The sequence below is a fragment of the Enhydra lutris genome, unplaced genomic scaffold (genome assembly GCF_002288905.1).
Source record: "Enhydra lutris kenyoni isolate GAN:26980312 unplaced genomic scaffold, ASM228890v2 scaffoldscaffold17, whole genome shotgun sequence".
NCBI classification, from domain to species: Eukaryota; Metazoa; Chordata; class Mammalia; order Carnivora; family Mustelidae; genus Enhydra; species Enhydra lutris.
This window is the reverse complement of record NW_019154101.1, coordinates 15,775,523-15,847,611: the sequence shown is the minus strand read 5'-3', so window position 1 is coordinate 15,847,611 and position 72,089 is coordinate 15,775,523. Positions and strand designations below refer to the sequence as shown.

At 33.4% G+C, this 72,089-nt stretch overlaps 1 pseudogene; it reads right to left on the bottom strand.

Annotated features, from left to right (window-relative positions):
* Positions 1–14,795: 14,795 nt before the first annotated feature.
* Positions 14,796–70,408, bottom strand: LOC111147744 (annotated as a pseudogene).
* Between the last annotated feature and the right edge of the window lie 1,681 nt (positions 70,409–72,089).

The following is a 72,089-nucleotide window of genomic DNA, read 5'->3' as shown; positions in this document are numbered from 1 at the left end:
TTTAATGGTTTTTAATTCCCTACAGGATATAAAAAAAGCAAAGCTTCAAATAATTGAAATATAGAGAACATGGTAATTAACAAAACATCATTTTGATTATAATGTTTAATAGAGATTTTCTCTTTTTTTTACTATTGTAATCTTAATACACTTTAGAAAAAATATATTTGTATGTTTAATCTCTCCTTAATAATTGAGGATACTAAGTATATCCTCAGACTTACTACTCTTCATATTAGAATTGAATGTATATTGATTCCAAAAATGCCAAAAGGTTACCTATAATACATTATCATTGAGTTGTGAAATATTTTTCTATTAAAGGAGGATATGAATCCTGCAGAAATTGCAGAAAAGACATTATATGGTTGTGAAAAAATACTGACTTCTCCAGTGAAAATTAGTAGGCTTTATTCTTGGTTTATAACTCATGGGATATCTTAGAGCCAGAAACCCACCTGATTGGTGGCCTTATTTAAATATAAGTAAATAAAATCTTTAAAAAAAAAAGAAAAAGAAAAAAGTACAATATGCAACCTTTCTTCCTGTCCCCCCCACTTTTTTTCCCTGAGGAACAACCATATTGTTTTCCAATAGCTGTTCCATTCTTTTTAATTGAATAAATTTGACATGTAACAGTGTGTAAATTTAAGGTATATGGCATGTTACACTTTGATACATTTATACATTGTAATATGATTGCCAATGTAGCATTATTTATCACATTATGTAATAATAATGTTGCCTATATTCATTATACTATGCATAGGAGCTCTATGGCTTATTTACTACATGTTACAAATTTGTACCCTTAAACATCATCACTTCTCTCCCTCACTTCATCCACTGGTAACCACCATTTTATTCTCTAATTTTTTTATAGATTTAACTTTTTTTATTACACATATAAGTATTATAATTCAGGACTTGTATTCTTTTGTCTGGCTTCCCTTGCTTAGCATAATGTGTTCAAGGTCTATCCATGTTGTCACAAATTGAAGGATAACCTCCTTTTTCATGGCTGAGTTATATTCTATTGCATATATGTACCATATCTTATTTTATACATTCATCCATTAATGGGTGTTTAGATTATTTCTATATCTTAGCTATTATGAATAATACTACAATAAGCGTGGGAGTGCATACACATTCTCAAAATCCTGTTTTCTTTTCCTTTGTGTATATACCTTGAAGTGGAATTACTGCACAGGATAGTAGATCTATTTTTAATTTTTTGAGGAACCTCCATATTGTTTTACATAGTGGTTGGACCAATGTACATTCCCACCAACAATTTATAAGGTTCCCCTTCTCATCATATCCTCATCAGCACTGTTGTTTCTTATCTTCTTGATGGTAGCCATTCTAACAGGTGTAAAGTGATATCTCACTGTGGATTTGATTTGCATTTTTCTGATGAGTAATGATGAGCATTTTTTGTGTGTCTGTTGGCCATCTGTATCTTCTCTGGAAAATTTCTATTTAAGTGGGGTGTTTTTGCCCATTTTTATATTAGATTGTTTAATTTTTGTTGTTATTAAGATGACAGAGTTCTTTCTATATTTTGGATATTAACCCCTTATTCAATATATGGTTTGCAAAAATTTTCTCCCATTCTGTAGGTTGTTTTTTTATTTTGTCAATTTTTATTTTATTTTATTTATTTTGTACATATATATACATATGTGTATGTGTGTATTTGCTATGCAGAAGCTTTTGAGTTTGAATTTGATGTAGTCCCATTAATTTGATTTTTGCCTTTATTGTTTATACTTTTGACATCATGTTCAAAAAAATCATTGCTAAAACCAGTATCTATGAACTTCTTTTCTGTTTTCTTCTCAAGTTTTATGATATCAGACTTATGTTTAAGTCGTTGATTTATTTTGAGTTAATTTTTGTGAGTCGTGTGAAAATAGGGGTCCAGTTTCATTGTTCTGCGTGTGTTTCTCCAGTTTTCCCAGCAACATTGTTGAAGAGACTACCTTTTTCCTCATTGGGTGTCTTTGGTTCCTTTGTCAAGTATTAATTGACCATACATGCTGGGATTTAATTCTGGGTTTTCTGTTTTGTTACACTGAACAATGTGTTTATGTTTTGCTAGTACCTTTCTATTTTTATTGCTATGACTTTTTAGTAGTTTGAAATCTGGAAGTATGATACTTCCAGCTTTGTTGTTTTTACTCAGAATTGCTTTGGCTATTTGGGGTCTGTTGGAGTTCCACACAAATTTTTAAGATTATTTCTTTTATTTCTATTAAAAATGTCCTTGGTATTTTGGTGAAGATTGTATTGAATCTGTAGATGGCTTTGGGTAATATGGCCAATTTTAACAATTTTAATTTTTCCAACCCACAAACATGGGATGTCTTTCCACTTATTTTTTTCTTCTTCAATTTCTTTTAGCAAAGTGTTGTAGCTTTCATTGTATAGATCTTTCACTTTCTTGGTTAAATTTATTCCTAAGTATTTCATTGTTTTTGATGCTATTATGAATGGGATAGTTTTCTTTATTTCTTTATGAAAGCTTCATTATTACTGTAGAGAAATGCAATTGACTTCTATTTACTGATTTTTTTATCCTATCATGTTACTGAAATCATTAATTAATTCCAACAGTTTTTTGAGTGACTCTTTAGGATTTTTTAAAAAGACTTATTTATTTATTTTAGAGAAAATGAGAGTATGCACCACAAGTGGGGAGAAGGGCAGAGAATCCTCAAGCAGACTCCCTGCCAAGTGTGGAGCCTGATGTGGGGCTCCATCCCAGAACCCAGAGATCACGGCCTGAGCCAAACCAAGAGTCAGAGCCTCAACTGACTGAGCCACACAGGCTCCCCTCTTTTGGATTTTTCCTTATGTGTAATAAGATCACATCATCAGCAAAAAGTGACAGTTTGCTTCTTCCTTTCTAATTTAAATTACTTTAAATTCTTTGTCTTGCCTCTTTGCTCTAGTAAGGATTTCCAGTACTATACTGAATAGGAGCAGTGAGAGTGGGCATCCTTGTCTTGTTCCTGATTACAGAGGAAATACTTTCAGTTTTCCTCCATTGACTGTAATGTTAGCTGTAGGTTTGTCATATATAGCCTTTATTACGTTGAGGTGTTTCTTCTATACCTAATCTACTAAGGGTTTTTATCATGAAAGAATATTATATTTTGTCAAATGCTATTTTTATGTCTATTGAGATGATCATGTGATTTTTCTTTTCCATTTTATTGATGTGATGTACTACATTATTGATATGCATATGTTGAACATTCTTGCATCCTATGGGTAAATCTCACTTGGTCATGGTGTATACTCTTTTAAATGTACTCTCGAATTTGGTTTGCTAATATCTTGAGAATGTTTGCATCTATATTCATATAGGTCTATAATTTTCTTGTGGAATCTTTATCTGGTTTTGATATCAAGATAATGTTGGCTTTGTACAGTAAGTTTAGAAGTGTTCCCTCCTCTTTGATATTTTAGAAGAGTTTGAGGAGCATTGGCACTAATTCTTCTTTAAATGTTTGGTAGAACTCCAGTGAAGGCATCTGGTCTCAGAGTTTTCTTTGTTGATAATGTTTTGATTACTAATTCAATCTCTTTTCTTGTTATCAATCCGTTCAGATTTTTTATTTCTTCCTGATTTAGTCTTGGTAGGGTTTGTTCATTTTGTTTTACAAATGTATCAGTTTCTTCTAGGTTATATAATTTGTTGGCATATAAATTTTCCTAGTAATCTCCTGTTATTTTTTGCATTTCTGTAGTATCTACTGTAATGTCTTTTGTTTCATTTCTAATTTTATTTGAGTCTTTTCTATTTTTTTCTTAGTCTGTCTAAAGATTTATCAGTTTTGTTTAACTTTTTAAAAAAACAGTTCTTAGTTTTGTTGACCCTATTTTTTTTTTGTTTGTTTTGTTTTCTATTTCATTTATTTTCACTCTGATCTTTATTATTTTCTTCTTTTTGCTAACTTTGGGCTGAATTTGATCTTCTTTTTCTAGTTCCTTGAGTATAAAGTTAGGTAATTTGAAATCTTCCAGATTTCTTATAATATGTGTTTATTGCTATAAACTTTCCTCATAGAACTGCTTTAGCTGTGTCTCACAATATTTATATTATATTTCCACTTTTATTTGTTGTAAGATAATTTTTTAAAATTTCCCTTTTAATTCCTCCTTTGACTCAAAGGTTGTTTGGAAGTATGTTATTTAGTTTCCATATATTTGTATATTTCTCACTTTCCTTTTGATTTTGATTTCTAGTGTCATGCCCTTGTAGTCAGAGAACACAGATGGTACGATTTCAGTCTTCTTAAATTTGCTAAGATCTGCTTTGTGGTCTATCATTTGATCTATCCTGGAGAATGTTCCATGTGCAGTTGAGAAACTTGTGTGTTCTTTTGCTGTTGGATGGAATGTACTTTATATATCTACTAAATCCATTTTATTCTAAGTGTAGCTCAATTCCAACATTGACTTTTTGATTTTCTGTCCAGATGATCTAGCCACTGTCTGTAATTACTGTATCATCTATTTCTCCCTTAAGACATGTTATTGTTTACTCTACATATTTTGGTGCTTGGGTATTGGAAGCATATACATTTACAATTGTTATATCTTCTTGATGTACTGACACTATCATCCTGTAATGACTTTATCTTTTTTTACTCTTGTTGTCTTGAAGTCAGTTTTGTCTGATATAAGGTAGCTAGTGCTGCCTTCTTTTGGCATTTATTTTCTTGGAATATTATCTTCAATCCTTTCACTTTAAGAACTTGGTGTGCCTTTAGAGCTGTGTCTCTTGCAGGCAACATATTGTTGGGTCTTTTTAAAAATCTTTTCAGCCACTCTTTGCCTTTCGAGTGGCAAATTTCTTCCATTGACATTGAGGGTGATTAGTGACATGTAAGGATTACTACTGTCATTTTATCTTCTGCCTTCTAATTTGTTTGTTTTTATTTTTGCTTGTGTCTCTCCATTGTTTCTTTTTCTTTTTGTTTCTGTCTACCTTTGTAAGTTAGTGGCTTTCCATGCTGATTTGTTCCTTTATTATGTTTCATGTCTCTCCTCTGAATTTTTACTTTGCAGCTGCAATGAGGTTTATAAAACATTTCATAGCTTAAATTGTCCTTTTTCTGCTGACAGAAACTTATCTTTATTTACTTATAAAAAGCTGCATTATTCTGTGTCTTCAGCTTGAAGATCTCCTTTCAACATGTTTTTTGTGGCAGGTCTCATAGTCGTGACTTCTGTCAGCTTTTGTTTGTCTGGGAAAGCCTTTATTTCTCCTTCATATCTAAAGGATAACTTTACCAATAGAGTATTCAAGGCTGACAGTTTTTAATCTTTCAATATTTCCCATATGTCACTCTACTCTCTCTTGGTCTGAGAGCTTCTGTTGCAAAATCTGCTGATAACTTACTGGGGGTTCCTTTGTAGGTTATTGTCTTTTTTTTCCCCATGGCTGCCTTTAAAATTCTTTATCATTGACTTTTGACAGTTTTAATATAATGTATCTTGAAGACAGTCTTTTTACATTGAGATGTTAAGGAGCCTATTAGGGGCACCTGGGTGACTCTGTTGGTTAAACATATGCTGTTGGCTCAGGTCATGATCCAGGGGTCCTGGGATGGAGCCCTGCATCTGTCTCCCTGATCAGTGGAGAGTCTGCCTCTCCCTCTCCCTCTTCCTGCTACTCCCCCTGCTTGTGCATTCTCTCTCATTAAATAAATAAATAAATAAATAAATAAATAATAATAAAATCTTTTATAAAAATAAGGTGTCTTTTAGCTTTGTGGACTTGGTACGTTCAGTTCCTTTTCTAGGTTCAGGAAGTTCTCACTACTTTTCTTTAAATAAACTTTGCCTCCTTCTCCCTCTTTTCACTTTCTGGAATACCTACTATTCTTATATTGGCTTTTCTAATGGAGTGTGATAGCTGTTGTACTGTTTTTTCATTTTTTAGAAATCTGAGTCCTGTCCCAGTTTTCCCTAAATTATTTCTACATTATTTTTTTCTTCTATGTACTGCACATATTTGTAGATTCTTATCTTCCAGCTTGCTATTTTTTTCTTCCATCTAATATGCTCTATTTATAAAGCATTTTAGTGCATTTTTCATCTTATTTCTTTAGTTCTTCAGCTCCAGAATTTCTTTTTTTTTTTGAATTTTAATTTCTTTGGTAAAATACTCCTTCTTTTTGTTAATTTTGTTCTTGAGATCATTGTATTACCTTTATGAACTTTCTTATAGCTTGTTGAATTTCTTTATAATAGCTATTTTGAAATCCTTATCAGTTAGGTAGCAATATTCAGTGTCTTTTGGTTTGGTTGCTGGAAAATTATCATTTTCTTGTGATTCTGTGTTACCATGATTTCTCATGATGTTTGATGAAAGATGCCTCTGTCACTGTATTTGAAGTAGTGACTATTCCTTTCAGTTAGGCAAAACTTTGTTTATTTTGATTCTAACAGTTCAACAGGTTGGTAATTTGGAGCTTTCCTTTTATTTTCCAGAAGGTGGTACTAGCATACATTTTTGGTTTCTCTTACCAAAGCTGACTCTTGCTAAGGTTGAGGAGCATATGCATTAAAAAAAGCTGCTGGGGAGTAAACAGTGACAGCAGAGTGGGAGAGAGTATGTATTAAGCACTTGGAACTTTGGATGTGTCTGTACCTTATGAGCAGACCCTTTAGTCAGGGTTCTTAGAGGTCCATGGCTGGTTCTCTTGCCAGAATTCCTGGACAGACAGGAGACACTTTTTTCAGTTCACTTTTTCAGTTTTCTTTTTTCCCACACAGTCACTGCTATAGGTCCTTCCAGCTGCAGAATGTGGGCCAGGCAAACCTCCATGCATTGCCTTTGCCCTCTACCTACTCTGTCAGAAAGTTTGTGCTATTTAACTGCTGAGTCTTCTGCTGTCTTCTCTGCTACCACTACCTCTGCTGCTACCAACTCTACTTCCACTCCCCTTGCTCTGCAGCTTCCTCCATAATCCAAACCACTCAATTTTGGGTGCACAGATGGATGGATATCTTGAGTGTCTTATTATGCTGTGGAGAGGTGCTTTATTTTGGTTATGGATGTCCATAGAGTCGTAAATCTAAGGGGAAAGAATAAAGGAATGGTCATGTGGTTGTGATGCTGACATCACTCCCCCTTTCTTGTTTTTGGAAAAGAAAGACTATTCTTACAAAATTGGGAGTGGTCAATTACCCTCTTTTCTGTTTTAACTCAAGGACCAATGGGTAACTATCTCCCATATGAAAGTCATTGAGCTAATGTGCTGGACTCTGCCAGGACATAGAGAAAAGAACTGGGAACATATAACAAAAGTGAGATAAGGAATGCAGAAGAAATATGGCAAAGCTATATGAATTTTCTATGCTTCTGGGAAATAATGCAACATGTTGGTTGGGGTTAAACAATCAAGGTGATAACTTAGTTTCAAAATGAGGAAGACTGATTCTTAAAAACTGGGATGGCTCTTTTAATAACTGAAGGTGACAGAAAAAAAAATGTATGGAATCCAATTGAGCTGCCACTAAAGATAACTGCCAATCAGCAGAAAAGCATGAGGGATGAATAACAGATCAGAGTTAGAAGTTATTGGAAAAATAAAATTTCTCCATGTTTATACCCCTATGAGTCAAGTCTAAACTGACTATACTTATTTGCGCTATCTCTTGTGATTTGTATCTTTGTCCTAAAAATAGGTGTCAAAACAACTCTAATTAATTGCAGTCTGGTTGGGTTCTCCTTCTGAGAGGCATTATTGGTCATTGATGAGTGGAAATGACATCTCCAATATACAGACTAATTGTTCCCATCACTTGTGGAATAAACTAACACCTAGGGAGGGACAACATGTCACTCTTTGTATTACAATGCTGGCAAACATATATCAAAATTACTATAGTGGGAAAAAATTGAATTTGTAAACATAAAGAAGCATTAGGCAAACCTTACAGTTCTGCATTTGTGAGTGTTTGTGTGTGTTTGTCTGTGTACCTAATGATTTTTTTAAGCTATCTTCAAGGTACATGAGCTAAGTAAGGAACATATTTTTAAGATATGTTTATCAGCTAATATAGCAACAAATCACTCATTTAAAATCCAAGGTGAAAAATATGTGTCTAAACTGATAATACAGCACACATATATTATGGGCCATAATTTTAGTATTTTGCTATTTTTTATCTGAATTCAATAATTTCTAACACCATGATAAAATTTTATCACACTAGTGCAACTCCCTGATGATTCAGGACACCTCATTCCAAACTTACTTAATGTCCCCATGAATTTATTCATTCCTCTTGTCACAAGTATCCTAGTTTTTAGGTAAAACTGCTTTCTAGAAAGATTTTAGCCAGATGGTTTGGCAGACATATTATTTTAACACGAGCTGTTCTCTATCAAAATCCCACTTTAGGGGGCGCCTGGGTGGCTCAGTGGGTTAAAGCCTCTGCCTTCAGCTCTGGTCATGATCCCAGGGTCCTGGGATCGAGCCCCGCATCGGGCTCTCTGCTCTGCGGGGAGCCTGCTTCCTCCTCTCTCTCTGCCTGCCTCTCTGCCTACTTGTGATCTCTGTCTGTCAAATAAATAAATAAAATCTTAAAAAAAAATCCCACTTTAGGGCTAGTTTCACAAATCCTACTCTAGAAGTCATTACTCATATAAGGTAATAGTCTTAAAAAAGAGTAATTGAAACTATTTTCTTTCTATTTCTGAATTTCATTTCATCTGTTGGTGTGCACTAATTTCCAAATTATGAATTTCTCTGTAAGAATACTTTTATATAAAAATGATTTTTAAAATAAAAGACATAGATATGTCATTATGATTTGGTGAAGGGTAGTGAATTTTACCTCATTCTTGGTAGTAAGGATCTGTACCTTAGGAATTTATATTTAAGTACATAATAGTAATACTGATTATTTTTTTAGGATGAATTTCTATGGATATAACACTTTGCAGTATAACCAGTATTATCTGCAATGAAAAGACACATTCAAAAAGGTCTCCAAATAATTCATTGTTAAATTTTTTCTGATAATTTAAGTTCAATAAAGTTAATGAGAAAAATGAAATAATTATCACAAATAATTAGAAATAGTTTTCCCAAGTTCACTGGAATAAAACTATGCGACTTTGGGAAACCACAAGAAAATGAGGTATCTTATGAATATTGTTTAGTTAGAATTTTGTAAAGCACCAGGACTTTCTAAAAAATAATTTAAAAAATAGACCAATCAATTTGTTAGTTTTTTTTTACATAATCATAATTAGAGTTGGAGATGAAAATGATCAGAATCAATATAATAATAGTTAACATAATTGAGCTCTCAATATGCACCAGGCAGTGCAGTAAAAGTATGTGCTTTGCATGTATTTGCATGTTTAATACTAGTAATAGTATTCTAAGGTAAATAAATGGATGTGTAAGAGCAGTGTTGTACTGGCTTAGGAGAGCCCGTAGTTGATTTTTTTAGGAATTTCGTAAGTTGGTTGATATCAACTTGAAGTAGTTTGAAAGTGGCCTTGGTGGAATAATTTATACCATGGGAATCAATAAATACAACAAAGTATGAATTTTCTCTCCACCTCAGGGAACCAGTTGTTAAACATTTACCAGCTGTCCCTTCCCTGTAGAGCCAGTTGTTAAAATATTTATTAGCACATCACTGGATAGACAGTGTTGTGTCCCTATTTTACAAATAAGGATATTGAGTCATGGGTTAAGAAAGTTTCCAAGGACTGAAGACTAAAACAACATGGTAGATGTGGAATCAATCAATCTGATCTGCTATCTTGGTTAAGAAATTCCAAAAAAGATCCAGTCAGTTTAGGCTACAGTAGACTCCTTCCAGAGGAACCTATCTTTCCATTCCCTATGGATAACCATTGTTTCCAAAGCATGATGAAAGTCTTTCCACCATTTAGATTAAGATTCCACTGGAAAGGTAGTTGATTCATTCCATGCGTGAGCTGTTCGACACAGAACTTCACTTCATTCTCACTGTCACAGTTCAGGGCATCATCTGCTCTCTGCTGAATGATGATAACACCTTCTGCTATATTTATTCTTCAAATCCATTCTTTTTCCTGACCATTCAAAACAAAAATCTGGTCATGTCATGATGTTTAAATACTTTCAAAGACTTTTTCCATTATTTTCTGGATCAAGTCCAAATTTTCTGATCATCTTACTGTCTCTCATGTTTCAGTGTCCTGGCACCTCTTATTGAGTTCTAGCAGTTTTGAGCATCCCTAGTTTATTAGGGAGCGCAGGAATTAGAATCATAGGAATATTTCCTGCATATTAAAAATATACCTTAACAGGTATTACATATTTTGCATATATATCATATAGTCATATACATATAAAGTCCTTTTCTTTTATTGTATAATAATGTGATTATTTGATAAATAATAGCTGGAACTTTTTTAAATTCATAAGTATTGATTCCTGTTTAGCTAATTTGCATTTCTATATACATGGTTCTTTTTCTCTCTTTCTATCAACCTTCTAACCCCGTAAATTAAATTTCAGACAAATGTAGAAACATGAAATACTAGGAGAAAATTATTTCCTACCTCTATTTCCTATGACTGCATTTCATTTTTAATACTGCAGCTACAAAAAATGGAGCTTTGAGACTGAGGTCTATTTTAGCATTCCAGTGTGACTGATGCTATTGTTCAGCAAATATCTATGGAATCAAATAAGAGACTGAAATTCCCATTTAATCAGCTGGAAAATTGTGTTGCCTTCTTCAATGTTTTTAGTTTTTTAGACTGTTGTCTAAAATGTCAACTATCTAAATGTTCATATCTTAATAAATTGATGAAAGATTAGAAACAGTTAACAAAAAACTTGCATATGAGGTATCTTCATGGCTGAAAAACATCTATTCAAAGTAAAAACAACATATCTGTAGTCACTCCAATTTGGTCACATTTGCCAGTGAGAGAGGGAATGTTTTGAGAAAAGGACTTGAAAGAATGGACATGCACATGTGAGTTCTCATTATATCTGGGTCATGGGAATATCAGGGATTGTAATCTGTAATTTTCTTGGTGCCTGATAAGAGCAGATATATTTACCTGTTGTCATCTGTAAATAACCAAAATACAGTACAAATTTTATTTACACAAAACAATATTTGTAATTAAAGGAAGGGAAGACAACATGAAAGAATGGGAAGACTAATTACTCAGATTACTACCCAGTGCAATTTATATTAAATCAAAATTAACAATAATTTAAGCCTTTAACTCCAGTTCAAAGAACTTCTCCTAGCTTTAGAACTGGAATATTAAGATGTAAAAGGATCTTTAAAGCATTTATTACTTCTTCATGACAGCAAATATAAGTTTTGAGGACAGGGAATTGGCATGTGGAGCTTAATGGTAGGAAAGAAAAAAAATGCAAAGAAAAATACCTCTTAAGAATGGTGACAAGATTTTTCTAGGCAATACTCAGCCTGAGGACAGTTTCTCCCCCTAAATTCAAAAAGGTCTTCAATATTCCTTCCATTTAACCTGCAGAACAAAAGATATTTGAAAAAGTTATTCAAAGACTGAAAGGATTTTACAGAACACATTAACTGTAAAGTGGATTTTTGTATCTTGAGATTTTAACTTGCTACTAGTGAAATAGGAAAATAGGAAAAGAACAGCTAAAACCATAAAATACAGTTGATCAAAAACTGTACTCAAGGTATAAACTCTTTATATTATAAGGAATAGATATGAAGCAGTTTCAGAGAATCTTTATAATTAGCATATCATTTCTGATATTACCATAGAGCAGTGTGGTTCAGCATAGAAAGGAGAAATAGTCAAGAAGAATTAGAGAGGGAAAGCAGAACAAGTACAAATAATGAAAAGGATCTTGATTATTCCTAAACCTTCACCATTACTGAAATTGGTAAACTGCTAAATTTCATTACTAAAAATTCATACACACGTTTGGATTTTTATATATGTTCACTCACACATGAGCATGTACATACGTGTGTGAATGTGTGTATGTGGATATAGACAATCCTATGTCTATATCTAGAGGCCTGTTCAGGCATCTATTATCTTTGTTGCCAGAATAACATTAAAGCATACTAATTTTAGGACAAATTGCTATATAATCTGTGAAAAAAGCTGTTTATAGTCAGTGAAAAAGCATGTTTTAAGGTTGAACCAAGACCATAATGGGAGTATAATTTCAAAGAGAATACATTTGAGGTACTTAAGATGTGTATTCAGTAGATTGAAGGGATGCTTGGGTGGCTCAGTTGGTTAAGCATCTGCCTTCAGTTCAGATCATGATTCCAGTGTCCTCGGAATGAACCCCATGTCAGGCTCCCTGCTTAGCAGAGAGCCTGCTTCTCCCTCTCTTCTCTCATGCTCTCTCTTGCTAGCTCTGTCTCTCTCAAATAAATAAATAAATAAATAAACAAATAAATAGATGTATGATCAGTAGAATTGAGAGACTGATCCAGTGTGCATGCTTATGAAGCCTTCATGACTTCCATTTTCCATGTTTTAGAAGCAGATGGCTTAGTAGATATTTGTCTCACATATTTACAATATGCCATTTTGAAATCACAGTGAAATAGATCTCAGTGAATAGGCAATGAGCATATCATTCTGCATAGGATGGGTGGATGCCTGTCTTAAATTATAGCTTTGAGTTCTGGAATTGCTCTAAAATGACACCTTTATTTTAAAAAAATTATTTGAGAATGTGTAACAGTACTGACTCTCTCTATTCCTTAATTTTCTTCTATAACTTCTGAATCTTAAATTTACTTCTTAAAATTCTGAGTACCAGAGATCATAGGATTTACATGAAATATTGAAATATAGGAGTACTTCATATTTTTCTTTGGAGGTCCAACAATTAGTACCAATCATTTTTGGTAGACCAAAGGAAATTTTTTATTTTTCAATACTTTAAAACAGAATCTTCAAATGAATGAGAGTATCATTAGCTTCTTAAAATTAATTCCACTTTTATGTTAAACAAGGCAATTTAATCTTCTACTTAAATATGGACTACAATTTATATAGCATAAAGTATTGGCTGGGTGAAGAAATTACCATAGAAAATTACCTTATTATAAGTAATTACCTTACTTAAACAAATACTTGACTATTTAACTATATTTATAGCACTACTTATATGAAACAAGAAGGACAAATTGATCTATCAATATAAAAATAAGTTTGAATCCTCTATTTGTGAGATTCATCTATTTATTTTCCTTATGGGAAAAGTACTAAATGAAATGGGAAATTGTTATTTTGTATTAAAATGGTGAACATTTAATGGGCTAAATTTTATTAGAAGGGTGAAAGAGAAAAATTTGTGGCTTAGATTTAGTTCCCCAAATATTTCCTTCCTAATTGTCTCAAATAAATCCAATAAAATAAAGGTAATAAAAAGGTTATGAGACATTTTTTAGCAGCAGAAAATTTCAGACAACCCCAACTTTGATCTAGGAAACATATATATAAAATATCTTAAAATATCAAGTCCTTATTAATAAACTGGAACATCAAAAATATATTAAGTCTATAATTTAACTAAAAGAATTTGATAAAGATTAGATTAATAAAGAAAGATGCCAAAATGACTTGGGATTTTTTTTTTACCATTATCAGCAAATTTAATGATGTGATAATCTTACCAAAATTTACAAATGTACTATATATTCATAGAATTACCTTCAGATAGTTTCAGTGCAAAGATATACATATAGTACATTGTGATAATTATTTGTAAAAATAGGAGATGGCATAAGTAAAAAATTTTTAAAAAGACACACGAGGCAGAGTTTCCATGGACACTTCCAACTATACGTGAACCAGGAAAATATATATATATATTTTTTTAACTAAAGTACTGAATGTTAACTTTTCTTCATGTTTGTAAAAAAATATATGTGCAAAGTGTGTTTCTAATTATTCCCTACAGAGCTGGCATAGCTATACCTCAGAGTCTTCTCTAACAAGGTTTGCAGTGTCTGTAAAACTGTCTTCCGTTGGCATTGGGTCTCAGAGAACTTTTAGCAGGGAGAGAAGGTGTTGGAGGTAAAGCCACAGCCTCACTGTCCTCCTGTTTATTCTCCATCTCCGCATAGATTGGATTTTCAAAGTTGATGGTTGGTTTGAGTTTTCATATGAATATATTCCATTTTGTTGCCTGAGTTCCATCAACACTGGGGGAAGTTGGCTTTGTGTCTGGAGCTAATTCAGAAGGGTTTATGGGACTACCGTAATTCTGGTTATCCACATTTCCAGATACAGTCACCTGAGTTGGCTGAACCACTTTGACATCACTGTGCCTGGATGAATACATCGGTTTTTCAAATATTATGGACTGCTTCCCCATCTCCATGGCAAAGTTTTCACTCATCACCATTGAGGGGTCAATAGCAGACTTTTTTTTAATGTTCATGGTTTTTATTTTATTTTTCAATTTTTATTTTTGTTCTCATACAAAGGTTGACATTTTCTACAATAGATATGAGTGTTGAAAAAAAATTCCAAATTTTTTTTTTTTTTTTTTTTTTTTTTGAGTGTGAGGGAGGGAATGAATGAAATTGTATTGCACTATGCTCTGGGCAATCCTTCTCCTTCTCTTTTGCCCATGATTTAATCAAGTAGATATGCAGAGGAAATGGAAGGACTCAGCTCTCAGTTAAAAAAAGCAGAAAAGGAAATGGCAAAGAGAGAAAGTTTTTTCAGATTTCTTTTATTTTAATCTCTTTTTAATTTAGATTGGGTTCATTTATTTGAAACAGACTGGGCCAATGTCCACCCTGAATTCTTGGTCAGCACCACTGATGTCCAAAAGTGCAATATGAAGGATAGGCAGGAGGGATGAGTTATTTGTTTTGTATTCAATAATTGTCTTTCTCTTTTCACTTGTCTTTTTAGAGCAGTGGTCTATAAGAACAGTGTAGGTGAACTTGCTGTTGCCCTCAGCAACCAGGTCAACATTATTGGAGCCTTACAGAATGACAGCCTTTTTCAGATTGCCAGTCTCCTCATCCATGTAGACAATGCTGTTCTTGCAGTGGCAGGTGAGGTTTTGAGACAGTTGGCCAGCAGATGCATGCGAGTTGAGTGGCCATTTCCTCGGTGGTTACTCCTTCAACATTATATTCAAACTGGGTACCACCACTGATAGTTGCTCCTAACCAGTTGTGCTTCTTGACCTTGAAATTTCTGTACCAGTTTTGGGCTGGGATGTTTTCAGGTTGAGCATGGATGCAGGTTTTGCCAGTAGAGAAATCACAGTATACTTTGATAGCATCCGTAGTGTATCCTTGGTTAGGGTCAGTCCAGTAGTAACCACTGCTCCACTCTGGGTGGCTGAGTCTCGAGTGCAAGCTGGGTTCTTCCTAGAACCTTCAGGAGTCAGAGGGGTCTTGATCTGGTCACTGAGGAATTTCGGAGTAGTATCAACTTCATAATCCTTGGGTCTAAGAGAAAGTGGTGAGTGAGGCTGGTCAGCCCTGTGGAAGTCCCCTTAATAAACAGAGTCATAGCTGCCACCACTTGGACCTGGAGGGCCAGTAGGACCGGGGTGGGGGGGGACCAGTAGGGCCAGCAGGACCTTTACTACCCTGAGAGTCACAGATGCCAGCAGGTCCAACTGTACCAGGATATCCAATGGGAACATCTTTGCCAGCAAGGCTGAAAGGATCCAGCGCCCCTAGGACAGGCAAGACCTGTAGAACCAGGTTCACCTTGATTGCCATGTTGATCAGCAAGACCAGGAAGAATCTTGCAGTCCATTGGGTCTCTTTAAGCCGGGAAGACCTCTGGGCCTCTTGTCAACAGACTCTCCCTTATCAACCTCAAACACTTTGTAGGCCACTAGGACCTCTTGGACCAGCAGCACCGATGGGTCCCACATCACCAGTAGGACCAAGTTCATCATGGTTTCCATGTTTGCCAGTGGGATCCACAGAGCCATGAAGACCAGGTGTACCCACAGTGCCAACAGGACCAATGTTGCCAGGGTAACCATGTTCTCCCTTGTGTCCGGGTTGACCATCCTGGCCTGGGGAACCATTCACAGCAGAAAATTTCAGACAACTCCAACCTTGATCTAGGAAACATATGTGTAAAATAGCACCTCCTACTCTTAAGAAATCAAGTCCTTATTAATAAACTGGAAGATCACAAATATTTTGTCTATATTTTAACTAAAGTAATTGATAAAGATTAGATTAATATAGAAAGAAGCCAAGAATGACTTGGGATTAAATTTCAATGATAAAAATAATTAATACTCTCCCCAAATAACCTACTGTGTATTTCCCCTAGTTATAGAGATGTATAATTTAGCTTCTAGCTTCCCAAAGCCTATTGTTTGTTCTGTTCTATCTCTTCTTTGACACCTTTTCTCTATTCTTCAGCCCTTATCTGTTTCTTTCTGTAAAACCATACAAAAAATTTTAATGCCTACCTTGTATTTGTCATTCTTATTTCAGCCTTTTGGGTTTTTTTTTTTTTTGCTTTTTTGCCCTGCCAGGTATAAACTTCTTTAAAACAAGGAGGAAATCATATATCTTCCTCCTCCTCAGAGTCTCCTCAGAGTATTGAACAAAAAATAGGTACCCAATAAATTTTGTTGATTATCATTCATATATTAAAGATTCATCAGAACTAATTGTTTTCTGATGCTAATATATCACTGTCTCACTGTCTGATAACACAGGAGAATAATGTAAACTATGAAAGTAAATTATTAGAAGCAGATGAACCCTGACTAAAGGATTTTTAAAGTAAATTTTTACCATATATTCATGTATTAAAAAAAGAAATGCTAAACATGAAAATAACTTTCAAAGAGCACAGCAGGTGTTAGATAAACCCGGAGGGTTGACAACAACAATTAACAACAAAAAAAGGAAGCATAACTAATAAGAAAAGCAAAAGATGTCTCTATAGGGTATGCCCATTTTCAGATTAACAGATTAAATTCCTCAAAAATAGCACTCTCAATAATCATTTTCTATGGAAAATAAGCAGGTGTGAGCTGAGTCACATTTGCATGCCCATGTGATTTTATATATTTTACATCTGTCTACATAGACTGGGCAATTTATTTAATCAGCTTAAAATTTAAGATTTTATTGTAACCACTCTAAAGATTCTTAAATAGTTATTATATTTCATTGAATAAGACTATTTAACATCATTCATACATTTTTCCCATCAGTCACTAAAAACCTCGGTTATTCTTTCCTTTGAGCAATCTTTGTTACTATGCATTTCTCTCTTCCCACACCCTTAAACATCGCTAAGACTTCTTTCTATTATCTTTGAACAAATACCATTTCCTTTCAGCCTCTGTTACATAATTTCTGCTAGCTGAAGTATTGCCCAATTGATCTGCTTAAAATAACTTTCATCCTGTTAGCAACACTCCCAAATCCCCTCATACATACGCACATAGGCCTTATGTTGATTCTTTCTCACCTATTGCAGTGCATTTTTGTACTTTGGCTTGACTTGCAAAGCTCTTGATAACATAATATTTCATAACTGCTCTAACTTTATTTTTTACTGTCCCAATGTAATACACTATGAACATGTCATGATTCTCTCCACTTCTGTGAATTTATTCAAATACTTTCTTTTTTTATATATAGATTGTTCTTTAGGGTCCATTTCAATTTTGTGATGCTGGTTATGCCTACATTGGCTTTCAGTGATCTTTAACTACTGTGAATAATGACCATACTTATATCTAACAGACACAATTTTATATTTATTTGTTGACTTGTGGTTTTGTACATTTTTCTGCTGTTTAATCATATTATCTATTTTTGTTTAGTTTATATATTTTTCAAAGATAAGTATATTTTCTTATTCTTATTAAAATAGTGTTGGTCACATATATTTAATATATGTGATCTAAATTATATCCATCTTCATATTGTTCAACAATAAAGCATTTGATTATGCCTCTTGTGTATACTACTGAGGCAGGCATTATACAGTAATTTATCCTCCCAAACTCTTTACTTCTATAGCTAGCAGAAATCTATTGCCCCTACTGGCAGATAAGACAACATAAAGTTTCCTCTCTAATATCATGTAATATAAAAAATGAAATATCCCAATAAAATTTCCTACTGTAAAAGTGCTAAAACTCCATATTTAAAGCCAGTTAAATATATAATTAAGTATCAAAAGGAGAGGATTCGTAAGGATATATCTGAGAAAGGACTGTTGTCTAGGATGTTATATGAACACCTAGAACTCAACAATAAAAAGACAAACAATCTAATAAAAATAAATGAGCGGGGGCGCCTGGGTGGCTCAGTGGGTTAAAGCCTCTGCCTTCAGCTCCGGTCATGATCCCAGGGTCCTGGGATTGAGCCCTGCATCGGGCTCTCTGCTCAGCAGGGAGCCTGCTTCCTCCTCTCTCTCTCTCTTCCTGCCTCTCTGCCTACTTGTAATCTCTGTCTGTCAAATAAAAAAATAAAATCTTTAAAAAAAATAAAAAATAAAATAAATAAAAATAAATGAACAATAGAAATGAACACTTGGCATGCAAATGGCCAAAAAGCACATGAAAAACGGATAAGCATTATTAGTCATCAGAAAAGTGAAAATTATAATCTAAATGAGATATCCCTATACAATTATCACAATGATTGAAAATGAAAATATTTTTAACACTAAATGTTGGTGAAAATATGAAATATATTTTTATGGTGGGAATACAATGTGTGTAACCACTTTGAAAGATCTTGCAGCCTTTTAAAAACTGAATATGCCCCATCCTATTATCTAGCTATGCCAACATCATCAGTTTACCTAAAAATTGAAAATATTTCATTCAAAAGATATATATATATATATATATATATATATTTATTTATTTATAGTAGCTTTAATCATAATATCCAAAAGCTATTTTTTATTAAAAAGTCCTGGTGTACCTCAACATGAGAGTGGATAAACAAATAGTATAGATTCATACAACAGAAAACTACTCAGCAATAAAATAAAACAAATCCCCAAAACATGCAACATCACAAATGAATCTCAAAAACATGCTGAATGAAAGAAACCTTATACAAAAGACCAAATATCCTAAAAAAATCCATTTGTGGCATTTCGGAACAAATATAATCTATTTTGAAAGAAAAAGGGATAAAAAGTGATTGTCTCTGGAGGTGGAAATGGAGGCAAATACTGATTGCAAAGAGGAATGAGAAAACTTTCTGTGCAGATGTTTATATTTGGTATCTTAATAACAGGATGCATTACATAGATACCTGCATTTGTTAAAACTCACTTAAAACTTGTGAAAGTTGCTGTATGTAAAATTTACAATTAAAATACAACTATAAACAAATATTGAACTTTATTTAATGGTATGCACGCTGCTGTATTTAAGGCAGAAGTATAGAAATGTCAACAATGTAGTTTTAAATTAAAAGTAAGACCCTTTATGGATGTTGAAATGATTAGATACATGACAAAACAAGCCTACTAAGTTGTTAATAGTAGGATGTAGATGGTGGGTACATGAATATTAACTATAAATTTCTTTTAAATTTAGCCTATGTTTATATGTTAATATACCATAGAGACCAAACATGAATCTAAAGCATCAACTTGGAGAAGTAAGAATGTACATTTAAGTTTGGTATCTGTCCTAAGAGAACCTTCTAAACCTAGGAACCTGAGGCTTTCATTTTACAAATGAGAAGATCGACAGCAGAAAAACCCCTTAGCATATACAAAATGTGGGCGGTGAAGAGGAACATGTGCTACAGTGTCAGTGATAATGTGAATTAGAATAAAAAGAAAAATGTAAGGTTGCACAAAGGGAGTGGTGAGAAAAATTAAATGCTTTGACATTAATTTATGTGAAGGAAGAAGAATTTCTGAAAATTCAAAATAACAAAGTGACTCTATAATATGATGAGGCTCAAATTTATACTATCTACATCATCTGAAACCCATACAGATATTAATGAAAGACCAATGAAGTTAGAGCAAGACTTTGTTTATGGACATCCAGCATGAATTAAAAAAAAAAGTTTTAGGCACTGAGGTTGATGAACAATAAGATGCTGAAAACTACCAGGTCAAGACACAGGAAATGGTAGAACTCAGAGATCTAAAAAAGTGAGCCTAGCATTTGTGACTATTTTACTCTGAGTTAGGAAGACGAATTTGAATTTTATAGTTTGGCAATGGTAACCCTTCTCCAAAATATCTTGTGCCTTAGGTTTCATCCCTGTGGACTACACAAGTAAATAATGTCTTGTATAAAATGCAGCTTACCTTCATGTCATCTGAATGAGCCAGAAGGTCTCAATTCCAGAAATAATATTGAGATAATATGAATAAGTAGTGTTTCCAGTGACCTTGAAAATCAAATGAAAATGTCTGAATAGAAATAGCATCATTTTAAGACTCAAATTGTTTTTTTTAATTAAAAAAACCAAAATTGATAAAAATAACCAGGTACACAAAGCTTTTTGTTTGTTTGTAAATTACTGATTTCAGGTTTCGAACTAGGATTTATAAAACTAAAAAAGCATTACTTTCACCCTAACTACAAGAAATGCTTGAAATCTACAAGTTCACAATTTTTCTTGAATCCATCAGACAACAAAGTTTTCAAGGCAAACACCTGGACTGAAATATAAGAAAAGATAGAAAATGAGCATTGGCTCACTTGTGACAGAGTTTGGAAGAAAGAGACACTAATCATGACATAGATGGACAATAAACATAAGTGGATAGCTAAACTTTTCAGTGAATTACTGAAGGCCAAATGTGGGATAACATGAGAGTAGAATTCCTTGGAGTAGAAGACACAAAGTAGTTAATAGTTATTTATGGTTTTTCCCTATGGCTCACCACCAGGTGCACACAAGGGAGGGACTGGAGAAAAGTTCTTTTCGTGACCTGACCTGGAGAAAGGAATCAGCTCCTGCTGTGGGAGAAGCATGAAGTAGTCAGTGTTGACACCCTTTACCCAAGAACAAAGCCTTTGGTCACTAAGGAGGAATAGCTGACCCTGTTGCCTCAGAGCACCAATAAAGACTCACTGCAGATCAAAGTAGGGAATAGAGAAATGTTTTCATCCCCAAGAAAGGGAAAAACCATCTTGGACCCAGACAATTAGAAAATTTTTTAACGTAATTTCATTTTATTTTATTTTTTTATTTTATTTGAATTTAATTAATTAACATATAGTGTATTAATAGTTCAGAGGCAGAGTTCAGGGATTCATCAGATTCATATAACACCCAGTGCTTATTACATCACATGACCTTCTTAAAGCTAAAATTAACAAGTCAGGAAACAACAAATGTTAGCAAGGTTACAGAGAAAGGGGAACACGATTAGGAATCTTTTAATCCTAGGGGCAATTCAGGTACATTAAAAACCCCCAAAACTGAGACCCAGGAATATAGGACTTGCATAAGTCTGAAGCTATACCAAGAGAATGAAGGAATTACCCTGCACATCACCATCAGACTACCAATCACCAAGTAACAAACAACAGTAGTCTATCTCTGGGAGAGGTAGAACATGGAGAGAGACCCTCTCTGAGGATCAACAAACCACAGAGGACTAAAGTTGAAAGTGGAGCAGGATATATTTTGCTGCTTAACTGTAATTCTTTAGAAAAATAAATAGTATTTATCTCAGTTTTTATTGTTTTACACTTGATATCAGTGTTCAATAAAACAGTAATGAAACATACACAAAAAAAGGTAAAAATATCCCACTGCCCAGAGAAAGAGAGTAAAACAAAACAAAACAATCATACACACACACACACACACACAAAACAATCATACACACACACACACACAATGCACAGATAAGCCATGTGTTGGGACTTTCAGTCAGGGATTTAAAATGACTATGATTGATATGTTGAAGTTTCTAGTGGAAAAGATGAATAACTTGCATGCAGAGATGTGAAATTTCAACAGTGATAGGTAGCATACGATAGGATCAAATAGATATCCTAGAATTACAGCAATATAGTAACAGAAGCAAAGAAAGCCTTTGATGGTTTGTTAAATAAACTTCATATGCCCAGAGAACAATCAGTTGACTTGAATATAAGGCAATCTAATTTGCAAAATGAAACAAAGTGACAGGAAATAATGAAAAAAATAATAATAAAGCACCAAAACCTGTGGGACATTCTCAAATGTTCTAATAGATGGTTAATAGGAATTCAAGATGGAGAAAAGAATGTGAATAAAACAAAAATTAAAAATTAATATCTGACTACAGATCCAAAAATGTCAAAAAATCTTAAGCAAGATAATTTCATAGAATCTCTCTCTCACCCTAAGACAAGGTAAAGAAAAGAAATACACACACGGACACACATACTCAACTCCTATAAATATGTTTACATAACTTAAAACCACCTAAAAGAAAAAAATAATGAAGAAAGGCAAAGAATAAAAAGATACATTACATACGAAAAAAAAAATAAGAATCACAATAGATGTCCCACCTGAAGTCAAGGGAGTAACTTTGTTTGAGTGCTAAATAAAAAAAGACAAGGAAAGGAAAGGAAAGAAAGGAAAGAAAATCTTGTTAATTCAGAACTCTATATTCAGAGAAAATATGAGAAAGACATTTTAAGACAAATAAATACCTACAGAAAATAACTACTAATCTGTACTAAAAGAAATATTAAAGAAAGTTCTTTAGGCAGATGGAATATGATACCAGAAAAAAAAAAAAAAGAAGACAAACACAAAGAAAAAAGAGCCCAGAAATGGTGAAAATAAGGTAAAATAATAAAAGCCCTTCTTTTTAACTTTAATTTCAATCAGTCTAAAAAAAAAATTGTCTAAGTCAGTGAATATCACTAGATATTTTATGGAGATGCAAAGTAAAGTGAATATTTACTATGAAAAACTTTATGGTCACAAATTCAATAATTTGGATGAAATGATCAAATTCCTTGAAAGATACCAAAGACACCAGACATTATTCAAGTCAGAGTAACTAACCTGTATAGTTTTACAATTAGAACTAATTTGAATTCAGAGTAAAATCAGTAAATGCACACAGACACACGCAGACACATTTTTAAGCAAAACATTTCAGTTAGATAGCTTCACAGGTAAGTTCTACCAAATATTTAAGAAGAAAAAATTACTGAATCTACACAAATCCTTCTAGAAAGTAGAAGAGGAGAGAGCACTTTAGTGATCTAGAAGACAAACTGATAGAAAAGAAGGAACAGGAGGGGGTGTGGAACAAACAGCTTAAAATCCATGAACACAGAATTAGAGAAATAAATGATGCCATGAAATATTCCAATGTCAGAATTATTGGGATCCCTGAGGTGGGTGGAGAGAGAGAGAGTACTAGAAGATATATTTGAGCAAATTGTAACTGAGAACTTGCCTAATCTGGGGGAATGAAACAAGCATTTTTGTTCTAGATGCAGAGAGGCCCTCTCCCAAGATTAAGGGAACAGACCAATGTCCCCGCGTGTAACAGTAAAACTTGCAAATCCTATAAACAAGGAAAACATCTTAAGGGCAGTTAAGGGGAAGAGATTCCTTAAGTACAGAAGGAAGAACATCAGATAATGTTAGACCTGTCCACAGAGACCCAGAAAGCCAGAAAGTGCTGGCAAGACATATTCAGGATACTAAATGAGAAAAACATCTAGTCAAGAATATTTTATCTGGCAAGACTCTTATTTAGAATAGATAGAGAGATAAAGAGCTTCCAAAACCATCAAGAACTAAAAGATTAAGTGACCACTAAGTCAGCTCTGCAAGAAATATTAAGGAGGGTTCTATAAAAGGAGAAAGACCTCAAGAGTGATATAGAACAGAAATTTACAGAGACAGTATATAGAAATAAAGACTTCACAGGCAACATGAGGACAATAAAATCACAACTTTCAATAATTACTCTCAATGTGAACAGCCTAAATGCTCCCATAAAATGGCACAGGTTGCAGATTGGATAAAAAGACAGGACCCAGTCATATGCTGTCTACATGAGATTCATTTTGAACCTAAAGATACATCCAGACTGAAAGTGAAGGGATGGAGAGCCAATTTTTCATGCTAATGGATCTCAGAAGAAAGCTGGGGTAGAAAATTAGATTTTAAGGTAAAGAATGAAGTTAGAGATTCAGAAGGAATCTTCTTAAAGGGTCTATCATAAGCTAACTGTTAACCAAAATAAAGAGACATATTGATAATAATATGTCAATAGTAGGAGACCTCAGTGTTCCACTCTCAGCAATAGATCATCTAAGCAGAAAAATCAACAAAGAAATAAAATCTTTGAATGGCACACTGAACAGATGGACCTCATAGATACATACAGAACATGCCACCCTAAAACAACAGAATACTCATTCTTCTCATGTGCATTTGGAACTTTCTTCAGAATAGACCACATACTGGGTCACAAATCAGGTCTCAACCAATACCAAAGGACTGAGATTATTCCCTGCATATTCTCAGGCCACAATGCTTTGAAACTGGAACTCAATCACAAGAAAAAGTTTGGAAGAAAGTCAAACACTTGGAAGCTAGAGACCATCCTGCTCAAGAATGTTTGGGTCAACCAGGAAATCAAAGAATAACTTAAACAATTCAGATAAACCAATGAGAATGATGACACATTGGTCCAAAACCAATGGGATATGGCAAGGCAGTCCTAAGGGGAAGATACATAGCCATCCAAGCCTCACTCAAAAAAAAAAAAAAAAAAATCCTGAATACACAAACTATCTTTATACCTTAAAGAGCTGGAGAATCAACAACAAATTAAGCCTAGCCCATGCATGAGAAGGGAAATAATTAAGATTAGAGCAGAGATCAATGAATTAGAAACCAAATACAGTAAGGCAGATCAATGAAACTAGAAGCTGGTTCTTTGAAGAATTAATAAGATTGATAAGCCACTGACCAGACTTATCCGAAGGAAAAGAGAAAGGAACCAAATTAATAGAATTATGAATGAAAGGGGAGAGATCACTACTAACACCAAGGAAATAGAAATAACTATCAGAAATTATTATCAACAGCTATATGCCAATAAGTTGAGCAAACTAAAAGAAATGGATGCACTCCTGGAAACCTATAAACTACCAAGACTGAAGTAGGAAGAAATTGACAACCTGTATAGACCAATAACCAGGAACAAGATTGAAGCAGGGATCAAAAACCTCCCAAAAAACAAGAGTCCAGGACCCGATGGATTTCCTGAGGAATGCTACCAAACATTCAAAGAAGAAATAATATGTGGGAGGCCATGGTAAGGCTTGAGACGAGAACCAAACCAGGCCCTGACTTGTGGCTCCTTTAAAGGCTGAATAGCCGAACAAAAGGCTTAGGTCGATAAAGTCGAGTAGCACTGAGAAAGGGTCTGTGCTATGTGTTGCGCACTCACCTACATGACTTCCCACACATTTGCTAGTCAGATAGAGACGATTTGGCCGGGGTCAGAAATTCTTGGCTGGTCCATGCTGTCCTTGCATGGGCTATAGACTACACCACTGTAAGACTGTGCTGTGCTTACATAAACTTTGTCTTGAGTGGCCTTGAAGTCAGTACATCTGGCACTAGAGGGTCTGCTATTGGTGCTTGGGAAATAGATAATGGGAAAGCTTGAAGGATTTTCTGTGCATGTTGCAAACTCTTTAATAATCAGCTAAAAATAGATACTTTCTTATGATTGTTTCTGTTAGCTATATAATGCCTTGCTGCCTTGAATAAAATTGGCACTATTGGACATCCTCCTTGGTGCTCCTCCTGCCCCCATCTCTTTGTCTCTTAATTTCTTTTCACCATCCTCTTACCCTCTCGACCCTGGTCGATTTGTTGCGCCGGCTGTGACAATAATACCTATTCTCCTGAAGTTATTTAAAAAAAAAAAAAAAAGAGAAACTGAAGGAAATCTTCCAGACTCTTTCTATGAGGTCAGCATTACCTTGATCCCAAAACCAGGAAAAGACCCCATCAAAAAGGAGAATTTCAGACCAATATCCTGATGAAAATGGATGCCAAATTCCAAACATGATCCTAGCTAATAGGATCCAACAGTACATTAAAAGTATTATCCTCCACAACCAGTTGGGATTTAACCCTGGGAAGCCAGGGTGGTTCAACATTAGCAGATCAATCAACATGATAGAACACATTAATAAGAAGAGAGAGAAGAACCACATGATCCTCTCAATTGATGCAGAAAAAAAACATTTGACAAGATACATCATCTATTCCTGATTAAAACTCTTTAAAGTATAGGGATAGAGGGAATAGTCCTCAATTTCATAAAATACATTTATTAAAAACCCACAACAAGTATCATTTTCAATGGGCAAAAGCTGAGAACCTTTCCCTTAAGATCCTTAAGATCAGGAACACAACAAGGATGCCCACTCTTGCCACTACTGTTCAACATAGTGTTAGAAGTCCTAGCAAAAACAATCAGACAACAAAAAGAAATGTATTCAAACCAACAAAGAAGAAATCAAACTGTCTCTCTTCACAAATGACCTGATACTTTATGTGGAAAACCCAAAAGACTCCACCCCAAATTACTAGAACTTCTACAGCAATTCAGTAATGTGACAGGATATAAAATCAATGCACAGAAATCAGTTGCTTTCTTTTACATAACAATGTAACTGTAGAAAGAGAAATTAGAGAATCAGTGCCATTTGCAGTAGCACCAAAAGCCATTAAGATAACTTGGAATAAACCTAATCAAATAGGTAAAAGTTCTATACCCTAGGGATACAGGAACCCTGTATGCTATGCCCTAGGACTACAGAACACTCCTGAAAAAAATCAAAGAAGACACAAAAAAATTGAAAAACATTTCATGTTCATGGAACAGAAGAATAAACATTATTAAAATGTCTATGTTGCCTTGAGCAATCTATACTTTGAATGCCCTCCTGATCAAAATACCAATAGCAGTTTTCAAGGTCCTGGTACAAACAATCCTAAAATTTGTATGGAATGAGAAAATCCCCAAGGAATGTTGAAAAAGAAAAACAAAGCTGGGGACATCATGTTGCCTGATTTCAAGCTTTACTACAAAGCTGTGATCACCAAGACAGTATGGTACTGGCACATAAACAGACACAGAGATCAGTGGAACAGAATAGAGAGCCCAGATATGGACCCTCAACTCTATGGTCAGCTAATCTTCAACAAAGCAGGAAAAAATATCCAATGTTAAGAAGACAGTCTCTTCAATAAATCATGCTGGGAAAATTGGACAGCTATTTACAGAAGAATGAAACTCGACCATTCTTTTAAACCATACCCAACGATAAACTAAAAATGGATGAAAGACATCAATGTGAGATAGGAATCCATCAAAATCCTAGAGGATAACATAGGCAGTAACATCTTCAACATGGGCTGCAGCAGCTGCTTTCAAGACACATCTCCAAAGACAAGGGGAAAAAAGGTGAAAATGAACTTTTGGGATTTCCTCAAGATAAAAAGTTTCTGCACAGCATAGGAAACAGTCAACAAAACAAAGAAGCAATCCACAGAACGGGAGAAGATATTCACAAATGACACTACAGACAAAAGGCTTATATCCAAGATCTATAAAGAATGTCTCAAACTCAACCCCCAAAAAACAAGTAATCAAGTCAAAAAATGGGCAGAAGACATGAACAGACACTTCTCCAAAGAAGACATGCAAATGACTAACAGGTACATGAAAATGTTCATCATCATTAGCTATCAGGGAATTCAATCAAAATCACATTGAGATACCACCTTATACCAGTTAGAATGGCAAAATTTGACAAGGCAAGAAACAACAAATGTTGGAGAGGCTGTGGAGAAAGGGAAATCCTCTTACACTGTTGGTGGGAATGCAAGTTGGTGCAACCACTTTGGAAAACAGTGTGGAGGTTCCTCAAAAAATTAAAAATAGAGCTACCCTATGACCCAGCAATTGCACTACTGGGTATTTACTCCAAAGATACAGATGTAGTGAAAAGAAGGGCTATGTGAACCCCAATATTCATAGCAGCAATCTCCACAATAACCAAACTTGAAAGAGCCAAGATGCCCTTCAACAGATGAATGACTAAAGAGGATGTGGTCCATATACACAATGGAATATTACTCAGCCATCAGGATGAATACCCAACTCTTGCATCAGCATGGATGGGACTGGAGGAGATGATGCTAAGTGAAATAGGTCTGAGAAGGTCAATTATCATAGTGTTTCACTTATTTGTGGAACCTAAGGAATATCATGGAGGACATTAGGAGAAGGAAGGGAAAAATGAAGGGTGGGAAATCAGAGGGGGAGATAAGCCATGAGACACTATGGACTCCAAGAAACAAATTGAGGATTTTAGAGGGGAGGTGAGTGGAGGATGGGTTAGCTCAGTGATGTGTTTTAAGGAGGGCATGTATTGCATGGAGCACTGGGTGTTACATGCAAACAATGAATCATGGAACACTACATTAAAAACTAATTATGTACTATATGGTGACTAACATAATAATAATAATAATAAAGAATGGAAGAAGTCCCAAGAATCTACAAAAAAGCTACTAAAAATAATAATGAAATTTAACAAGGTCACAAGATTCAAAGAAAATACACAAAGTCAGTTTTCTTTCTCTCTATATTAGTAATGAATAATAAAAATTGAAATGTAAAAATAAATATTTTACAGTAGCATAATGAATCATAAAATATTTAAGTAGTACTTCAGCAAAATGTGTGCAAGATCTTTATGCTGAAAACTATAAAATATTAATGAAGAAAATAAAACTCAATTGAGAAATATACTGTGTTCAGAGATTAGAAGGTACAATATTGCTTCATTAATCTATAGAGTCAATGTTGCCTCCATCAAAGTAACAGTAGGGCTTTGGTAGAAATTTCCAAGAACAAACTGGAGGGACTCACATTTGATTTTATAATTTACTCTAATGGCATAATATTTAAGACAGTGTGCTGTTAGTGAAAGTTAGAAAAGTATATCAATGAAACAGAACAGAGTACTAGAAATGCACTCATATGCTAATGTGGTCAATTTATTTTGGGCAAGTGCAAAAACAAGTCAATGCAGAAAGTACAGTTTTGTTTTTTTTTTTAACAAAAGTTGCTGTACCAATTGCACAACAATATGCACCAAAAAAGGACTTCATTCAAGACTTTTCTCCACTTACAAAAATAATCACCAAATCCATCATAGACTTTCAATGTAAAACTTAAAGCTATTAAATTTCTGGAAAAATAACACAGGAGAAAATATTTGTGATTGCCTTAGTCAAAAGTTTTTTCATTATATCACATAATACATGATCTGCAAAAGAAAAAAAAGATATATTGTAGTTTAACATAATTAATGAACTTACACTGTTTGAAAGGCAATTTTATAAGATTGAAAAGACAAAGTCATGAACTGAGAAAAATATGTGTATATCTCCTAAAGTGCTTGTACCCGGAATATATAAAAAAGTGGATCTCAAATATGTAAAGAACTCTCACAATTCAATAATAAGAGGCAATAAACAATTTAAAAATGAGCAAAGGATTTAAATAGATACTTTACTAAAGAAGTCATGTAGATTAGAAACAAACATATAGTTAAAAAAAAAAGCTCAACAGCTCAGTAATTTAGGGAAATGCAAATTAAACCACCATGAGATACTATACCTATAATAGTATGGCTGAAAATCAATGGCTATACAAACCATCTTTAAGGATGGAGAACAGCTCAAATAGTGAAAGTCTGTTGTTGAGAATACAAAAATGGCACAGCTTATTTGGCAAACATTTTGATAGGTTTTCTTTAAAGTTAAAAATACCATTATGTCCAGCAATCCCATTCTTAGATATTTACCAAATAAAAATGAAAATTTTTAAATTCACACAAAATGTATGCAGATATTTTTAGAAATTTTGTTCACAATTGTTAAAAATTAGAAACAATCCTAGTCTCATAACTAGAGATACAAAAGGATTAGAGCTTTAAAAAAAATTGTGTGGAATAATTCTAAGACTTAACCTACATCAGAGCAATTAAACAGATTACCAAAAATATCAAAGAATGTTTATAATGAAGCCTAAACTACAACATTATAAATATAAGATTAAAATTACTAACAGCATAATGATATCAGTAACTATGAATTTAGATATTAAAAACATCCTTATAAAGAGTTGAGGAAGATACTATAATAGAAACTAAGAGTATTAATGAAAAAAATGGGACTTTTTTTTCTTTTCATCCAAGAGGCATTCCTGAAATATATTATGCTATCTTTTACACATTCTTAAAGAAATGATTCTCTACTTCAAAAAAGTAGAGAATTGGGAAAATTGATCATTGGGAAAATTGAATTAAGAAATTTGATCATTGGTATAACCCCTAACTCAGCTGATACTTGCATAAGCTCTTATGTTCATTTTCTATATTGATTATAGTAGAGAAGACTGTCTCTTGATTATTGTAATAAATAGGATTTTGAAAAAGATGGGACTATATATACATATATATAGATATATACATATATACACACGCGTGTGTGTGTGTGTGTGTGTGTGTATGTATGCAAGCATGCAAGTGGTGGGAGGGGCAGAAGGAGATGGAAAGAATCTCAAGCAGCTGAGTGCAGAGCCCTATTATGGGGCTTCTCTCACAACCCTGAGATCATGACCTGAGCCAAAATCAAAAGTTGGAAGCTCAACCAACTCAGCTACCCAGGCACCCAATTATGATCCATGTTGAAAAACATTTTTGTTATTCCAGATACTTCATAACCATTTGCAGTCAACACTTATTCCCACTCTCAGGCAATCACTGATTTATTTTCTGTCTGAATGGATTTGTCCTTTCTGAACATTTCATCCACATGGAATCATGCAATATGTGGTATTTTACACCTGGCTTCATTTGTATAGAATGATGTTTTTGAGATTCATTTATGCTGCAACATGTAATAACAAGTGTTGGCAAGTATATGGAGAAACAGGTACTTTCATACATTCCCAGTGAAAATGTGAACTGGCAAAGCCACTTTGCAAAAACACATTTTAACAGTTTCTTAAAACCTTAAAAACATGAAGCTACCATGTAAACCAAAAATACCATTTCTGTGTTGTTAGCCTAGAGAAATGTAAACACATGTCCCCACAAAGACTTGGATATTGTACTTGAATATTCATAGCAGCAGCATTCATAACCAAAATCTGGAAACAATCCAAATGCTTATCACTGGCAGTGGAAAAGCAAAATATGGTATATTTATAAAATGAAATGCTACTCAGCAAGATGAGTAAACAGTTTCAAAACTGTTGCCATGATTCAGATCGTAATAATAAATAGACTCATGCATTTTTTTATTTCATTGATACTTATTCTATAATAACAGGCTCTTATTTGTATAAATTATATATTTTTAAAATTTTATATCTCCATCTGAATATTTAAAAGTCTTTATCAATTAAGAAATGGGAAATTATATGTTTAAATTTATTATTAATTTTACAGTGAGAAACAATGTACTAGAGAGTCAGACTTCTCTGTGGAAGTCCAAAGCTTGAAATTCCTCTCATTTCAGAAGATATAATAGAAACGATAGTAATTATAAAAGTCTACTGCCTTTTATTTTGTACCTGGTGATTCCATTAAGCTGCTTTTCTAGAAGAGAGTTTCTTACACGTTACTACAAATCAGAATCTCTTAAGGTGTTTATATAAAGTATAATTTCCAGGGCCTTCCCCAGAGATTCTGATGAGTGAGTTATATGTGGAGGCCAGGAAGCTGTGATGCCAATAATCAACACAGGTAATTCTAACTTACCCAGTATGTGTCATGTGGGAGTCACTTTTCTAAAAGAAAACAAAAACAAAAACAAAACAACAACAACAACAACAACAACAACAACAACAAAACACAGCAGATACCTGCTTATAGTGCTTATAGGATTAACAGAATTCCAAGCACAGGACTCTGTTAAATGCGATTTAATACATTTTAATAGAGTATGAAGGAAAGCTGATTACCTCCAAAGAGTTTCTAATTATTTTTAAGCATTACATATATCATATCCTGGCAAGAGAAAAAGTACTGCATGGCAATTCAGATTTATAAATTTTCTTCACAATAAGAGCTAATTACTAGATTTCCTGTTTCTGAAAGAAATACACTTACAGACAAAGCTTCATTTTTAAAAAGTGTCCTTTAATCAATGCAAGCTTCATTTTTAAAAAGTGTCCTTTAATCAATGCAATCAGTCAACAAATATTAATTGAATACCTTTTTTACATAAGAGATTGTAGAACATGATCAGAATAACATTTTCATAGATTTTAGGAAGTTTATGGTCAGTCTCTTTGTTGTTCATAGGCATAGAACCAAATAAATGTAATGCTAACTAAATGTAAGTTCTCCTATATCTTAGAATAATGGATATTTGTTGAGTATTCAGTATATGACAGTGATCACTGTATTTGGGAATAACATGCATTATAAGTTTAATTTTCAAAAAGTGATGATATAGGCATAATTGTATTATAATATAATAGATGAAGAAATAAAGATCTCCAGATACTAAATGGTGGAGGAAGATGGGCAACTAGGTTTCTCTAGCTTCAATGTTTGAATGCATTCCTCTATATAAATAGATACATCAGCATCCAAAAGAAATTTAAATTATAGTCAATTAATTTTCATTGAAAGGGGACAAGATATAATGAGAAAAGAAGAAAAGTTTCCTAAAGCTAGAGTATATGTACAGATGGTCATTGAGTTATGATTGTTCAGTTTATGATTTTATGACCTTATGATGATGTGAAAATAATATGCATTTAGTAGAAAAAAACCTTTGAATTGTGAATTTTGATCTTTTCTCAGTCTAGCAACATGTAGTACAATACTGTTATATGGGACAGTGTCCATGAGCCACACCTCATAGTCACTCATGTGATCATGAGTATAAACAACTGATAAGCTTACAACCATTCTGTACACATGCAACCATTCTATTTCCCATTCTCAGTACAGTATTTATTAAATTATATGAGATATTTAACACTTCATTATAAAATGGGCTTTGTGTTGGATGATTTTGCCCAACTGTAGGCTAATGTAAGTGTTCTGAGTACCTTTATGGTAGGCCAGGCTAAGCTATGATGTAAGTTAGTAGTATTAAATGCATTATTAACATGGTATTTTCAACTTGTGATTGATTTATCAGGATATAACCTCAACATAAGTCAAGGAAGATTTGTACTTGAAATCTGCACAATTTGGAAAAGTAGAGGACATTCAAGCAAAAGAAAATGATGTGAGTAAAGATGTCCAGGAACATGTTGGAGTTATTTGGTGTGTCAGTTTATAAAATGTTTTAAATAGGTTTAGAAGAAAAGGGAAAAAGGGAATCAAGTAAAGTCTTGGTTGAACCTTGAATGTTGGGCTAAGAAATCTGAAATACATCTTATCTCAAATTGGAAGCCATTTTTATTTTATCTTGGGGGATAAAAATAATATACTTAACAAATAGTTACTAGCTGGTCCTCTGTTCTAGGCTCTATGGTAATTATTGGAGGCACAATGAAGAAAAGATAGACACAATGACTATTCTCGTGAATTTGGCATTATAGTGAGTTTAAAAAGTAAATAAGCAAAATTATGAATTATAATAGTTATCCTAAAGGAAACGGGGTTTTAAAATAGAAAAAAACTCAGAGCAGAAGGGGAACAACATATGTGTTTCAGGTAGAGAGGAGAGGAGGTAACATATAATCTAGTGGATAAGAATAAATTTGCCATGCAGTGTGAGGAGATGTGGCATATTGGGAGATGGAAGGTTTTGTAAAGATTGTGAGGAAGAGAAGTCATTTGGAAGTTGAAGAAAGATAAAAACAATACCATGTTACTGGAGCTTAACAAAAGAGATAAAGAGTGGCTCAAAATGAATGTATTAGAAACAAGGGCCAGATCAGGCCAGGTTTATTTCCATAGTAGAATTCCAAATGTGTTTGGATGCATCAACTAGTTTTAAGTAAGAGAAAAACAGGGTTTCAGTTCTCTTGTTTGTAAGATCTCTTTTCTTCTCTGTGGCGAATGGTTCCAGATATAGGATGATAATGGCCTAGTTTAGTTTGATGGTGCCTTGAAGCACATGAAGCACATGTTCCAAAACAAGTACACCTATCAGAAACAGGAAAAATATTTTTTACCAGTCAACTGAAGCTTACACTTAAATGTCTGATCTTACATATATGTGACCAAACATTTAATATAGGCAACTAGAATGTCCTTTAGTTATGTAATACCATGGACCAGCCCCAGTGATTATATTAGGGGGTTCTGTAGTTTAGACATTTGTGTATAAGTCCTGCTTCTCCACTTAGCTTTGTAATCTTGGAAAAATTACTTGAACTATTTTGGCTTTGATATCCTCTAAAAAGAGTAATATATGATATATATGACAGATCTTCTATGAGAATTAAGTGGAATAATACCTATTTCACAAAGTACATGTCATTGAGTAAGAGATTGGGAAATGTTAGCTAAGGCTCAACACTGTATATTGATAATAAGAAGAAAAATAAAACTCTTTTTTTCTTTTATAAGTAAAATAATTATATATGCTTTCCTTCTGAGGTTAGTAGGGTAGTTTAAAAAAATTAACGAAGTATGTGTCATGAGGCATGGCCCCAAATGACTGTGTAATCTCATCCTGGGTCACTCCAGACTGATTGTCTGTGTCTCACATAAAAAAGGACAAGGCAACTACCTTCAAACCCAAATTTCAAATTTCTCTGAAATGACTTCTCTGTTGTTGAGGTATGAGAGTTCATTTAATCATATTTTTCATGTTCTAATAAAATGTTAGCTTTATTTCTGAAAAAGCTGGAAAAGAAAGTTCATTCTTATAAGCAATGCAGTGGTATAGACATAGAAGGGTCTTTGCCCTAGATTTGCAGTTACTACTTCCTTTTTTCATCATAAATTGGTCTTTCCTCCCATAAAACAGGACCGTCAGAGCTGGAGAGAAGCCACAGAATCTTCACCACTAAATAGTAAGAGTAGAATTTCCATTTTATTAGTTGGCTTTCCAGCATATAATCACAGTGGGATAAACTGAATAGGAATCTTGTCACACGGTGCTGGCTTCAGAGAGGGAATAGGAACAGAGCTGTATCAGATATAATTATTATTAAGATTAACTGGAAGCAACAAGTTTGAGAAATTGGTATGAGAAGAATAGTAACTGATGTGCACAGATGATGTAATACCAAAAAAAGGCCAGATTTGGAGACATTGCCTGGGGTCAGGAATAATAATTTGATTGAGGTAAGGTTGAAGGCTTAGCCGTCATGGAGAGCTTAGGAGGAATTGGGGAATTGAGCTTCCTCTTCTTGGTGCTTATTGAAAGTCTTAGGGGCATGTTAACTGGTTGAAAAATACAGAGTTCAGCCTCACATCACTTCCTTCCACCCCCTTTTAAATACTGCTATACCCTCTTTTTTCTTGGAGTAGGTCCTCCTTGTTTCTAGTTAGAGAAACTAGAAACATATTCCCCCTAACTCTGACTTTCCCACCCAAATTCAAAAGTTTTCATTCACTTATTTATTCACAAATATTTATTGAGTGCCTGCTATATAACTATCTACAGTTCTAGATTCTAGTGATATAACAATGAACAATAAACAAAAATCCATACTGTAATCAAAATTACATTTGAGGAAGGAAGAGACCAGAGAATTAACAAGATTAATATTTCAAATATATGATATGATAGGGATTAAGGAGGGCACTTGTGAGAGCACTGGGTGTTGTATATAAGTGATAAATCACTAAATTCTCTTTCTGAAACTAATATCATACTACATGTTTTCTAACTACAATTTATTTATTTATTTTTAAGATTTTATTTATTTATTTATTTGACAGAGATCACAAGCAGGCAGAGAGGTAGGCAGAGAGAGGAGGAAGCAGGCTCCCCGCTGAGCAGAAAGCCCAATCCGGGGGTTTGATCCCAGAACCCTGGGATCATGACCTGAGCCGAAGGCAGAGGCTTTAACCCACTGAGCCACCCAGGCGCCCCATCTATCTACAATTTAAATAAAAACTTGAAACATAACAAAATAAAATAAGGTTAAACAATTGAAATTAGGTATTAAATTTTTGTAACATAATAGAACATGGATATACACTTTTTCTTTTGACGTTTTTAGCTTTGGACTTAGAGTTTTCCATTTTATTTAATGTGAAAAATGGACTGAAATGATAAACTGAGGGCTGAATAAAAATTATTTTAAAAATATATGTTGTGATAGGTAGGTGCTAAAAAATTAGAGGGTGGAGTATATGAAGTTTGTATGTAGTTAGTTGTGGTTTATGGTTTAGATAGGGGGACCTGGAACAACTTCACTGAGAAGAAAACTTTTGTGTCAAAAGTTGGAAGAAGGCAGGCTCGAATACAATACAGTGAGACAGTGGGTGCAAAGATCCTGCAGAGGGAATGTATCTGGTATAATCAGCTGGTGTGGTTGGGGCAGAGTGAGGGGAGACATATTATGAGAAAGGTTAGAGTGGTAAATGCAGGAAGGAGCACACATTTTATAAAGCTTTGTAGGTTGCCTGTCTTAGTCTCCTCAGTCTGTTATAACAAAATGCCATCGACTGGATAGCTTATGAACAACAGAAATTTATTTCTCACAGTTCTGATGGCTGAATGTCTGATATCAACAGCTGGACTCTTGTGAAGGCCAGTCTTTGAGATTGCAGACTACCGACTACTTGCTTTATGCCTCACACAGTGGGAGGGGCTAATTAACTCTGGAGTCTCTATTATTAAACACTAATCCCATTCACAGAGGATTTACCTTCATGGTCTAAGCGCCTCTCTAAGGCCCCAACTCCTAAAACCATCACCTTGAAGGTTAGTTTTTTTTTTGTTTTTGTTTTTAAGAGTTTATTTATTTATTTGACAGACAGAGATCACAAGCAGGCTAGAGGCAGGCAGAGAGAGAGAGAGGAGGAAGCAGGCTCCCTGCTAAGTAGAGAGCCTGATGTGGGGCTCGATCCCAGGACCCCGGGACCATGACCCCAGCCGAAGGCAGAGGCACCCAGGCACCCCTGGAGTTAGGATTTATATATAGGAGTTTTGAGGGGACATACATGTTCAGACCATAGTAGTGCCCTAAGAATTTTGGCTTTTATGTAGAAGTCATTTTGAAAGTATTATTTCTGATTCCCATAGAGAGAAACAAAACAGATAACAAAACAAATAATAAATAGCTAGTAAAAATAGCAAAATTTTCAAAATCATCCGCAAATGATTATTGTCATTGTCTATCTTTTAATTCCTAAAAGATCTCATCTTGTCTTCCTATTTCTTGCTGAAATTTATATGAAATTGAAACAATAATAAAAGTGAGTTACTACTCATTTAGGTACTTATGGCTCAAATGTGAAATTTACATTACTAAAACTTCTTGGATTAAGTGATTTTAATGCTGTCATGAGTGTCTTATGACAAGACTTTTCCTTATATTGAATATTTAATTTGTGGGGTGGAAGCTTAAGTTTGAATTTTTCCATTGACCCAATCCAGTTCGTAGCCTCCCTCTACCTCCAGCCCTCTAGCTGTGTGTCATAGTCAATAGATGCGGTTGATTTTTTTTAAGATAGTGTATTTTGATATGGTATGTTTGATTATATATTTCAATGGTCATTACATATTGATCTTCTGTCTGGAAATTTTTAATTGGCATAAGCTCTTTGTCAAGGCATAATCTTTTCACAGCACCTTCATGCTAATCAAGGGCAATCCAGGTTTACATACCATATCTCCCTTAACTTTACCTTCGTGTGGGGATCAAATGCAACAAAACAGCGGCTCAAAACAGCATTTCTAAAGGTTTATGATAGCCTTAATTTATAGAATTTTACTTTAAAAATTGCATTGTGTATGGAGACTGTAAAGTCTGTTTCCAATATCCCTGTGGAAACATATAGTCACTGAGGTTTGAAATATCTTAATCTCAAAGAGTCATAAAATGCCTATAGCATAGGGACTGCATGGAACAACACAATGGAGAGAATTTCTGATATAGTGAAAGTTATAATATTGACTTCAATAAAATTTTGAAAAAAAACATAGTAATTTTATGTTCTGGTTCCAAGAACACCAAACTCAGTTGAAAATATAAGGTTGTGCAGCTACAATTAAAATACAGATAATATTTCCTAGAAGAAAATATACTTTCAAGTTTAATTTGGGGATATGGATTGTGTGGGAAAACTAAACCATGCTTTATGTTCAATTCACTTAATAGATATTTTATATTAATGTAATGCTTTTCGGAGAAGATAAGACATAGTAAAAGAACAGATATTCTTTCATTCCTTTATTTTTAATCATAACTTCATCAGGATGTTATTGAACTAGAGGCAAATGAAATTCTATAGCTGAAGGTAAAATCCAATAGGTCTACCATAGTGTGGGTACAGTAATGTAGTCAAGGTACATAGAAGTATCTAGTAAATATATTAGAGTGTAAATTGATACTATTTTTGTGGTTTAGTTTTCATTTTGTAGTTAATGACTTTCCATTATTTTTTAAAAGATTTTATTTATTTATTTGACAGACAGAGATCACAAGTAGGCAGAGAGGCAGGCAGAGAGAGAGAGAGGAGGAAGCAGGCTCCCTGCTAAGCAAAGAGCCTGACGCGAGGCTCGATCCCAGGACCCTAGAATCATGATCTGAGCGGAAGGCAGAGGCTTTAACCTACTGAGCCACCCAGGCACCCCTGATTTTCTATTATTTATAGGTTCCAGGGAAAGAGATTATCTGTAACCTTAAATTCACAAGTAGAATTTTATTACATCCACTCCAGAAGTTTTTATACCTGGATGAAAATGAGAGATATTTAGGGGGACTGCTAAGACATATGGATGCCTGGACATGCCTCAGACCATTTGAAATGAAATCTTGGGGAAAAGACTGGTGTCTGTATTTTATAAGGAGATTCCCAGTGAGAATTAGGAATCATTGACCTAACCTACATTGTTCTTACTTCTAATTAAACCCATTTCTGCCAGTTTTCCCCATGAGGTGAGTATTTTATCAACTTTTATAGAATACCTCTACACATATTTAAAGCCAACTATATCAGTAGTCTCTCCATTGCTCGTGTATTCAAAATTCATATTATAGGAAGATATGAGACCTGAGTAGAGTTATGATATGATTTTGTAAATGTTTTTATTTGACAAATGAGAACAGTGAGGCTGAGAGACATGAGATGACTTGACTATGGCCTCTGGTGAACTGGTGGCATTATTGCCATAACCTCAAGAACACACACTTCTGCCTTCACTGTCCATTGTTCTTTTTCATTATATCACCTGTTATATCACCTGAATTTGTTTATGATTTCCTAAATGTTCTACTTTTTAATCTTTTTAGAAATTCAGCATCTGTCCTGAGTTTTAGGTGAATAGTATAGGGAATTATCATGCAATTTCTCTAATCCATGCAGTATATTTACTTTCTTATTAATCCTGCTGATTCAAACTATAATCTGGAGTGATCATTACATCTTTTTCTACTAGGTTAACACTTTTCTGTATAGTCCTCATTTGGTGTATAATTTCTACTTCTTTCAACTTTAAATTATGCTATATTTATATTTTACTTTGTATTTTTCTATATATTTCTTTATACTTGTGATCTTAAACTAAATGAAATTTTATATCATAATCAATGATTTTTATATTTTTTATGCTAAGCAATAAAAGTCAATATTTTTCTGATGTTCAGTTTTATAAATTCAAGTTATCTGAAATATGCAAGGTTTTCACTTATTTAAATCAATGGTGTCTCTATAAACCATGCATGATTTTAATAAAAGTCTATTCCTCATGGACTCTGACATATGTAAGATTTAGCTTTTACAATTTAAATGCCCCCACCATTTCTTTATCCAAAATTAATTTTATATTTTTTCTCTCTGCATTTCTGTAATTTCAGTACTACTATAAAAGTACCTCTGGTTTCCAAAATAGTACCTAAAAATCCTGTTTATTAAATCAAAGATACCAAAAGCTATCTTATCCTAGTAAACCTAGTTCTACATCTATTTCAGTGAAATTCAGTACTTAAGACATATGGGCAAAACTTATATTTTAGTTAAGAGAACATAGCATGTTAACATGATAAAATTGATTTTACTATTTCTGTGATTTAGAAGACACATTGTTTCCTGTTATTCAGAAAAAAAGAATGTCAGACTGAGGACGAAACAACAACAAATATACAGTTTAGGCTATAGTTTAGTGTCACATCTCTTCTATATATTTAAAACAGAATGTATCAATCTAGAGAGAAAATTAGCCTTTCTAATTAGAGAATCAGAGAAGCTATACCTCAAGGACAATTTCCTCTGAGATCCTCAAAGTTGGAAAATTGGGAGAAAAGAGAACTTCTAGGGAAATTAAGAAGGAGAAGAGCCAAAAGAAAGTGGTAGTTGCCATCAGAATCACAAGAGTGTAAATTACAGGAGTGAAGTACGAAGTATAGTGCCTGTTGCAATAAAGAAAGCAGGGAAGAAGATCTCTTGAGAAATCAAGAGATGAAGGGAAAAAAGAACTTTGAAGAAATCCCAGAGAGTCTAGCTAAACTCAAACAAAGAACAATAACTATATGAATGTGTAAAAACAGTAACACCAGCCTAAGAGGCATTTTGACTCTGAAAGAGGAAAAATTAAATGTATTTTATTACTTATATATATTTTTTGAAGTATAGGATGTACTCAGAGAAGTGCACAAATCATAAGTTAATTCTTGATGGATTTTCACAAAGTGAATACCTGTGTAACAAGTACTCAGATCAAGAAATAAAATTCTATCCATATTCCATAAGGTCCCTTGTTGCTCCCCTCTAATCACTTCCCACCCGTAGACTAGCTACTTTTCAATCTCTCACATCATGACGTAGTTCTGTGTTTGAACTTTACGTAAATGGAATAATAAAATGTCTTCTTAGTGTATTTCTTCTGTCTCTTAATATTATGTTTACAAGATTTGTCCCTACTGTTTCTAATTGTAATGTGATTGTTCTTATTGATATACAACATCCTATTGTGCAAATATACTTCAGTATAATTACCCAGTTTTTTTATCCATTTATCCAGTACACATGAAGATAGTTAGCAGGTTGAGGACATTATGCATAGTACCACTCTGAACATTCCAGAGATTTTGTCTTGGTAAACATATGTTTATCTTTTGAGTATACACTTAGGAGAAAATTGCAAGTTTATAGTGATGGACATATTTAGATTAATGAGTGCTAGTATACCACTATGAATTAATTTGCATTTTCCTAATGAAGTTGAATTTTGTTTTGTTTTTGGTATATTTATTAATCATTGCCTATTCAATTCATATTTTTAGATTGTGTTTTCAAATTTTATTGAGTTCTTTGTATATTCTAGAAACAACTTATTTTTATGATATTTGTATTGTAAATATTTATTTCATTCTGTTGACTGCCTTTCTTCCCTCTCAGTGATACATTTTGATGAGCAGAAGTTGTTATTCTTAACATAGTCAAATATATCCGTAGTAGTACTTTTTGTGCCCAGTCATAGAAATCTTTGCCTTATATGCTCCTGTGATATCCTCTCATGTTTTCTTCTAAAATTTTTATTGTTTTGCCTTTCATATTTACCTATCTTATCAATATGGACTTGATTTCTATGGTATGAGGTAGGAATTTCAGAATTCAATTTATCTATGTGGCGAGCCAATTGACCCCAAAAATGTTTTTTGAAGAAATTATCCATTCTCCCCTGCACTGCAGTGCAATCTTTGCCATAAAAGCAGAAAACATATATGAATGAATTGTTTCTGAACTTACTTTTCTATTCTGTAGACCTGTTTGTCTGTCTTTGTACTGATTTCACACTGACTTAATTACTATGGTCTTAACAATGAATCTTGATATTTGATGGTGTAAGTCCTCAAACTTTTTTTCTGTCCCTTAAGGTTACCTTGTCTATTCCTTTTCTTAAAAATGTTTTATTTATTTATTTATTTATTTATTTATTTATTTATTTATTTTGAGGGAGAAAGTTCATGTGCATGCACAAGTGAAGGGGGTGGATGGGGACGGTCAGAGGATGAAGGAGAGAGAGCATCTTAAGTAGACTCCATGCTCATCATGGAGCCCAACCTGGTGCTTGCTTTCATAACCTAGAGATCATGACCTGAACTGAAATCAAGAATCAGATGCTTAACTGATTGAGGCACCCAGGTGCCCCTACCTATTCTTAAACCTTTGCATTTCCATATAAATTATAGTAGAAGTTCACCAACATTCATAATAAAATACCTGATGGAATTTTTAAGTGTAATTGTATTAATTCAGACATTGATTTGGGCATAATTAATGTACTTAATGTTGAGAATTACCCCTTCTAAAGAGGGCTGCTTTGCCCTCTGTGATTTCCTTCACAGAGGAGGTACATATCTAATAAGTGATCAGTGTGGGAGGATAAAATTCTGTCCGTATCAGACAACTCTGGAGTCATATCAAGTCCCCATGGGGTCAGCTGAGGCTGTCATTATACTAATATTACAGCTTGACTTCTTTCTCTGCCTAAATCCTGCTTCCCTACCTCTCCTTATTAGACATTGTTGCAGGACTTCATGTTTCTGTGACTGTAAAGAAGAGAGAGAGAGAGGGAGGAAGAGAGAAATGGGGCGGGGGGAGAGAGAGAGAGAGAATAAGAACCACAGAGAAGCCAACACAGAGTCCTAACACACTGAGTCACCAAATTAACCAATATTGGGGCTATTTATCTCCAGAAAGACTGGTAGGTAAGATCCACTAATAAACCCCCAGGGTTTAAGCCACTTTATTTATTCTATTCCTTGCAGCAGAAAAGTGTCTAAAAATTAACTTCTCTATCAGATTTGTTTCTCCATTTTCTACATTTGGGTGGTAAGAGAGAAACTTTGAAAATTCTTACTGAAATCCAGACTCATGCTATTATATTTCCTACACTTCCAATTGAGTTTGCCTTTAGGTAAAATTGTGATAGTATGGCTTTTTTAATTGAATTAATGATTCATGTATTATTATATAGCTCTTATTTCTGTGTAATTCTAAGTAATAAATTTAACAGATTTTAAAAACAAATGTTAATATAATACTTCTTATTTTCAGTAAGAGAAAATTGCTTAGGATCAAAATTCAGATCTGAAATGTTTTGAATATGCATTCCTCTATTTTTAACTAGGCCAGCCATTAAAACATCTACCCAGGCTTAAGGAACAGTTAGAATAGCAGTTTAATCTTTACTTTTATTACTCAGCAGTCAATGTAAAGAATATACATGAAATCAAGATTTCAATAAAGCAGAGGCTCTCTACTGCTTCCTTGACGCCTCATGGAAGCAAGCTCCAAAACAGTTAGAGATTACAACACCTGGGCCTCATAAATTTTTACAAACTTTAATTTGTTCATGGGGAAGGAATGGGGGAAAACATCAGTATATAGGGGTCTGCTGTTTTACTGTATCAATTTTTTTCTGCATCTTGGAGACACAGTTCTGCATTTTATTTCTTATCATATCATCACTTGGCCACTCAAGTTTTAAGGCCATTAATGTTTTAGAATGTGGCCAACATGATTAGTATTTCTCTTAGGGATAAAGCAGTTGAGGAAGATAAAAAGTTGCTTTGCTTCCTGAATTTGAATTGGTCTTAAATGTAGATAATTTTGTAAATGTTAGCCCCTTCTAATCTTTCCTTTTTTGTTCTTTGCATGTGAATAATTCTTTAAAATTTCTTTGAATTTTAATGGCCATTAAATGGGCAGGCTGAGTTAGTATTCTGAATTTTCTTGTTTGTTTTTTTAGTATGCTTAGTTTTTTCTACCAAGAATTTTAAATGATATGCTCTCTCATTCTCTCTCTCTCTCTTTTTTCCTACCTTACTTTTTTTTCTGTAACATTCTTTTTAGTCTGAGTGTCTCAGGGTAATGAAATTGTAAGCAATTCAAAAATGTATTATATTCACTTATTTTAACTGGTCTTCTAGGAGATTTATAGCTATCTAGACATTGCTAAGCACTGTTCAAGTTCCAATAATTAAAATACTAATATTAAAGTTAAAAAAATAAAATATATAAGGGCTTCTTTGTATATTTTAGAGGAGAGAGAGAAACAGAGCGAGTGAGCATACAACTGAGCAGGGGGGAGGGGCAGAAAGAGAGGGAGAGTAAAACCCAAGCTGATTCTGCACTGATCATGGAGCCCAATGCAGGATTCAATCTCACTACACTGAAACCATGACCTGAGTGGACACCAAAAATCAGTGCTCAACCAACTTCTCCACCCATGTTCCCCTCAAATAGCTACTTTTCATAATGCTAATAATGCCTAACACTTTGTAATACACTGTGGATACAATATAACAAGGAGAGAGACTTTACAGGAATGTACTCCCAGAGAAAAGAAACAACCAAAAATTGAAAATTTAAAACAAAATGGGGAGAGTAGATGACAGAATAACTCTGGCATTCTAAACTCACCTCATCCCACCGACATACCTAGATAACAGCCACATCAGTGCAATTAACTCAGAAAATGACTTGAAGACTGGTTGAAGAGTCTTTCTATAGGTTCCAGTGGTAGAGAGGAGGCCACATAGAAAAGGGTAAGAGGGGTAGGGTCATGGCAATGAAACAAACTCTAGGTGAGATTAACTAATGGGAAGGACCCCACAAGCACAGAGAAGGGAGAGGAGTGGACCATATATCAGACACTTCAGGCACAGAGGGATCTGCACTGGGAAGACAAATTTCCATATCATTTGGCTTTGAGAACCAGTGGGGCTTCACTTTGGAAGTTTTTATAATCAGCAGGGCTTAACTTGAGGCACTTTAAAAATCACTAGGTTTAGCTCTGGGAGAGCTAGAGGGTAATGCCTGCATAACAAATAACCCCACAGTGATACAGCATTGAGTAGCAGTTTGAAAAGTACCTCAGGTATTATTTACTAATTTCAGAATGTGTGCTGGAGGGGCAGGGATCTTTAGGAAACTTCTCCAAGAGCAAAAGTGCTTGAGGGCGACATTTCTGTCTGTGTCCCCAACCTCTTCCCCAAGCCTAGATAGCTGGACATTTGTGAGAACCGCTCTCCACCTATCTTGCTAATATTGTGAACACTGTCCCTCATTCTCTTGTGAATCTTCCTCATCTAACCTACCTTGCTTGGTAGGCATCCCTCCAAAGTGGGTCCTGCCACATCACAACCTGCAAGCAGACCCTGCTGGTACTGGCACTACCCCAAAGTGACTCTTGCCCTGAGGAGAAGACATACAGATAGGCAACAAACACATGAAAAAATGCCCAATGTCCCTGATTACCAGGGAAATGAAAGTAAAAACCACAATGAGATATCACTTTACATCTGTCAGAATGCTAAAATCAAAGACAGGAAATAACACATGTTGGTGAAAATACAGAGAAAAAGGAACCCTCGTGCATTGTTGGTGGCAATATATATTGATACAGCTACTGTGGAAGAGAGTCTGGAAGTCGCCTCAAAAATTTAAAAATAGAATTACTATATGATCTAGTAATTCCACTACTATGTATTTACCCAAAGAAAACTAAACAAACAAAAAACTAATTTGAAAAGATATATGCACCCCTATGTTTATTGCAACGTTATTTACAATAGTCAAGATATGAAAGCATCCAAGTATCCACTGATAGATGAGTGGATAAAGAAGATGTGAAATATAGAGAGATAGATAAATAGATAAAGATGTGTAATGGAATATTATTTGGCCAAAAAAAGAATGAACTCTTGCCATTTGAAACAACATGAATGGACCTAGAGGGTATAGGCTAAGTAAAATAAGTCAGTCTGGAAAAGATAAATATCATACGATTTCATTCACATGTGGAATTTAAGAAACTAAACAAATGAACAAACAAACAGAAAAAGACATAAAACTCCCAGTCTCTTAAACAGAACAAACTGGTGGTTGCCAGAGAGGAGAAGGGTGGGAGGATGGGTGAAGTAGATACAGAGTATTAAGAGTACGCTTATCTTGATGAGCACCAGAAAACAAACACACACATACACACTCACACACACAAAATAAATGAATGGGAAAAAGTCAACAAATATCACTGAAGAATAGAATTCATCTATGGTTTTATATAAGCAGGATTATATGCATAAGTTTATTATGTAAGTAATACTTATATACAAACACACACATGAATATTAGTACTGTGATCATTAAAATAGTCCTTTTTGAGAGGATCCAAAATATTGCAATGTCACTTTTGACCTATTCACTGAAGTTCTTTGAAATCTTAATATTCTCAATAGTGTCAAATTTACTTAAAAGACAAACCATAATTTTTTTAACAAACAGTAAGTGCAATCTAGTGAATAACTAGTCAAATGTAGTTGAGTAGTGCTACATTTATTTGACATCAAAGTGTGACTATATGGTGGCAGTTTACACACAAGCTTGTGGATGTACCTGGAATGCCCATGGATGCAACTGGGAGACCTGTGTGAGCATTGCAAATTGAGAGGGATTGGAGGCAGGATAGTTCAACAAAATAATTCCCTATGATAAGTCCCTTTGAAAGGGAAAGTTGAAGTGAGGCAGTCTTATAAGGTAGAATGCTAAAGTTATGAATATGACTTCCTAAAGAAATTTGAGTAAGACTTAGTTTTTTGTAAGAGAAAGAGCACTGCATATACTTTCTAGGAGTTGAGAGATGCACTGGTTAATGCATGTTTTGGTTTTCAGAGTTTATAGGACCCTTCTTAAAGTCTAAGTCTATAAAACCATTGATTTCTTCATAGATTGGAAATCTAGCACTGAAAACAAAAAACAAACAAAAAACACACACCAAAAACCCACAAAAATCAATATATTTCAGTACTTGTGCATGCAATAGAAATATCTTGATATCAGTATTTATTACTCCTCAGGATTTTGAGGGAGAACACTTATTTTAATGCAGCAATTTTAAATAGCTTACTTACACTGAAAATCCATACCACTACTCTTCCTAACCATTTTGATTGTCATCTGCTCCATTCATTTTAAGTAAGACCAGTTACAAAGCAAAACCTGGCAAATAATACCAATAGAGGGATTAATTTCCTTTTGAGATTTATTTCAATAGCAAGTTCTAAATTATAATTATAATTGCTACAATTATTTTAGAATTCAAGTTAGTTAACTCACAGTGTAGTTTGGGTTTCAGGAATAAAATTTAGTAATTCATCACTTGCATATAATACTCAATGCTCATCCCAACAAGTGCACTCTTTAATACCCATCACCCAATTAGCACACCCCCCATACATCCCCTCCAGCAACCCTCGGTTTGTTCTACTAACTATAGAGTCTTTTATGGTTTGCCTCCCTATTTTTCTTATTTTATTTTTCTTTCCTTTCCCTTATATTCGTCTGAATTATTTCTTAAATTCAGCATGTGAGTGAAATCATATATTTGTGTTTCATTGACTGATTTATTTTATGTAGCATAATATACTAGTTCCATCCATGTTCTTGCAAATGACAAGACTTCATTCTTTTTAATGACTAATATTCCTGTGTGTGTGTGTGTACCACTGTGTGTGTGTGTGTGTGTGTGTGTGTGTGTGTGTGTGTACCACTTCTTCCTTATCCATTCATTAGTCGATGGACATTTGGGTTCTTTCACAATTTGGCTATTTTTGGTAGTGCCACTATAAACAACACAGTGCATGTATCCCTTCTAAACAGCACTTTTGTATCCTTTGGATAAATAGCTAGTAGTGCAATTGCTGGGTGGCAGGGTAGCTTTATTTTTGACTTTTTGAGGAACCTCAGTACTATTTTCCTGAGTGGCTATACCAGTTTGCATTGCCACCAACAGTGCAGAAAGTTCCCTTTTCTCTACATCTTCCCCAAAATCTACTGCTTTCTGAGTTTTTAATTTTAGCCATTCTGACAAGTATGAGGTCATATCTTATTATGGTTTTGATTTGTATTTCCCTGATGATGAGTGATGTTGAGCATCTTTTTATGTGTATGTTGGCCATTTGTATGTCTTTTTTGAAAAATTGTCTGTTCATGTCTTCTGACCATTTCATAACTGGATTATTTATTTTTTGGGTATTGATTTTGATGAGTTATTTACAGATTATGGATTCTAGCCCTTTATCCGATATGTCATTTGCAAATATCTTCTCCCATTCCATCAGTTACTTTTAGTTTTGCTGATTGTTTCCTTTGCTATGAAGAACATTTTATCTTATAGTTAATTTTTGCTTTTGTTCCCCTTGCTTCCAGAGATGTCCCTAGTAAAAAGTTGCGGCAACCAAGGTAAAAAAGGAAGCTGTCTATTACCTCCAATAGGATTTTGATCATTTCCTGTCTTACATTTAGGTCTTGCATCCATTTTGAATTTATTTTTGTGTATGGTGTAACAAAGTAGTCCAATTTCATTCTTCTGCATATTGCTATCCAGGTTTCCCAATACCATTTGTTGAATAACCGTCTTTTTTTTTCCATTGGATATTCTTTCCTGCTTTGTGAAGATTAATTGACCATATGGTTGTAAGCCCATTTGTGGGTTTTTTTATTCTGTTCTGTTGATCTATGTGTCTGTTTTTGTGCCAGTACTATACCATCTTAATTATTACATCTTTGTAATACAGCTTTAAGTCTGGGATTGTGATGTCTCCCAATTTTCTTTGCTTTTTCAACATTAATTTGGCTATTTGGGGTCTTTTGCTTCTATACAAGTTTAAGATTGTTTGTTCTAGCTCTGTGAAAAATGCTGTTATTTATTTATTTATTTATTTATTTTTAAATCAGGATTACATTGACTGTATAGATTGTTTTGAGTACTGTAGACACTTTAATACATTTTTTTCCAATCCATGTGTGTGGAATGTTTTTCCATTTCTTTGTGTCTTCCTCCATTTCTTTCATAAGTGTTCTATAGTTTTCAGTGTACAGATCCTTTACCTCTTTGGTTAGGTTTATTCCTAGGTACCTTATGGTTTTAGGTAAATGGGATTGATTCCTTGATTTCTCTTTCTGCTGTTTTATTATTGGTATATAGAAATACAACACATTTCTGTACCTTGATTTTATATCCTTTGACTTTGTTCAATTCATGAATCAGTTCTAGCAATTTTTTTGTGGAGTCTTTTGGATTTTCTACATAGAGTATCATGTTGTCTGTGAAGAGTGAAAATTTGACTTCTTCCTTTCTGATTTGGATGTCTTTTATTTTTGTTGTTGTTGTTTTTGTCTGACTGATGAGGCTAAGACTTCTTGTACTATGTTGAACAACAGTAGTGAAAGGGGACATCCTTGTTGTGTTCCTGACCAAGGGGAAAAGCTTTCAGTTTTTCCCCATTGAGGATATTAGCTATGGGGCTTTCACATATGGCCTTTATGATGTTGAGGTGTGTTCCTTCTAGCTCTACTTTCTTGAGGGTTTTTATGACAAAAAGGATGTTGTATTTTGTCAAATGCTTTTTCTACATCTATTGACAGGATCATATGGTTCTTACCCTTTCTTTTATTAATGTGATCTATCACATTGATTGTTTTGCAGATATTGAACCACTACTGAAGTCCCGGAATAAATCCCACTTGGTCATGGTGAATAAGCCTTTAAATACACTGTTGGATTCGATTAGCTAGTACCTTGTTGAGAATTTTCACATCCATGTTCATCAGGGATATTGGTCTGTAATTCTCCTTTTGAGTGGAATCTTTAACTAGTTTTGGAATCAAGGTAATGCCGGATTAGAGAATGAGTTTGGGGTCCTTCTATTTCTGTTTTATGGAAGAGCTTTGTAAGAATATGTATTAATTCTTCTTTTAATGTTTGGTCAAATTCTCTTGGAAATCCATCTGGCTCTGGACTCTGGTTTGTTGGGAGATTTTTGATTACTGATTCAATTTGTTTGCTAGTCATGGGTCTGTTCAAATTTTCTATTTCTTCCTGTTTCAGTTTTGGTAGTTTATGTTTCTAGGACTTCATCTATTTCTTCCAGATTGCCTTTGTTGGCATATAATTGCTCATAATAGTCTCTTATGATTGTATTTCTGTGATATTGGTTGTGAACTCTCCTTTTTCACTGTGATTTTATTTATTTGAGTCCTTTCTCTTTTCTTTTTGATAAGTCTGCCTAGGGGCTTATCAAATTTTGTTAATTTTTTCAAAGAACCAGCTCCTAGATTCATTGATCTGTTTGTTTGATTTCTATATCATTTATTTCTACTCTGAGATTAATTATTTCCATTCTTCTGCTAGTTTTAGCTTTATTTGCTGTTCTTTTTTCCAGCTTCTTTAGGTGATTTTCTTGCTTTTTGAGGAAGGCCTGTATTGCTGTATACTTCACTCTTATGACCACTTTTTTTGTGTCCTGAAGGTTTTGGACTGGACCATTGTATTTTCATTTTCATTTGCTTCCAATTTTTTTTTTAATTTCTTCTTTAATTTCCTGGTTAACACATTCATTCTTTAGTAGGATGTTTTTTAACCTCCATGTATCAATGTATTTTCAGTCTTTCATTCTTTAGTAGGATATTATTTAACATCTATGTATTTTTGGTCTTTCCAAAAATGTTTCTTGTGGTCAACTTCAAGTTTCATAGAGTTGTGATCTGAAAATATGCACAGTATGATCTCATTCTTTTCATACTGCTTGAGAGTTGATTTGTGACCCAGTATGTGATCTTCTGGAGAATGTTCTATGTACATTTGTATGTATATTCTGCTGCTTTAGGATGAAATGCTCTAAATATATCAGTTAAATCCATCTGGACCAGTGTATCATTCAAAGCCATTGTTACCTTGTTGATCTTGTGTTCTTGTGTTGATCTTGTGATCATTGCTGTGAGTGAGGTGTTAAAGTCCCCTATTATTATTGTATTATTGTCAATGAGTTTCTTCAATGATCCCAAATTAATTGATTTATATATTTGCCTGCTCCCAAGTTAGGAGCATAAATATTTACAATTGTTAGATCTTTCTGTTGGATAGACCCCTTTATTATATTATAATGCCCTTTTTCATCTCTTATTACAGTCCTTGGTTTAACATGTAGTTTGTCCGATATAAAGATGGCTACTCCAGCTTTCTTTGGGTGTCCATTAGCATGATAAATGGTTCTCCACCCCCTTACTTTCAATCTGGAGGTGCTTTGGGTCTAAAATGAGTCTCTTGTAAGCAGCATATCAATGGGTCTTTTTTTTTTTATCTATACCTTATGTATAGATTATATATATACCTTATGTAATCTTTACTTTGTATTTTCTGATCAGAACATTTAGTCCATTTACATCCAGAGTAATTATTGATAGATATGCATTTAGCGCCATTTTATTACCTGTAAATCACTGTTCCTATAGATTGTCTCTGTTCCTTTCTAAACTTTGTTGCTTTTGGTTTCTCTTTCCCACCCAAAGTGTCCCCTTTAATATTTCTTCCAAGACTGATTTAATGTTCACAAACTCTTTTAGATTTTGCTTGTCTTGGAAAATCTTTATCTCTCCTTCTGTTCTGAATGACAGCTTTCCTAGATATAGTATTCTTAGCTGCATATTTTTCCTATTCATATGTTGAATATATCATTCCACTTTCTTCCAACCTACCATATTTCTGTGGACAGGTCTGCTGCTAACTTTATGTGACTATTCTTGCAGTTTAAAGACCTTTTGTCTCTAGTCTTTTCAGAATTTTCTCTTTATCTTTGTATTTTGCAACTTTCACTATGATGTGTCTTGGTTTTGACCTGTTATTGTTGATTTTGAGGGAAGTTTCCTGTACCTGTTGGACTTGAATGTCTGTTTCCTTCCCCAGATTAGGGAGGTTCTCAGCTATAATTTGCTCAAATAGACCTTCTGCCCCTTTTTCCTGCTCTTCTTTTGGGACTCCTGTGATATGGATATTATTGTGCGTTGTGGAGTCAGAAAAGAAAACTATAAATATTCCCACTGTCAAAATTTCTTTAGAACTTACATCTGTATTCATCTATATAACTGTACTTAAAATAAAGTTAGAGTGTGTCTTATAAGTCTTAATGATTTGTGTCAAGGGCTTCAGGCAGCAGGGAATTGCAAATATTTTGTTAGTCTTGGTTGCATTTTTGGTTGATTCTCTCTGATTGCAGTTTCCTAGAACCGTCAATTAATATGACAAATTTTCTGGCCACAGATACATAGGGTACATAAGTTAGAAATTTCTCCTTCTATTTTTGGCTATTTCATAAATGTTTTATTCCTTCTTAACTCACATTATACATCTGCCTCACCCTTAGGTGAATATCTTGAGCTTTCTTACCTTTCTGCTACCAAACTACTCAACCCAGAAATATCTGTGTATTTGGCCTTTGATCTTCACTTTTATAAGTGGTTTTCCTGTCCCTTATAGAAACCATCCTATGTACTTGTGCTCTGAGTCCCATTCTCTTCCATCTTTTGGAAAATGTTGTTTCTGCATAATCCCCTTCTCTTTGTTCTCTCGTGAAGTTTTCTGTGCTTATTAAATCATCCTGTAAGCATGATAGTACATTATTCTCCCATTTGGAATAAGAAAGAATCTCCTATGTGCGTTCTGCCTCCCTTACTCCATTGCGTAGTTGTGTTTGTAACCTTACAAATTAGAATATTAACATTATCCCTATAATTACCAGTGTACTCTTTCACTAATCCACTCCTTGGTCTTCCTACCACCAGGCCAATAGGAAGAGAAAATATCAGAAAATCATCTGAAAACCATCATCCCGAATTTTAGTATTATTTTTCCCTCCATTAAAAACATGGTTTGATCATATATATACTCACATATGTGCATGCATACACATAAACATATACAGTCTCTACATTTAAATTACATGTATTTGGTACTGGGAGTACTTCTTTCCGTCTACATAATTTTTGTAAGATTCATCTATATTGTTGCTTTAACTTGTGGTTCATTTATTTTCCTGCTGCATATCATTCCATTGCTTGAATATTCTTTTATTTCCTTATCTGTTCTCCTCTATTTGCAGCTACTTCTATGTTTTTGCTCTCCTAAGCAATGCTGTTTTTTAATATCATTATACATCTCACAGTATACATAGACCATGTATGACACCTTGAGGCAAAGGAACAAGGCTGTTCATAGCTTAAGCTGACCAGACTGGGTTACCAGAATACCCTGAATGCAAAGCAGATCAATTTCTTAGCACATATTTAACCTGGTCTCTGCACAGTTATATGACTGTTTAGGCCAAATGGGATTCTCTGTGAGGATATATAACTGAGCATAGAACTGTTGGTTTATAGCCATAAAAGAGCATATTTTATATTATAAAGCTGAATTGTTTACCAAAGTAGTACTGCCAGAGTAATATCTTACCATAGGCTTCATTATACATCCTCATCCACATTTTATATTTTTAAAATTCTTTATTTTGACAGTTTAATATTTATAAGTAACTTTATTTTTATAATTTATATTTCTCTGAGTATTCAAGGTTAAATATCTTTCCATTATTTAAAAGCTATTCATATTTGATTGCCTGTGGAAATGCCAGTACAACTCCTTCACTCATGTTTTTATGTTGATTTTTTTTTATTGATTTGTAAAGGCTCTTCTATTTTTCATGTATTACTACTGTATGATGTTGTTATATGTTGCAAGTACCTCTTGCCAGTCCATCACTTATCTCTTCTTATCTATTGATGAATAGAAATTCTTCATTTTAACATAATCAAAATTATGTATATTTTAAAATATGATTAAAATCTTTGTGTCTCGCTTAAGGATCTCCTCACTACTCAGGACTCCTATAGATGTATTTCCACAAGATTTAAATTTAACTTTCAGCTTTATATCCATTTGTAATTGATCTTTGGTTGCATGAGAAGTAATTAGTCATTATTTTGTATTTGTGGGTGAATAATTGCATTAGCACTAATTAATAAGTAGCTTCTCCTTCCTCCAGGGATGACAAACCTGACACAGATAACATTTCAAATGAGCATGGCTATATCTGTGGTTTCTATTCCATTCCATTCCATTGGTCTTTCTCTCTTCTACCACACTTTCTGAATGATTATATCTCAATGTACATGGCATTGAAATAGAGTATGAAGCATTCATCACTTTTCTTTGCCCTCTCTAATGATTACTCGTTGTTATTTGGCTTTCATCTTGTATTTGAATTTTGGAATAAGCTTACTAATGCTATGAAAAATAATTTTGGAGATATTGATTAAAATTGCATTCAATCTACAGAAGAATTTGCAAATAAGTAAGTTTCTATGATATGGCGTCTGCTTGTCTATGAATATGGTGTAACATTCTATTTAGGCTGATTTTATTTTAATAAAAATTATAACTCTTATGAATTATATTTACTTTTAAAGATGTATTCATAGCCAATGTGTATTATTACTAAAAATGGAATACTATTTATAATTATGTTTTCTGTTTATTGCTGGTGTATATAATTAGTCAGTTTTTACTTTGTAAGTTTATGTCCAGCTACATTGTTAAACTCTAATTAATTAAAACAATTTTGGATTGTTTGTTTTTTCCCTGTCTTTTTATTGTATTATCTACTAGAAATTAACTTTTTTTCTTTAAAATTTTTATCTTTTTCTGATTTCAGTTGATAAAGATTAATTCATAAAAGGTTATAATTTGCATTTAATGTTTTATTAAGTATTAACAAATGCAGGCATATTTTTCATATACACAAATTTCAGTTACTATAATTTAGTTTAATAATACTAATACTAATACCACCTGGGTGGCTCAGTTAAGCATCTGTCTTCAGCTCAGGCCATGCAGGCTCCTTGCTCAGGTTTATTCTCTCAAATAAATAAATAAAATCTTTTTAAAAAATAATGCCAGTTCCTCAACGACATGGTTCAAATTTCAGTGACTGTGCTATACTATCTGTGAGAAGTTGCATAATGTACAAACATGACTACTATGCCTTTAGTCCACAAATCACTATTTATTTATTTCTTTGTATTTATTTCTTTAATTAAAAATTTGAGTATAGTTGACATACAATGTTACATTAGTTTCAGGTATACAACATAGTGATTTAATATCTCTATATATTATGTTGTGCTCACCATAGGTATAGCTTCTACGTGCCACCTTACAATGCTATTACAATATCATCGACTATATACCCTGTGTTGTGTGCTTTATTCCTGTCACCTATTAATTCCATAACTGGAAACCTATATCTGCAACTCATTTTTACTCACTTTGCCAATCCCTCCCATCCCCTCAACCGTACCAGCAACCATCAGTTTGTTCTTTGTATTTATAGGTCAGAGTCTGGTTTTTGTTTGTTTATTCATTTGTTATATTCCAAATATAAGTGAAATCAGATGCTGTTTGTCCTTTTCAGTCTTACTTATTTCACTGAGCATAATACCCTCTAGGTCTATCCACATTGTTGTAAATGGCAAGATCTTATCTTTTATATGACTGTGTCATATTTGTGTATATATATGTGTGTGTGTACCATATTTTCTTAATCCATTCATCTATCAATGGATGTTTAAGTTGTTTCCATATCTTGGATATTGAAAATAATACTGCAATAAACATGGGGCTGCATGTATCTTTTTGAATTAGTGTTTTTATTTTCTTTGGGTAAATACCCAGGAGTGAAATTATTAGATCATATGATATTTTTATTTTTTAATTTTTGAGTACACTCCATACTGTATTCCATAGTGGCTGTCCCAATTTACGTTTCCACCAGCAGTACATAAGTGTTCCCTCTTCTATCCTCACCAGCACTTATTTCCTGCCTTTTTGATTTTAGCAATTCTGATAGATGTAAGGTATTATCCCATTGTGGTCTTGATTCGCATTTCCCTGATGATTAGTGATGTTGATCATCTTTTAATGTGTCTGTTGTCCATCTGTAAGTCTTCTTTGGAAAAGTATCTATTCCGGTCCTTTAACCTTTATTTAATTGGTTTGCTTGCCTTTTTGGTGTTTAGTTGTATATGTTCTTTATATGTTGTGGATATTAATCCTTTATTGGACATATCACTTGAAACTATCTTCCCCCATTCAGTAGATTGCCTTTTTGTTTTTTTTTTTTTTTAATGTGCAAAGCTGTTTTTGATGTAGTCCCAATAGTTTAATTTTGCTTATGTTTCCCATGATTTAGCATATCTAGAAAAATTTTGATACTGCCAATAACAAAGAAATTACTACAGATGTTTTCTTCTAGAAGATTTACAATTTCAGGTCCACAGTTAGGTCTTCAATCCATTTTTGGTTTGTTTTTGTGTTTGGTGTAAGAGAGTGGTCCAGTTTCATTCTTTTGCATGTAACTGTCCAGTTTGTATATGGCAAGAATATCCCATTATTTTGGGACATTGTGTATTCTTGCCTCCTTTGTCATAGATTAATTGACATATAAGCATGGGCTCATTTCTGAGCTTTCTGTTCCATTGACCTATGTGTCTGTTTTCATGCCAGTCCCATACTGTTTTGATTACTACAGCATTGTAGTATATCTTGAAATCTGGAATTGTGATACCTCCAGCTTTGTTCTTCTTTTTCAAGATTGCTTTGACTATTTGGGCTCCTTTGGGGTTCCAGGCAAATTTTATTATTATTTGTTCAAATTCTGTGATTAGTGTTGATATTTCAACAAGGTACAAATCACTATTTAAGTAACTGATAAGCATAATGATCACTGGTGTTTCATATCACTTCTTTCACAGCTTGTCAGTGATTAGTTTTTGCAGTTTATTTTGCAACTTATAAACAGACAACAAAGCATGTAGTTGTATTGAATCCTTTTCTTCCAGTGTAACCAATGTGGAATTTTATACAAATAGAGATCAAAAGAGGAAATGAGCCAACCAAGACGGAAGTGATGCAAAAAATTAGTACTGATAATGCTGAAAGTAAAATTTGAATAGAAGGTAGATAGAGTTATGCAGGAAATAGCTGATTGTGGGAATGTCAGCACTGTTTCTATTCAACAGTCTCTAGAATGAAATCATATCTTAATGGAAGCAAACTTACTGACATAAATAAAGTGTTAGTGATGAAAAGGATGAAGATGTCCCAGAAGAAGTGATGTTGGCAAAAGTTCTTATTAAAAAAAATCTCTCAGAGATATTTTGTGATATTGAAATCACAAGGGGTAAGAAGTTAGTTGCTGTTTCAAACTTAGAAAGGAGTTTAATTCTCACTGAGGCAGAAAAAAAGATGATCACTCTATAAGTTATATGAACAGAAGAGGAAGGCAAGCACTGTTAAAATTACTCAATTTTTTAATAAAGAAAAAACATTTTAATTCTCAGTGTTTCTAATGTTTTAAATTACAGAATGTTAAATAGATATTAGTGTTATTTCCATTGTTCTAGGCATTTATAATTGACAGTAAAAGAGTTTCTAATGTTTTGACAAAAAAAATTAAAGTTACATAACAATAATACTTTTCCCATTATTAGTATTGCTTTGCTTGATTTCAGCTTGAATGGTCTTGCATTACCATATTAAGTAAGAACTGCCTATTCACATCTCTGTAACTGTCATTGCATTCAAAAATTTCCCTTTCTTCAGAAAGGTCTGTGTTCTATCCCATCTAACCTTGCATATGTATTAGATGTAACCATTGTTCTGATTTCCCTCACTGTTCTCATATATCATATAAATAGGATCATGCAACATACACACTTCTGTATCTGGATTACTTTCCTCAACACAATGTTTTGAGATTCACTTATGTTTTATACTGTATCATATGGTTGTTCCTTTTCAATATTTATACATTTTTATGCATATATCACAATTTGTTTATATAGTCACTTCATGATGAGTATTTTCCTCAGTTTTTGATTAACATAAATAAAGCTGCTAAGAAAATTTTGTACAAGTATTTTTTTGGACATATGTTTCATTTATCTTGGGTAAATATGTAGGAATGGAATTAGTAGGTATTAGAGTAAGTTAAGTTTAACATTATAAAAAACTGCTGAAGTGTTTGGAAAAGTGATAGTATTATTTCTAACAGCTACCCATCCCTTTATTAAAAAATCTTTATTAGTGTTTGCTATTTTCAGGGTTTTTTTTTAATTAGTCATTCTAAAGGGTAATATTGATATATATTTCCTTTTCTCTGAAGAATAAATACTTGAACATATTTGTGAGTGCTTATTTGATATTTATATTTAACTTCTTTTATGAGCAACAAATCCAAATTTTGTCCTTTGGAAAAATTAATAAAATAAACTAGTGCTTCTCAAATGCTTTTGCTTCTTGACACATTGAAAAAATATGTAATTATACAAAATTCAGTGGTTAGCTAAAAAGTCTGCTCAAAGCCCAAAGACAAATGTTTCTTGCTTCTGATTCTGCCAGTCTCCAAGGTATGAAGGAACCCATATCTTATCACACATGTTCTCGACCCCTTCATTGCACACTACTCTTCTCCAGCATTTGCATGGAATGTACTTAAAATATAAATTTCTACAGTGAAATGATGAAGAATAAAAGAGAAAATATAAATTAACAATATTAATAATGAGGTGAAACTACATATAAAAAGGTAATGTCTACATATAAAGCAGAGATTAAAAAGAAGAGCAAAATTCTGTAACAGACTGGAAAAGTTAAAGGAAATTGCCATAATAAAGATATGTAATTAAATAAAACTTAGAATGTCCCCCTAATAATTTCAGAAATGGAATCAGAAGAGAAATATCATTTCATAAGAAATCGCAAGGCCGAGATGGGATTATGGTCATTTCTGTCAAATTTTCAAGGTAAGATGATTCTAGTCTTTTATATACATTTCAGTAAAGAGCAGAGAAAATACTCTCCATTTTCTAAGGCCAACATAAAATTGATATAATTCCAAACTTGGATTTAAACCAAAAGGAAAGGTCAATCCCAGCAGTCCCTAATGAAGCCTCTTACCAAGCTTCTAGAAGCTCAAGAAGATCTGCCAATAAACAACCAGTTGCTAAAACTATTAGATACCTAGGAATAAACCTAACCAAAGAGGCTAAGAATCGATACTCAGAAAACTATAAACTACTCATGAAAGAAATTGAGGAAGACACAAAGAAATGGAAAAATGTTCCATGCTCCTGGATTGGAAGAATAAATATTGTGAAAATGTCTATGCTACCTAAAGCAATCTACACATTTAATGCAATTCCTATCAAAGTACCATCCATTTTTTTCAAAGAAATGGAACAAATAATCCTAAAATTTATATGGAACCAGAAAAGACCTCGAATAGCCAAAGCAATATTGAAAAAGAAAGCCAAAGTTGGTGGCATCACCATTCCAGACTTCAAGCTCTATTACAAAGCTGTCATCATCAAGACAGCATGGTACTGGCACAAAAACAGACACATAGATCAATGGAACAGAATAGAGAGCCCAGAAATAGACCCTCAACTCTATGGTCAACTAAACTTCAACAAAGCAGGAAAGAATATCCAATGGAAAAAAGACAGCCTCTTCAATAAATGGTGTTGGGAAAATTGGACAGCCACATGCAGAAAAATGAAATTGGACTATTTCCTTACACCACACACGAAAATAGACTCAAAATGGATGAAGGACCTCAATGTGAGAAAGGAATCCATCAAAATCCTTGAGGAGAACACAGGCAGCAACCTCTTCGACCTCAGCTGCAGCAACATCTTCCTAGGAACATTGCCCAAGACAAGGGAAGCAAGGGCAAAAACGAACTATTGGGATTTCATCAAGATCAAAAGCTTTTGCACAGCAAAGGAAATAGTTAACAAAACCAAAAGACAACTGTCAGAATGGGAGAAGATATTTGCAAATGACATATCAGATAAAGGGCCAGTGTCCAAAATCTATAAAGAACTTAGCAAACTCAACACCCAAAGAACAAATAATCCAATCAAGAAATGGGCAGAAGACATGAACAGACATTTCTGCAAAGAAGACATCCAGATGGCCAACAGACACATGAAAAAGTGCTCCATATCACTCGGCATCAGGGAAATACAAATCAAAACCACAATGAGATATCACCTCACACCAGTCAGAATGGCTAAAATTAACAAGTCAGGAAATGACAGATGCTGGCGAGGATGCGGAGAAAGGGGAACCCTCCTACAATGTTGGTGGGAATGCAAGCTGGTGCAACCACTCTGGAAAACAGCATGGAGGTTCCTCAAAATGTTGAAAATAGAGCTACCCTATGACCCAGCAATTGCACTGCTGGGTATTTACCCTAAAGATACAAACGTAGTGATCCAAAGGGACACGTGCACCCGAATGTTTATAGCAGCAATGTCTAGGATAGCCAAACTATGGAAAGAACCTAGATGTCCATCAACAGATGAATGGATAAAGAAGAGTTGGTATATATACACAATGGAATACTATGCAGCCATCAAAAGAAATGAAATCTTGCCATTTGCGACGACGTGGATGGAACTAGAGGGTATCATGCTTAGCGAAATAAGTCAGTCGGAGAAAGACAACTATCATATGATCTCCCTGATATGAGGAAGTGGAGATGCAACAATGGAGGGTTAAGGGGGTAGAAGAAGAATAAATGAAACAAGATGGGATTGGGAGGGAGACAAACCATAAGTGACTCGTAATCTCACAAAATAAACTGAGGGTTGCTGGGGGGAGGGGGGTTGGGAGAGGGGGGTGGGGTTATGGACATTGGGGAGGGTATGTGCTAAGGTGAATGCTGTGAAGTGTGTAATCCTGGCGATTCACAGACCTGTACCCCTGGAGATAAAAATATATTATATGTTTATAAAAAATAAAAATTAAAAAAAAAACAACCAGTTGCTAAAAATAAAATAAGATAAAATAAAATAAAATAAAAACAAAATAAAATAAAATACCAACAACCAAAAAAAACTGAACACTCACTAAAGGAATATAACAAAATCCAGTTTCCAAAACAGATTCTCTATAATGTTTGGTATACAATCAAAACTTTTGATATAAATGAATAAAAAGGAAATTGTGTCTCAGAGTCAAAAGAAAAACGCTCATAACAGTTATTCTAAACCATACATGAAAATTGGATTCCCAATTTAAACTCTTACGAATTTCTAAGGATTTATCTACATCACTAGTTAATTTTTTCTGGTTTATTATTATTGCCAAATTAGATTCAGAGTATGAATTCTAATTTTTATTAAATATGAAAGATCCATTTTAGATTTAATTAGTCAGAAGATAGCAAAGGCATATAAATCTCATTTTTTTCCAGATCTCCAAGAGAAATCTGAAAATAATCTGCATTTCCAAAATTATTTCAGGTAATTTGTTGACCTACTGAATTATAATTAATGTGTCATTTTCTTTGGTACATTTTATATGCATATTTGAATGACTGATTTTGTATTAAATGTAGACCTTGTGTACAAATAAGAGGCTTTGGGCAAAGTCCCTTAAATTTATTCAAGCTAAAATGATTAAAGAACTAAGATTAAAAATGCTTACTTCATTGCTTTGTAATTTTTGGATTTATTACTATTCATTTTTTTTTTAATTTATTTCTTTATTTGACAGAGAGAGATCACAAGTAGGGAGAGAGGCAGGCAGAGAGAGAGGGGAAGCAGGCTCTGGCTGAGCAGAGAGCCCGATGTGGGGCTCAATCCCTGGATCCTGAGATCATGATGTGAGCTGAAGGCAGAGGCTTAACCCACTGAGCCACCCAGGTGCCCCTTTATTACTATTCTTAATGTGATTTTTTTTAAGTTATAAAGAATTAGTGTATAGATTCTAGACTAATGCAAATTTTTTTCCCTGATACTCTGATTTATGCCAAATGGCATACTACCTTGAACATAAAGCACTGTTTAAGTTAAATCGTATTACTCTTCATAACCTGTAATAATGGTATAGGTGAATAATAGTTATTATCTGTAGTAAATTTTCCATGCCTTAAAAAAGATTTGATACCTACTGATAATCATGTTACATTTAGTACATCTTATTCTGAAGTTTGAGGAAAATTTTTTAACCCATTTTTCTCAAAATAAAAACTACTGTTCATATTTGGTTGATTTACATAATACCCCAAAACATCAGAAAAAAAAATGATTAGAAAGGAAAAAAAAATTATGATTTCTATTTTACTAATAGAAGCCACTACTTTTAGCTTTATTAAGCCTCCCCTCATTAATAGGCAATTGGAGAATTTATGTTGCTTTGGAAAGGGTCATAAATATAAGTAAAATTTGTGATGATAACTTGAGGACTCTCAATAAATGTTTATTAATTTTAGCAACATAGAAATTCAGAATGTAAATTTCTACTTGAAAATATTTTAAGTTGGTAGCACCAGTTATCCATAATCTGCTACACAAAGTACTATAATACAAAAATAAGGTTGACATAAATGCATCTCTTGCATATAAATTTAAAGGTTACAAAACTTCCTAAATGTATCTCAGTACATCATCTCATATAATACTTTCATAAATATTTAGTTTCAAGTTAAAAAAAAATAAAAACCCCTCTATCTCTCTTTCTCTCCCTATTTTTTTCCCCTGCAGTCATCTGATATACAATTCACTGCATTAGCTAACATACTACACATGTTTCCATGAAGAGAGAATGATGGCTCAAAAAATGTTTTTGTTTTGTTTATATGTTTGTTTATTTGTTTTGGCTTTTGATAAAAAATGTTATTAAAGCACAACTGTTATTAGTATCTTTTGAAGGTTTAATTTAGATCTGGTAATTTGACACCTTATAAATAGCTTATTTTCCTGTAACTAAGCCACCATATTTAGCAAAACAACAAATTTGCCCAGAATTATAAATCAACACTATAAAATATTTATACTTTTATCTCTTTTCATAATAGATATAAGAGCTTAAGGAATCATTGACTACTACTGCAAAAGTTTCCAAATCAAGTCAATATAATATATTCTACTTTATTTTATTTTATATTTTTAACCAAATGTGATAAAGATTATATTTAGCTATAAGAAAAGATTATTTTGGGGCACCTGGGTGGCTCAGTGGGTTAAAGCCTCTGCCTTTGGCTCAGGTCATGATCCCAGGGTCCCGGAATTGAGCCCCGCATCGGGCTCTGCTCAGCAGGGAGCCTGCTTCTCTCCCTCCCCTCTCTCTGCCTGCCTCTCTGCCTACTTGTGATCTCTGTCTGTCAAATAAATAAATAAATAAAATCTTAAGAAAAAGATTTTTTTTTAAATTGTAGAGTGATTAAATTACTAGTGCTACTAACAGTACTACTCAATAGTACTACTTATAAATGAGTGTGTTTTTTTCTGGACTGGAGAAATATAATGATTTTGAACTCTATTCTGGGTTTGTTTTAATTTTTAAAAATTGTATAAGATTCGTTCAGCCTTTTAAGGCTATCACTTAATAATTTCCATGTTCAAAGATTATCCTAAGGGTTGCAAACAATATAAAAATAATATCTGAATAATAATTACATTTTAGAAAGTAAAATAAATAAATAAAATAATAATAATTTTCTGCTTTACTGACAAGAATCATTTTCACTTATTTAGCACTGGCACACAATATGAACATAACAGATATATGTGAGATAAGAAAATTATATCATTGTTGAATATTATTATTGAATCAGAGTAGTGAAAAGGAAAACAAGAAGAGACTAATTTGTACAAACATAAACAAATAAGCCTGAAAATCTATATGATATTTCTAGATTCCTTTGTTTTTAGATGAGATTTCTGACAAAAAAAATTGATCTAAATTGAGCTAGTGGCTTAAAAGACCATTTCCTATTAGAGTAACAAAAAGTTCTTAAAGGACCATGATCAAAAGCAAAGGCCAGATGTTTTATAGTATTCTATTAAACCTTAAAAAGGAGAAAAGTCCATTCCACTTTAAAGTGCCCCAGAATATATAACACTGAGGAAAACTTTCAATTATTTTTTAAGGCAAGTGTATCATTGATAAATAAAGCTGACATAGATTACACTATAACAGAAAAATAAAGCAATCTCTTACGTTTCCATATAAAAACTCTAAATATAATATTAGCAAGCTAAATCTAATACTCTAAAGGCACATTAAAAAATAATGTAATATGAGTAAACAAAACTTATTATAAGAATTCAAGAATGGCTTAATATTAAGGAATTCATTAATGTAACTAACCATATAAATAGAAATAAAGAAAAAGAGAAACATAACATTATCAATATGGATCCTGAAAGGATATATGACAAAATTTAATACTGCTCATTTCTGTTAAAACACTGAAAGAAATAAAAAAAAAAAGATATAATGGCTACTTTAAATTATATTTATTATATATTATTTTAATATATATATTTATATATTTTACATATTACATATTATATACTATATACTATGTATAACAGCTACCACAGCCAACATTATGATTAATGGGCAAATAAAAGAGGCCTTTAGGCAATTTTTTTTTTTTAACTAAGGATTGGAAGTCAAGCAAAATGCATTGTATTTGAACACAGTAGATAATGCATGAAAACAAATGGTAGTACAAGAATTGGACACAAAGAGGTAAAATTATTTCCATTTGTAAATGTCATGATAATAGAGCTTGAAAAGCAGTGAGATTTTTAAAGAAAACAAAAATGCAACAAAAATTTTTGTAAGTTAACAGAAAATAACATTAATATTTAAATATCTCAAGCAATCACCAGTTAAATATAACAAAAAATCTATTTAGAAATCAATAAGATTAAGAATTAATTTAACAAAAATATTTAATACATGTATTATGAAAATAAATAATTGTAAAATAAATGGAAAGACATCACTAGTTCTTAAGAGCATCATAAATATGCAAATTAAATGAGATTAGAAATATAAACTTCATACAATCCCAATAAAGTACTATACACTTTTTTCTTGAGTTAGAAAAATGCATTCTATAGTGTATAAAATTAAACATGCAAGGAAAAAGAATAATGAATGGGGCCTTCCTTTTATAGATGCTAAAACATGCTATAAAAATTCCATACTTAAAACTACCTAGAGGAGAATAGAAAGTCTAGAAATAAATACAAATATGTATAACAATAAAGTCTGTAAGACAAATTTCAGGTAGCTCAAATCACTTAGGAAATAAATGATGAAATGTTTAATAAATAGTGTTTGCATATTTGGATGATGGTTAGGAAAATAACTAAAATTGGACTCGTGCTTTCCATTATATACCAGGATAAATTAAAAATGGATTAGAGTTGTAAAAAGTAAACTCACACAGTATTAGAAGTAAATATGGGTGAATTTATTTATAACCTGCACATGGACAAAATCTTTCACAGTATAATTCAAAATCTGAAAGCAAGAAAAGATTGGTCCCATTATACATTAAAATCTCAATCTCTCTCTCCCTCTTTCTCTCCTTCTTCCACTAATGGATATATAAATCTATCCAAAGTAAATGAAAGAGATAGGGAGACAGAAAACATATAACAAAATAATGGCTGGACTTTTTCCAAAATAGATGAAAACTACAAATCTATGGATTCAACAATTCCCAAAGCCAACAAATATGAAGAAAATTCCACCAAAGCACATCATAATCAAATTGCTTAACACCTAGAGAAAAAGAGTATTTTTATTAAGACTTATTTATTTCTTTGGTGGGGGGGTGGGCAGAGACAGAAGCAGAGGGACAGTAGCAGACTCCCCACTGAGAGGTAAGCACAACACAGGGCTGCATCCCATGACCCTGAGATCACAACCTGAGCCAAGAATCTTAGAACTTAACTGACTGAGCCATTCAGGCTCCCTGAGAAAGTCTTAAAAGTAGTAAAAATTAATGACACATTACACACAGAGGAATAAAATTAAGGATTATAGTAGATTTCTCATTAGAAATAATGCAAACCAGAAGACTGCTTTCAAATTATTGTCAGAAAAGATGAATCAACCTATGATTCTATCTAAGTATCTTATGAAAATGAAGACTTAAATAAAACTTATTCAGACATAGAGAAGTTGAAAGAATTCATCATTAGCAGACCTGCACTATAAGAAATATTAAAAGAAGCTCACGCAGAGGGAAAATTAGATTTGGAGAGCATAGAAAAAGATAATTATACAAGTAAATATAAAGACTTATTTGTCTTATTTAAATAACTTTAAAAGATAATCAACTACCTAAAGTAAAATTAATAACAATGTATTTTGTGATTTGTAACTTACATGGCAGCAAAATAAAATGCATAATAATAATGGCACAAAATCCAGGAGGGGAGAAATGGAGTATACTATTTTAAATTTCTTATACTATAATTGAAATGGTATCATATGATTTGAAGAAAGATAAGAATAAGTTTAAGAAATATATCGTGCTTTAAAAATCTACTAAAAGAGTTAGTTCTAAGTCAATAAAGAAGACAAAAAGGAATCATAGGAACAAAAGGAACCATAGAAATACTCAATTGATCCAAAATAAGTTTTTTTTTTTTAAAGATTTTATTTATTTATTTGACAGAGAGAGAGATCACAAGTAGGCAGAGAGGCAGGCAGAGAGAGACGGGGAAACAGGCTCCCTGCTGAGCAGAAAGCCTGATGTGGGGCTCCATCCCAGGACCCTGAGATCATGACCTGAGCCGAAGGCAGAGGCTTAACCCACTGAGCCACCCAGGTGCCCCTGATGCAAGATAAGTTTTAAAAAAGAATGAAAAGGGAACTTGAGCATATATCTGACAAAAGATATCCAACACCCATACATGGAAAACCATATAACATTACTGAAAGAAAGTAATGAATAACTGAATAAATGGGGAGATATTGTGTGCCCATGCTTTGGAAGACTAATTATTTTCTACTTATCAATATTCTACAAATTGACCTTTAGATATAATAAAATCTCCAATCAATATCATGATGGACTTTTTAAAAAATTCAAAAGCTTAATAAAAAATTTAAAAGCAGGGGCGCCTGGGTGGCGCAGTGGGTTAAAGCCTTTGCCTTCGCTCAGGTCATGATCCCAGAGTCCTGGGATCAAGCCCCACATCAGGCTTTCTGCTCGGCGGCGAGTCTGCTTCCCCCTCTCTCTCTGCCTGCCTCTCTGCCTACTTGTGATCTCTGTCTGTCAAATAAATAAATAAAATCTTAAAAAAAAATTTAAAAGCAAAGGATCTAGAATCATCAAAATTAGTTTGAAAAAGAAAAAAGTTGGAGGATTTACACTACGTCACATGAAGTCTTATTATAAAGCTACAATAGTCATCGAAATATGGTACTGGCATCAAGATAAACACTTAAATCAATAGAATAAGACAGAACCAAGTAAACTATTACAGATATATGGTCAATCAATTTTCAATAAAGGTATAAAGGAATTCAGTGAAGAAATGCTTTTGTTTTCAAAAAAATCGTTCTGGAACTATGGAGTATCCATAGGGAAAAAACAATTAGCATGGATCCATATCTCACATCTTATTTAAAACTTAACTAAAAATAGATAGTAGGTATAATAATAAAACCTAGAACTATGAAACTTTTAAATGGAAAGAGAAGACAATTTTTCTTACATACAAGAAAAGAGCATCCATAAGAAAAAAATGATAACTTTTATAAAAATTAAGAACTTCTGATCTCCAGAAAACTCTAGTAAGAGAATGAAGATAGAACCATTGCTTGGGAAAACTATTTGCAAATTACATATTAGATAAAGATTATATAACTCTGTGAAAACTGAGGATAAGTTTTCAACAGACATTACCAAAGGGAATTTCATAAATAACTCATAGAGAAAAAAAAATCAATATCACAAGTCATTAAGGAAATGCAAATTTAGAGAAGATATCCATATACACCTATTAGAATGGCTGAAATTTAAGAGTGATCATATCAAGTGTTAGTGATAGTATAGAGGAAATGAAACTCTCATATACTGCTTGTCGAATGTTGTTGGGGTTAATGAAGAGCATGAAATCAACCATAATACCTGGCTTGCTAAAATGTAACATGGAGGCCACTGAGGATGATGGAAGGTTTCAGAGAAGGGTATAGGCCTTGTGATCACTCTGCCATTAGAATGCCCCAGGGAGTTACCTTCCCTGAAGCTGTTTTAGCTCAAACAGCTGGCCTAAGATCTAAGAGATGTAGGCATCATCCCTTAGGCTATGTTTAGTAGAACAGCAGATTAGCACCTTTTATCTTTCCCATAAACAGATCCTCCTAGTTTCAATAAGACCCCACATCACACATCTCAGTCTTGAGAACAGTGATAAGGATTTGTGATTATCCTGAAGGACCAATAATAGCGGGAGTAAAGAGCAAAGGGTCTTTGTCTCTGAATGTTGACCCCCTTGCCTTTTCCTCTCCTTCACAGCAAAGTTTGGAGCAGTCTTTCATCTGTCGGTACAGGGATTGCTGGCCATTTCCAGCAGAATGTAAACTAGTACAATTACTTTAATAAATATACCATTACCATATTATCTAGTCATTTTACTTCCAGGTTTCTACCCAAGGAAAAAGAAAACATCTGTTTCTATAAAGACTTCTGCATTATAGCTGCTTTGTTTGTAATAGCCCAAATTAGAACAACCCAAATGTTCATCAATAGGTGAATAGATAAAGCATATTGTGATACAGTAACTCAATGGAATCTCACTGAGCGATAAAATAGAATGAACTTTATTGGTATATGCAATAACAGATGGATCTCAAAATGTACTGAGTAAAAGAAGCCAGACAAAAATTGGTACGTATTACATGATTCCATTTATGAAAACTTCTACAAAATGAAAACTATCTGTTGTATTTTTTTTATTGCTATGTAACAAATTACCACAAATTTAGCAGCTTAAAACAGCATGCATCTATTGTTTCACGGTTTCCATGTATTGGGAGTTGTATGATTTAACTGTATTCTCTGCTTAAAGAGTCTCACAAGGTTGCTTTCAGGGTATCAGCGGAGTCTGAGATCTAATCTGAAGGTTGGGATCCGCCTCCAAAATCACATGATTGATGACTAAATTAATTTCCTTGCAGTTATGAAATTAAGGTTCCTTCTTTTTGGTCACTCTCAGCTGTTAGGGCTTTTATCCTTCACACACACTCCCACCATGTTTCTTGTCATGTGGCCCACTTACATCACAGAGCAGCTTCTTCAAAGCTAACAGAAGAATTTTTCATTCCAGTCTGCTAAAATAAACTTTTATATATCATTATCAAGGGAGTGGTTATCTCATTACTTTTTCTGTATGCTATTGGCTAAAAGCAAGTCGCAGGCTTTGCTTACACTCCAGGAGACAAAATTATAAAGGGCACTACTCACTGGGTATCATCTTAATATTCTGCCCATCACGTTCATAGTGAAAGAGAAAGCAAATCAGTGTTTGCCATGTGATGGGTGGCAAATGGGGAAGGTAAAAAATGGGCATTATAGTCACATGAGAAACTTTTGAGAGGCAATAAACATAGTATCTTGATCATAGCAATGATTTCATAGGCTAGCGTGCCAAATATATCAAATTTATGCTATGTCAAACCTATTAAATTTAACAATGCTGTTTATCGTATATTAGTTATACTCAGTTAAACTGTTCACAAATAATTATATGCATTTCTTGTTTTTATAAAAGATAATAAAAGATAAGCCAGAAACTAATAAAAAAGACTTTAGAGGATACAGGATACATAGGAATGGTGTAGAGGGCATTGAGACTGACAGCAAGACTTCTTTTGGTATAATTTCCCCTATGTATTTTTCCTTTCATACTATTTTAGAATAAATAAAATTATTTGCAAACAAATGAATATGAATGATTTCAAATATCTTTTCAACATTGTAGTTTGCCTGCATTTAGTTTTATATCCTAAGAGTGAAAAACTGTAAAAAATTTTTGAACTTAGTAGGTTAGTAGGTTAGTTTTTATTCATTTTATAGATGCAACTCAAAACAACAGTGTACAGTAGGATGATCACTAAATTCTACTCCTGAAACTAATATTATACTATATGTTAACTAATTTGAATTTAAATAAAAACTTGAAACAAACAAAAAAACATGTGAAGAAGCAAAAAAACAAAACAAAACACCATACTGATATTTAACCATTTTTAAGTATACAATTCAATGGTATTAAGTACATTCACATTGTTGGGCAACCATCACCACCGTCTAGCTCCTTTTTCTCTTCTTCTAAAACTGAAATTCCATACTCATTAAATAATAAAATCTCCGTTCTTCCCTTTCCCCAGCACTTGGCTGGGGATTCCATCACCATTATACTTTCTATCTCTGGTATCAAATAACTCTAGGTACCTCATGTAAATGGAATTACACCGTACCTGTCATTTTGCGATAAGCTTATTTTATTTAGCATACTGACTTCAAGATTCATCTTCATGCCATACACAACATGTGTCACAAATTCCTTGTTAAGTCTGAATAATAAGGCTGAGTAGTGTGTGTGTGTGTGTGTGTGTGTGTGTGTGTGTGTGTATCACCTACTGTTTATCCATTCACTGATGGACACTTGGATTGCTTCCACATTTTGGCTATTTTGAATAATGTTACTGTGAATGTGGGTGTATATCTGTTTGAGTCTTGGCTTTCAATTCTTATGGGTATTTCCCAGAAGTGGAATTTCTGTATCACATAGTAATTCTCTTTTTATTTCTTTGAGTATCTAACATGCTGTTTTCCATAGTGGCTGCACTATTTTACATGTCTACCAACAGTCCACAAGAGTTACAGTTTCTTTATATCCTCATCAGCACTTGTTATTTTTAATTTTTTTGGTAATAGCCACCCTAATGGGTGTGAGGTGGTATCTAATTATGGTTTTTATTCTCATTTCTGTAATGATTAGTGGCATTTAGCATTGTTTCATGTGTTTATTGGCCATTTGTATATCTTCTTTGAAGAAATCTTTCTTTTTACAAAAAAGAAATGACTAAATCTTTGCCCATTTTTTTTTTAAATAGGGTTCTTTGGTTTTTGGCTGTAAAGTTCTTTATATGTTACATATATATGGGTATGGGTATGTATAAAGCTGTGTAAAATACAAGAGTTCTTCATATATTACATATATGCAGTGTGTGTGTATATATATGTGTATATATATATGACATATGTATGTAAACTTGAATCAACAGCCAAAAACACACAGACCAATTAAAAATAATTGCAAAGTACTCTGAATAGACCTTTCTCAAAGAAAATATATATATATATACACACACACACACACACACACACACACACAAACACACACACATATTGCATATATATCTTCTATATACATTCATAGTTCTTCATATATTCTGGATATTAATGTCTTTTGAGATATATCATTTAGAAATATTTTCTCCCATGAAGTACATTTTCCTTGTGTTGATAGTGTTCTTTAATACACAAAGTTTTTAATTTTGATGTTGTCCAATTTATCTACCTTTGCTTTTGTTGATTTTGATGTCATAATCAAGATATCATTGCCAAATCCAATGTCATGAAGCTTTTCCTATATGTTTTCTTCTAAGTATTTTATTGTGGCATTGGATTTTTATTGTCTGTATCATTATAAACTTGGAATGTGTGTGTGTGTGTGTGTGTGTGTGTGTGTGTGTGTGTTTCTTTCCACTGACTAAACATAAAAGAAATGATGATTTGGGGCAGTGTGTAGACTTAATACTAGAATTTATTTTCCAAATAACATTCTCTATTGAAAGGATACTGAGACTTAGCTAAGTGGTTAGTCATAGGCTTGGGGAAGGAAAATAAATGGTGAGCCATGGTCATCTTAGTCCAGAAACAAGGAATTTCTAAGACTGATGGTTCTATAACAGAGGGACAAAGAATTCAGTTTAGAAAGGCTGCCTTGACCCAATTTGTGAAGTGTGAACTATAAACATTAAATAAAAAATGTATGAGTGTATAAAAATTGAGGGGATGCAAAAAAAAAGTAAGGAAGTATCTTATCTATAGAAAAAATACTAGTTAATATATATAGAAGGAAATTCATTTTTTTGCAACC